The 71,039-nt window shown below is 43.6% G+C and overlaps 1 protein-coding gene and 1 long non-coding RNA gene across 2 annotated transcripts; one reads left to right on the top strand and one right to left on the bottom strand.

Annotated features, from left to right (window-relative positions):
• Nucleotides 1-22,945: 22,945 nt before the first annotated feature.
• On the top strand, nt 22,946-44,984 carry LOC120995404. Its single transcript, XR_005777586.1, has 4 exons — nt 22,946-23,070; nt 34,921-34,926; nt 40,322-40,330; nt 44,974-44,984. It is a non-coding gene; the product is annotated as an uncharacterized LOC120995404 (long non-coding RNA).
• Nucleotides 24,563-68,073, bottom strand: ZBTB8B (zinc finger and BTB domain containing 8B). Its single transcript, XM_040424577.1, has 5 exons — nt 68,029-68,073; nt 55,910-56,045; nt 31,023-31,955; nt 29,366-29,544; nt 24,563-25,884 (listed from the first exon to the last, which is right to left on the bottom strand). The coding sequence occupies exons 3-5, from the start codon at nt 31,921-31,923 to the stop codon at nt 25,594-25,596; spliced, it is 1,371 nt and encodes a 456-aa protein (XP_040280511.1). The 5' UTR covers nt 31,924-31,955; nt 55,910-56,045; nt 68,029-68,073; the 3' UTR covers nt 24,563-25,593.
• Nucleotides 68,074-71,039: the final 2,966 nt, after the last annotated feature.

The raw sequence follows: 71,039 nt of genomic DNA, 5'->3' as shown, positions 1-71,039 counted from the left end.
CTCGTATTCAGGAGGCAACAGAGAGTCCGAGGAAGTACACAGCAACTTGACAGACCCATGGATGCAACTAGCCCCACACTGCGGTGACCACGAGAGGATCTCGACCGATCGCCAATCGAAAGTCGGATTATGCTTCTGGAGCCAGGGGTACCCCAAGACCACTGAGTAGTGTGGAGACGAAATAACCTGGAGGCAGACCGACTCTCTGTGAACGGCACCAATGGCTATCCCCACTGGAAGGGTCTCATGAGTCACGTGTGGCGGCAGAAGGGGTCTGCCGTCTATCGCCTCAAGAGCCAGTGGGGAACCTCGAGCCTGCAGAGGAATGGAATTGGCGGCAGCGAACACACTATCAATGAACAAACCACCAGCACCAGAGTCCACCAACGCCTGGGTCGTCACCGAGCCCCCGACCCAGGAGAGGACAACAGTGATCAGTGGTTTGTCAACACGGGAAACCGGGGACGAGGAGACTCCACCCAAGATCTGCCCCCGACAGGATCTCAGGGTACGAGCGTTTCCCGGACGGTTCGGACATGCCAACCGAAAATGCCCACCGAGACCACAGTACATGCATCGGCCCTCGCGTCTCCGGAGTGCCCTCTACCCCTCGGACAGGCGAGCAAACCCCAGCTGCATGGGTTCGCCCCCAGACAAGTCATCCCCAGGAGGCGTGGGAGGAGAGGGAGGCACGGGTGGGACAGCAAACGTAGGCACCAATCTGTTAGAAGACCTCCGCAGGTTCTCCTTAAAGGAAGGTCTCTCCCTGAGTCTGGTGTCAATCAAAATCAGGAAAGAAATAAGAGACTCGAGCTCAACTGGTAGGTCCTTAGCTGCAACCTCATCCTTCAAGGCATCCGAGAGACCATGAGAGAAAGCAGCGACCAGAGCCTCATTATTCCAGCCCACCTCTGCTGCCAGGGTACGAAACTCAATGGCGTATTCAGCTACGGATCGTGAACCCTGTCTGATGGACATAAGGAGCTTCGCAGCAGAGGCAGCACGAGCTGGCACATCGAATACCTTCCGAAGAGAAGCAACAAAACCGGAAAACTCGGCAACCACCGGATTGTTGTTCTCCCATAAAGGGCTGGCCCAGGCCAAGGCCTTGTCCGAGAGCAGCGAGATCAAGAAGCCCACCTTTGATCTCTCAGTAGGAAAGGCATGTGGCAGCAACTCGAAATAAATGCCCACCTGGTTAAGGAAACCTCGGCACTGAGTTGGCTCTCCCCCAAAGCGCTGTGGAAGAGGGGCAGAACCGGTCATACCCCGAAACACCGCAGGCGCAACAACAGGTGTCGGGGTAGACTCTGGCGCAACAACCGGAGCGGCAGTAGGAGCGAGCCCAGGAGCGACAACCGACCCATCGGCAACGGGAGCGAAATGAGCCGTGCGTTCAAGCAGGGTTTGCAACGCCACAGCGAACCGACCCAACAGGTGATCCTGCTGATCAAGTCTGGCAACCAGCGTGGGTAGCAAGGATGGCCCTGTACCGTCAGAATTCATGGCTTGGTCCTAATGTCACGGAACCATGAACCAGACGTACAACAAGGGATAAGTGAAAATAAGAAGGCTTTATTGAAAATAAAGCTGTAAAGCAAAAGTCCAAACGGATGGTGAAACCGAGCAGAGTCTTTGCGAAGCCAGAGGTCAGGAACCAGAAGGGTAGTCAGACGAAGCCAGGATCAGGAACCAGCAGGGTAGTCAGACGAAGCCAGGATCAGGAACCAGAAGCAGCAGCAGTCTTAGAAGCATGTGAACACAAGAGGACCAAGCAAGGAACTGAAGCCACAGACCTCCTATATATATGAGCTAGGCATCCAGCTCCTCCCAGTGGGAAGGAGGAGCCGCAGGGTGGAAGGCTACAAGAAACCCAGAAACCAAGATGGCCGCCAGCACATGTCAAACGAAGGAGAACAGCAAGAAGGTAAGACCATGACATTTTTACACAGTTTTTTTTAAATTTTTTTACGGTATTTTTTTTTTTTTTTTAGAAACTCCAAAAAAGTGACCCTATTTTGGAAACTACTGGATAAGGTGGCAGTTTTGTTGGTACTATTTTAGGGTACATATGATTTTGAATTGCTCTATATTACACTTTTTGTGAGGCAAGGTAACAAGAAATAGCTGTTTTGGCACAGTTTTTATTTTTTGTTATTTACAACTTTCATCTGACAGGTTAGTTCATGTGATATTTTTATAGAGCAGGTTATTATGGTCGCGGCGATACCTAATATGTCAACTTTTTATTTTATTTATGTAAGTTTTACACAATGATTTCTTTAAAAATAAAAAATCATGTTTTAGTGTCTCCATAGTCTGAGAGCCATAGTTTTTTCAGTTTTTGGGCGATTATCTTAGGTAGGGTATGATTTTTGTGGGATGAGATGACGGTTTGATTGGCACTATTTTGTGGTGCGTATGACTTTTTGATCGCTTGCCATTACACTTTTTGCGATGTAAGGTGACATAAAATTGCTTTTTTACACAGTTTTTATTTACGGTGTTCACCTGAGGGGTTAGGTCATGTGATATTTTTATAAAGCAGGTTATTACGAACGTGGCGATACCTAATATGTCAACTTTTTTTATTTACTTAAGTTCTACACAATAACAGCATTTTTAAAGCAAAAAAAAAACAATGTTTTAGCGTCTCCATATTCTGAACCATAGTTTTTTAATTTTTTTGGGTGATTGTCTTAGGTAGGGGCTCATTTTTTGCGGGATGAGGTGACGGTTAGATTGGTACCATTTTGGCGGGCATACGCCTTTTGATCGCTTGGTGTTGTACTTTTAATGATGTAAGGTGACCAAAAAATTGTTTATTTAGCACAGTTTATATTTTTTTACGGTGTTCATCTGAGGGGTTAGGTCATGTGATATGTTTATAGATACGGACGCGGCGATACCTAATATGTATACTTTTTTTGTTTATTTATGTAAGTTTTACACAATAACAGCTTTTTTAAAACAAAAAAAATAATGTTTTAGTGTCTCCATATTCTGAGCCATAGTTTTTTAATTTTTTGGGTGATTGTCTCAGGTAGGGGCTCATTTTTTGCGGTATGAGGTGACGGTTAGATTGGTACTATTTTGGTGGGCAAACGCCTTTTTGATCGCTTGCTGTTGTACTTTTTGTGATGTAAGGTGCCAAAAAAAATGGTTTATTTAGCAGAGTTTTTATTTTTTACGGTGTTCCTCTTAGGGGTTAGGTCATGTGATATGTTTATAGATACGGACGCGGCGATACCTAATATGTATACTTTCTATTTTTTTTCACTTTATTTGGGGAAAATGACGTTTTTGTTTATTTACTTGAAACTTAATTTTTTGGGGGGAAAACTTTATTTTTTCAACCTTTTTTTTTTTTTTCACTTTATTTTTCTGTCCCACTTTGGGTCTTGAACTTTTGGGGGTCTAATCCTTTACAATGCATTCCAATACTTCTGTATTGGAATGCATTGGCTGTATGAGTAATACTGTGTGTATTACTCATACAGCTTCCGGCCGGTAAGATCCAGGGGGCTGGATCTCACAGGCCCTTCACCGGAAGGCAGCGCGATGCCTTCCTTAGAAATCGCGCTGCCTTCCATGCCATTGGATCCCCCCTACAGCCGCATGGGGACCCGATGGCACCGCCGCAACCGCAGGTAAAAGCCGCAAACCGCAGGTCTGAGTTGACCTGCGGTTTGCGGCGATCGCCGATACGGGGGGTCATATACCCCCCCCTTCGGCGTTGTGACAGGATGCCTGCTGAATGATTTCAGCAGGCATCCTGTTCCTATTAACCCCCACGTGCGCCGCAATGTCTGTTTAACCCCTTAAGGACGCAGCCCTATTTCACCTTAAGGACTTGGCCATTTTTTGCAAATCTGACCTGTGTGACTTTATGTGGTGATAACTTTAAAACGCTTTGACTTATCCAGGCAATTCTGAGATTGTTTTTTCGTCACATATTGTACTTCATGACACTGGTAAAATGAAGTAAAAAAAAATCATTTTTATTTATAAAAAAAAAAATACCAAATTTACCAAACATTTGTAAAAAATTGCAAATTTCCAAGTTTCAATTTCTCAACTTCTATAATACATAGTAATACCTCCAAAAATAGTTATTACCTTACATTCCCCATATGTCTACTTCATGTTTGGATCATTTTGGGAATGATATTTTATTTTTGGGTGATGTTACAAGGCTTAGAAGTTTAGAAGCAAATCTTGAAATTTTTCAGAAACTTTCAAAAACCCAATTTTTAGGGACCAGTTCAGGTCTGAAGTCACTTTGTGAGGCTTACATAATAGAAACCACCCAAAAATGACCCCATTCTAGAAACTACACCCCTTAAGGTATTTAAAACTGATTTTACAAACGTTGTTAACCCTTTAGGTGTTCCACAAGAGTTAATGGCAAATGGTGATAACATTTCAGAATTTAGATTTTTTGGCAAATTTTCCATTTTAATCAATTTTTTCCAGTAACAAAGCAAGGGTTAACAGCCAAACAAAATGCTATATTTATTGCCCCGATTCTGTAGTTTGCAGAAACACCCCATATGTGGCTGTAAACTACTGTACGGGCACACAGTAGGGCGTAGAGGGAAAGGTGCGCCGTATGGTTTTTGGAAGGCAGATTTTGCTGGACTGTTTTTTTTGACACCATGTCCCATTTGAAGCCACCCTGATGCACCCCTAGAGTAGAAACTCCATAAAAGTGACCCCATCTAAGAAACTACACCCCTCAAGGTATTCAAAACTCATTTTACAAACTTTGTTAACCCTTTAGATGTTGCACAAGATTTAATGGAAAATAGAGATACAATTTAAAAATTTCACTTTTTTGGCAGATTTTCCATTTTAATATTTTTTTCCAGTTACAAAGCAAAGGTTAACAGCCAAACAAAACTCATTATTTATGGCCCTGATTCTGTAGTTTACAGAAACACCCCATATGTGGTCGTAAACTGCTGTATGGGCACACGGCAGGGCGCAGAAGGAAAGGAATGCCATACAGTTTTTGGAAGGCAGATTTTGCTGGACAGTTTTTTTTGACACCATATACCATTTGAAGACCCCCTGATGCACCCCTAGAGTAGAAACTCCAAAAAAGTGACCCCATTTTAGAAACTACAGGATAGGGTGGCAGTTTTGTTGGTACTAGTTTAGGGTACATATGATTTTTGGTTGCTCTATATTACACTTTTTGTGAGGCAAGATAACAAGAAATAGCTTTTTTGGCACTTTTTTTTTTGTTATTTACAACATTCATCTGACAGGTTAGATCATGTGGTATTTTTATAGAGCAGGTTGTCACGGACGCGGCGATACCTAATATGTATACAATTTTTTTTCATTTATGTAAGTTTTACACAATGATTTAATTTTTTAAACAAAAGAAATCATGTTTTAGTGTCTCCATAGTCTGAGAGCCATAGTTTTTTCAGTTTTTGGGTGATTATCTTAGGTAGGGTCTCATTTTTTGTGGGATGAGATGACGGTTTGATTGGCACTATTTTGGGGTGCATATGACTTTTTGATCGCTTGCTATTACACTTTTTGTGACTTAAGATGACAAAAAAAAAAAGGCTTTTTTTACACAGTTTTTATTTTTTTACGGTGGTCATCTGAGGGGTTAGGTCATGTGATATTTTTATAGATACGGACGCGGCGATACCTAATATGTATACTTTTTATTTATGTAAGTTTTACACAATGATTTCATTTTTGAAACAAAAAAAAAAATGTTTTAGTGTTTCTATAGTCTAAGTCCATAGTTTTTTCAGTTTTTGGGCGATTATCTTGGGTAGGGTATGATTTTGCGGGATGAGATGACGGTTTGATTGGTACTATTTTGGCGTACATGCGACTTTTTTTTTTTTTTTAACAAATCTCTTTTTATTGAAATAGAGTAACAGTTTGACACGCAATAAATGACAAAATATCAAAAATGCTATGTTATCCAACATATGAAAATGGTACAATAATGAGATTCAAAGAAGAGCAAAGAGAAAAGAAAAGGAAAGGATAGAAGGGGGGTGGGCGGGATGGTTAGGAAGGTGGGAGTAGGGAAGGGAAGGGAAAAGAGGGGGATGTGGGTTGAGAGGAGGGAAAGAAAGAAAGATAATACATACTGTAATAATACCTTCTATTCATAAGAGTACACGTACACACCTATTATAATCAGCTGGAAATATTATTGATAGATAGAATATGGCATGCGTAGTCCTGGTACTCACTAAAATGATATCCAAATGAGAACTTAAGAAGCGTATAAATGTCGATGTCATACCTGAATAATAACATAGTATGTCTTTGCAAGTTACAAACTCTGGGAGGAGAGACCTATCTGACATGAAAAATATAAATACATACAATAACAAGTCAGAAACTTAAATAGTAATGAGATGGGTGAGTCAAATGTCAGAGACCGATTACTTGTTTATTGCGCCTCGGAATAATTTCCATGGGTTCCACAATTTTTGAAACTTGGAATGTGATCTTGTTGCCCAACTAGCTAGTTCCTCCATCAAGAAAATTTGGTCTATTTTTTCGTACCAATTTTGTAGCGTTGGAGGCGAGGTATTGAGCCAATTTGCTGGTATTAGTAACCGTGCTGATTGAATCAACATAGTGGGTAAGTCAAACATTGAGGGCCGCCACTTCTTGGAGGGTAACCACAGTAGAACCGACTGAGCTGTTAATTCCAATGTAGTCCCACAAATTTCATTTATTTTTTGTTCAATCTGTTCCCAAAATGAACGTATCAAGGGGCATAACCACATGATATGGCCTAACGAACCCTTTTGAGACCTACACCTCCAACATGTGTCATTCATGGAACAACCCATTCTAAAGAGCTTGCACGGGTCATTGTACCATCTGGTTAGAGTTTTGAAGGAGTGTTCCTGGACCTTTATACATCTAGAAAATCCATGTGACCTCAAATAAATCAGGTCAATCTCTTGAGGGGAGAAGGAGCAGTCGAGATCTCTTTCCCATTCTCTGATGAAGGCTGGGGCACTACTACCCTTATCAGGAATTAACCCTTTGTATAGGAATGAAATACTGTGTCTCAGGAGATGATCATGAGAAGACAGTTGTTCAAACCATGTCGGGGTAGGTGAAGTAACATATTTGGTGCCGAAAGTTTGACAAACATTAAAAAATTCTGATTTTGCTAGGAAATCTCCTTTTTTAATGTATTTGGAACACAGAGCAGGGATATTTTCCTTTTGTTTCAACACTGGCAACAAATCAATTAGCTCAGTTCCCTTTAAGTTGTCCCAGAATTGTGGAGCATCGGGAACATCAGGCTTAACTAGGTAGGGGATAAATTTTGCTGGCAACCTAACCGGTGGTTCTGAAAGAAGGCGTACCTCAGTTTGAAGGTTTCGTATGTTCAGATATAAGCCTTTAGATAAACCAGTGGGGGCATGGGTGGGGGTAGTGATTCCCCATAACCCTGCCTGCTGTTTATTGGACATGAGGTCCAGTTCGATGTCGGCTCCTAGTGTCCTATATTTGGGGATACATACTTGTAGCCAGCGCTTCAATTGTATCGCCTTATAATAATAGTGTATGTCCGGTAAACCCATTCCTCCGTTTACACGTGATCTAATTAGCTTGTCGTATGCTATCCTAGGTTTTTTATCTTTCCATAGGAATGAGGCAAATACCCGTCTAACTCTCTTAAAAAATGTGTTAGGGATGTGAATTGGGACCATTTGAAGGAGATACATTAATTTGGGAACAATATAGGTTTGGAGAAGGTTCTTGCGGCCGATCCAAGAAACCCAAGGTAGTGTTAGTGAATGGAGTTGATTTTGAATTTTTGTCAGTAGAGGCAGATAGTTCAATCTGAATAAATTAGAAGGATCTTTTGCAAGTTCAATTCCTAGGTAATTTAGTGAGTTGTCATTCCACTTAAAGGGGAAGGAAGATTTAAGATAGTTTATCATCTGTGAGGACAGAGCTATTCCCATTGCTACCGATTTCGAGTAGTTAATTTTAAAATTAGATAATGTGCCAAAGGCGGAGAAGAGTTCCAAAATATGAGGGAATGCTTGTTTGGGGTTCGTTATCAGCAACATTAAATCGTCCGCAAAAGCTGCACATTTGTGAACATATTTATTTAACGTCAGACCTTGAATGTTTGGGTTGTTACGAAATGCTTGGAGTAATGTCTCCATCACCATTATGAATATGGTAGGTGACAGGGGGCAACCTTGTCTGGTGCCATTGGTGATGGCAAATGAATTAGATAGGGTGCCATTAACCCTAACTTTGGCACTAGGGTTATGATATAAGGACATTACCGCTTTAATGAATAAGTCAGGGATTCCAAATTTATGTAAGGTGCGTTGAGTATATAGCCAGTCAACTCGGTCGAACGCTTTTTCTGCGTCTGTGCTTAGTAGTACTAATGGCTTAGAGTTTTTCCTGGCCCAGTATATTGCATTAATAAGTCGACACGACTGGGAGTTCCCTTCTCTCCCCTTCACAAAACCTGCTTGTTCCTTATTAATAATTCGGGGTATCAAGGAGCTAAGTCTAAAAGCAAGGATTTTGGCCCAAATTTTTACATCTATGTTGAGTAAGGATATGGGTCTATAGCTACCGCACTCGCGAGTATCTTTGCCTTCTTTTGGAATAATTGTAATTATGGCTTCCAGTGATTGCCTCGGGAGGTTTTCGCCTACTGACAGAGCTTGGCACCATTTAGTTAGTTGTGGGGATAAAAGGTTTGAAAATTTTTTATAATAGCCTATTGGCAGGCCGTCAGGTCCTGGGGCTTTACCCAAAGGCATACTTCTAATAGTTTTCTGTATCTCAGACTCTGTAATCGGTTGAAGCAATAAGGAGCTATCCTCCTGGCTAACTTTGGGAAGATTCAAAGTATCTAGAAAGTTGTCTATCTGTTTCACTCTCACTGAATCAGGTAGTTTATTTGCCGCGATATTGCCCCCATTATCTAGGTTATATAGGGCACCATAAAAAGAACAAAACTCTTTTGCAATAGCTTCTGTAGATGAGACTAGCTTTCCTTCTTTGGTTTTGATCGAGGGGACGAATTGGGTAGCCTTTCTCTGATTAATTAGGTGCGACATAAACTTGTTTCCCTTATCTCCATGAATATACTGTTTAAATTTTGTATATTGGTAAGCTTTTGCACACTTGATATTGAGTAATTCCTTCAACTGCCTCCTCAAAGATGCTAGTTCTTCTAGTGCAGTTGATCTCACGGAATGTTTCTGGATAGTCTCAATCTCCGAAATTTGGCTAATAAGGGAATCAAGTTTTTTCTGTCTCTCCTTTTTAATCCTAGAGCCTAGTGCTATGAATTCTCCACGGACAAAGGCTTTGTGGGCCTCCCAGATGATGGAATGAGACGTGTCTTGTGGTTTATTTTCCTGAAAATAATAAGATAGTTTAAGGGTGATGTCCTCAATGTGTTTATCAGCGTCCAATAACGTTTCGTTTAAACGCCAAACCCATTCTCTTGTTGGGAGATTGGAGAAGTTTATGGAAGAAGTAACGGGGGCGTGGTCAGAAACCGTGATAGGACCAATAGAAGATTTTTTTAACATGGCTATATGGGAATTAGACAAGAAAATATAATCAAGTCTTTGGTAGGACTGGTGAACTGCGGAGTAAAAGGTGTAGTCTTTCACCGCAATATTGAGTGTCCTCCAAGTATCTGTTATATGCATATCATTTAACAGTTTATGAATTCCTCCTAGAGTTTTCTGAGACTTGGTGGAACTACCAAGTGATGAATCTAATTGAGGGTTTAGAGATACATTCAAGTCTCCTCCAATTATTTTAATCCCTTCTGCAAAATCATTAAGTCTGGAAAAGGTTTTCTTAAGCCAATTGTGTTGTCTAACATTAGGGGCATAAAGACCGGCAAGCGTCACTACCAAGTGACCAATTTTCCCCTTGACAAATACAAATCTGCCTTCAGGGTCCTGCTGAGTAACTGTAACTACAAATGGGACATTCTTACTGATTGCAATACTAACTCCCCTAGATGCAGATCTATATGTGCTGTGAAACCACTGTGAATATCTTAATTTAGATATATGTGGTATTTTATCCGTTTTAAAATGAGTCTCCTGAAGGAAACATATATCGCTCCCAGTTTTCTTCAGTATAGTGAGGATCTGAGAACGCTTCTGGGGTGTATTACAGCCTCTGACATTAAATGATGTTATGTTTAGATCTGTCATGGAAAAAATGAGAGTAAATGCTTATGAGCCCAGTTTGCAAACTTGCAAAGGAGTAAGACCAGTGTCAAGACAGGTATGCAAGTTCCATGTTGATGAAAGGAACTAAGAGTATGACTATAAAGTAAGGTGAGTACGTGGCTTGTAAATACGCCAATAGCGAGTATAGAAGGACTTAAACGACTGAGTGCTAATGAAAGTAGTGAACTGAGTATATGGGAAAGTGGGTAAAGTAAAAAACGGTTAGTGGAGAGTTGCCATTGTTGTGGGCCACCATAAGTCATAAAGGGACCGAGATGAATCCTAACCCGGTACATCATAACCCATATTACATAAAACAAGAAGCATTGATCATTATAGCATTAATAACCATATATTACCAAAGCTATCGATCATGGTAGCTAAAAGAATGCACTTCTGTAAAGGTGAAAAGAAAGCCTATCACATAAGACTTCTAGTAGTGAGATCCTATTAACAGCAAACATATAACAGTTTTTCATAACCTTAAAACATGGCAACAATAGCCTGCAGCGCTGTTGAGAGAAGGTCGCCCTTTCTACCAGCGGGGCTGTGAAAGGACCTCTATATTTTCAAGACGCCATATCTCTGGAAATAGCGCAATTCAAGTTCAGGTAAGATCTCTTCTCCCCAGAGACTTCTTGCTGTTGGGAGACTTCTGCTTGGATTGCACCGACCATGCTTCTTGGATGAGTAGCTGTGGCAGTTTAGGGACCGAAATGTCAACAGCAAGCCAGTTGTCCAACTTGATAGGAGGAATATCCAAGATCTTCCAGGCCATGGGCAAGTCCTGCGGGGTACGTACAACGCAGCGGCGACCATTTCTGGCGAATGTGACCCCGAACGGATAAAGCCATTTATAAAGAAGCTTGTGGTTCCTCAATTGATCCGTGAGGGGCTTTAGAATTCTGCGTTTCATTAAGGTGGATGACGCAATATCCTGGAATAGCGATATTGATGAATCCCCAATTTTGATGTCAGGATTCTTGCGGGCTGCTTGCAAAATGGCCGCTGTGTCTCTGAAACTTAATAGGCCGCAGATCACGTCTCTGGGCGCTTCCCCTTCTTTAGGAACAGGGCGCAGTGAACGATGAATTCTTTCAATTACAATTTCAGCAGCTCTATTATCTCCTAGCAGATCAGCAAATAGAGACTTAGCTGCTGTTTCTAGTTCGTCTGGAGTGACTGATTCATCTAGCCCTTTCATTCTTATATTCTTCCGTCTGCTCCTGTTTTCTTGGTCCTCAATCATGAGGAACGCATTGTTGAGAGAGGAGACCTGCGCTTCCATAGCGGTGATAATGTCGGCACTGTGTGACAAGGTATGTTCCTGCCGGGTCTCTAACTGTTCAACCCGACTCCCTAGGGCTCGCATATCGTGTCTTATGTCACGTACCTCCTGGAGCAGGGGAGCAAGAGCTTGGGCTAATGTCTCTTTAAAAAAGACTTTAGTAAGCATATCGCTATCTTTCTTTGTTGTATCCTCCTCCGGAGTGTCCATGTAATCTGCGTCTCCATCCTCCTGCTCTGATTCCCGCTCTGCTTCTTTCTCGATGCGGCGGGCCGCCATCTTAGCTGCACGGGCAGGGGATAATGCTGATTTCTTATTGAAGAATCTGTCCATATCTCCTTGATTTTTCTTAGATCGTGGAGTATCAGGGGCATCTCCGGATCTGTCTCTACCGGTTTTGCCCATGTTGGATTAAATTAAGAAGTGCAAAAGCTGAGTAATACGGGTTAGATGAGATTGAGCTCCTACTCAAGCCTCCGTCCCCTGCTCAGCGGTTAGGCTCCGCCCCCCACATGCGACTTTTTTGATCACTTTTATTACCTTTTTGGGAAGTAAGGTGGGCAAAATTAAAATTCTCAGTTTTTATTTTTTTTTATTTATATGGCGTTAACCGTGCGGGGAAAGTAACATGACCGTTTTATAGATCAGGTCGTTACGGACGCGGCGATAACCAATATGTGTAGTGTATTTTATTTTTTTAATTTTTATTCAGTGATAAATGTGTTTTTTTTTATCTTTACTTTTTTCACTTTTTTTTACATTTTTTTGACCCAGACCCACTTGGTTTTTGAAGATCCAGTGGGTCTGATGTCTGTATATTACAGTACACTATATAGTGTATTGTACTGTATTTTACTTACACTTTGTCTGAACAGATCTATGCCTTTAGCACAGATCTGTTCAGCACCATGGACAGCAGGATGCCTGAGAAGGCGTCCTGTTGCCATGGGAACCTTCCCCGTCTGCCACAACTGACCAGACGGGGAAGTGTAAGGGGGGGTTGCTCCCTCCCTCTGTGACCCCAACCTGTCTGGGGGCTGCAAAGGCACAGCAGCCCCCCGATGGGAGAGGGAAGGAGTTCCCTGACTGTTAACCTTTTCCATACAGCGGTCCGTACGGACCGCGATATGGAAAGGGTTAGACGGCTGACATCACAGCACAGATGTCAGCCGTTTATACCAGAGTGTCAGCAATGTGCTGACACTCTGGTATTCCCACTGAACACCAATGAATATTCAAGAGGAGGCGGGCATCGCAATCCCGCCTGCCGCACGCAACCCCCCCCCCCCCCCCCCCCCCACCACCCGCCGGCATAAAATCATTCAAGGGTGCAGGGGGGGGTACATTTTGGGCATTTTAAAGTTTCTGATCAGAAACTGCAGAGAGCGCTGCAAACAGCAGGTCTGAATTGACCTGCGGTTTACGGCGATCACATGACCCCTCCCCCGGCGTTGTGACAGGATGCCCGCTGAATGATTTCAGCGGGCATTCCGTTCCGATTAACCCCCGCGGCGCCGCAATCGCATTTTAAAGCCATGTTGTACCAGTACGTCATGCGTCCCTAAGGGGTTAAAGTTAGGACGTACCGGTACGCCCTGAGTCCTTAAGGGGTTAAAGGGGTTGTCCAACGAAAAATATTCTACAGTTTTCAAACTAGCACCTGGGTCTGAATACTTTTGTAATTGCATGTGATTACAATTTTTGTATAGCCACTGAGTTATTGAATAAAATGTATCTGTATAGAGCCACCTGCTGTTTGTTTTTTCTCATTTCTTTTTTCTGCTCACTGAGAAGGCCGCACATGCTCAGTGTCATCCTTCAACTGCCTCCTGAGCTGTGATAGGTAGAGCATGGACACGCCCCCTGAGCTGTGATAGGGAGAGCTGAGACACGCCCCCTGAGCTGCAGCAGAAAAGACCCTCCCCTTGAGCCGCCAGCTTGATATAAATCTAGCAGAGCAATGAATGGGGAGATCTCTGGATCCATGTGAGGTACAGGGCTGGTTCTAGTTGTGTTAGAAGCAGATTGTCATGTACTAAATGATGTCAGATTTAAATTTTTTACACTAGTCCTGGGATAACCCCTTTAATTACGCGTAAATCGACACTAATAGAAAAGGACATCCCCATCAGTTTGTTACTATTCTGGATAATACTTTGGGGGCCTAAAACCTTTTGTCAGGCTCCCTTTAAACCCATTATTAAATCTGTGATTATTCATCCAAATCATTGAAAAGACTAGTGCTTGCAATATAAGATATTAGTGAAAATGATTATAGAAAAGCAAACACCCACAGATCTGAATACCTAGAAGCTATGGCCATTTAAACAATTCAGACTTAGGCCTCTTGCACACGAACGTGTGCGGGCCGCAATGCATGAACACCAACCGTGGGGCAGCCGCAGCTGATCGCGGACCCCTTCACTTTAATGGGTCCGCGATCCGCCTGTTCTGCAAAAAAGATAGAACATGTCCTATCTTTTTGCTGAACAGAAGTACGGGACGAAACCCCACGGAAGCACTCCGTAGTGCTTCCGTCCGGCACCATTCTGGATTTGCAGACCCATTCAAGTGAATACGCAATACGGCCACGGAGCGCACACGTTCGTGTGAAAGAGGCCTTAGTCTAGGTTCACACTCTAGAAAAAAAACGTGGCAGATCAGTAGGCTGATCTGCCTCTGAGCAGAGCGGTTTTGGAGGTGGAAACACTGCCAAAAACAAGAATAAAATGCTAGCTCTGTTAGTACATCCCCATTGACTTGACTTAAGTGGGGCTAAGGGAACATGCTACTTCTGAAGCAGATTATAAATCAGTGTGGGGGGGATGTCACCATTGTGGCATTTTCCCCAAAGATGTAAACGGAAAGCTTTTGTTGGCATCTTAATTTCAGATTACACCACAAAAAATTACCGTTTTACGCAACAGAACCCACAGTGCATTTTATCCACGTGAAGCTAGCCTTAAGACCGTGTCCGTTTTCCATACCATGCGACACAGAGTCAGCGTGGCTCTGCCAACAAAAGATAAAGACATGTCCCATCTTTGCCCACAATATGCAGATCGTGGGCCCACTGAAGTGAATGCGGTAACCATGGAAACAAGCAGTGTATAATGTGATGGAAATATGAATCCAGCCAGCAGAAGGAGCAATATGGACAATCACAATATATTACTAAGTGGCTTGTATTACCTTTCTCTACATGGTAAATTTGCTGACGTGACAAAACCTCTTTAATACAAGGCACTTACTAATGCATTGTGACTGTCCATATTGGACCCTTTAAAATATAGCTTTTATTAATTCTAATTAAAAAGAGTTAATCACCCTGTGATATCTGGGTGACCTCAAATCTATAAGGAGAGGATGTCGCCCAGCTACCACCACGAATCAGTGAGTTTGATGCCGTATGCATAGTACAGATTCCACAAGGGCACTTATCGCCAACGTCATAGGTATAAATTAGGGGAAGGCTAGGGCACTTGAATAGGTGCTGGAGATGACTCTCTCCCTGTACCAGCCCTAGGTAAGCCTTTGCTCAGGGATAATCCCTAATGGTGGGATTTCCCTGTCCCCGTCCCTGTAAAACCCATATATTGGGAATGATGTCAATAGTATTTTTAACCCTGACGCGTTTCCCCTCTAGGGTTCATCAGGGGGTCAGTTAGAAATAGATAATTCATATAAATAACATCTTAAAATCAAAACAAGATAAAAGGACACAACTTGGCGACCAGTGTGGCTGTGTAGCCGTACCCTTACTCCAGGCACACAGACTGCGTTAGGAGCGCCTAATTTATGACTAGGCACACGCCTCGTCATCAATAAGGCAAATCCTCCAGCAGTGCAGGGGGGAAATGACCCCCATTGTCTATAAAGTGCTGCACAATATGTTAGTGCTATGGAAGTAAAATAAATAAATATACCCTAAACAGGATTACTACATTTTGTCCTCTCACTAAAATTGCCTCCACAGATGAAAATGAATATTACTACAGCAATGAGAAAACTTTTATTGCAGACTTCTAACTGTAAAAAAACAAAGTAAAGCCTGTAATTCATACACAGGTGAGTGTGCTGTAGCATAAGAGACTGGCAAGTAATGGGTTTATTGGCCTCGGTGTGCTAAAGTATAATAAATATCAATGATGTCCTACATTTGTATCAATCACCCTAAATGACATCATCAAATGATAAGATACTGTGTACTAAATATATAAAGGAGCTTTGGAAGATATGTCCTTTTCACCTGGCAGAAGCTGAAATAAAAAATACATTGCTCCAAATTTCATAGAAGACACCGACATTTGGTCCGTTGGTCAGCTGTAAAAGTGGATTCGGTTCTCTTTAATGACATTACAGTTCTACCTTAACATGCATTGAAGTGCCATCAAAAACACTCCCTTTACTTAAAGCCATATTTACAATGAAACGTACATTTAATGTGTATCCCCTTCAGTCCTCACAGAGATATTAACACATCACAATCTTACACACATATAAAAGCGTCCGTATAAAAAGGATTCTGGAAGATATATTCAGGACAAAGTAAAATATTTCTTATGGTCAAAATAATAGTTGATACAGAAGGAATTCTGTCAGAAATACATGCTCCACAAAACAGTATCAAGGCTGTTATTACATAAAAAATACAGTTGTAATAAAATATTAATATAAAAAGAGCCCCTGGATGCACATGATGTGGAAACTAGGCTCCGAGTCCCCCAATTAAATTTGGTACCACATTTAGGCAAAGCAGCCATTATTCTATTTAAGGGTTTTTTCCTTAAAACAGGTTTCCTACGCTACCCTATTCGAGGGCAGCAGATAGTAAAGGGGGAGATGCTGAGCTCAGGAATATATAATATTCAGTAATTTCAAGAAAAAAGCAGTTTAAATGTTGCCACAACTACTAGAGAAGTCCTGTTAGTGGTTTGTCCAGGACTTAAAGGGGTTGTCAAGCCTTTACTAAGTGATGGCCTATGTAAAAATGAGAAATATAGCAGGCGGCACTTTCAGTTTCCGTTCAGGGATCACACAAGGGGTCCAAAACGGATCAGTTTTGCCCTAAAGCATTCTGAATGGAAAAGGATGCGCTCAGAATGCATCAGTTCAGTCTCCATTCCGCTCTGGAGGCGGACACCATAACGCTGCCTGTCTGACGAAACTGAGTCAAACGGATCCGTTCTGACACACAATGTAAGTCTATGGGGACGGATCCGTTTTCACAGACACAATATGGCACAATAGGAAACGGATCCGTCCCCCATAGACTTTTGAGTGGTGTTCAAGACGGATCCGTCTTGGCTATGTTAAAGATAATACAAACTGATCCGTTTGTTCTGAACGGATGCAGACGGTTGTATTATCTGAACAGATCAGTCTATGCAGATCCATGACAGATCCGCACCAAACGCGAGAGTGAAAGTAGCCTAATGCAAGGCCGGGCAGGACAGCTTACACACAAGTAGAAAAAGTAGCGACGGTTGTTTTGCGCTCGAGCGCTTCCTGAGCACCCTGCACATTAGTTGTTCAGATGAAGCTCCATCGCTGGAACAACATAGCACAGTCAACCTTATCGTGAACAGAGCTGGTTACTACAGTGCTGTTCTCATTGACTTCAATAGGAGCAGTGCTGTAGTAACATGCTCCCTTCACTGCAGTACCGCCGCAAACTTCAGCTGATGGAGCTATACGGCTATGAAAAACAGGCTATCACTTAGTAAAGGCTGGACAACTCCTTTAGGCCCGATTCATACGACCATGCTCAGTCTGGAAAACATGGCCAGTATGTTGGCCACATCTCCCGGACCAACCACGGCTCCCCTGACCCAAAGTGACTGCGCCATAGTGATTTATGATTCAGTCAGTTTCGGTCTATTGTACTGTGCTCACCTGATCATGATGGACATGAAAATACTGGCTAAAATTATCAAAACTGAAAACTGCTACTTCCAAGCTCAGCATCTCCTCCAGACAGAGTTGCTTCTTTTATAGCCTGTCCACTGGAGAAACCAGAAAGTCCAAATAGTGGTTTTCTAAAAGCTAGGAACCCAATGACCACGGTGACGCATGGTCACTCGCCATTAAAGTTCTATGAGAATAAGGGCTCATGCACACGACCATATGCCCTCCGAGACATACGGTCCGTGAGTGGGCCATATGTCCCGGAGCGACATACATTGTGCGCACAGCATCATAGGTTACTATGATGCTGTTCGCATCGGGCCGCCCGCGGGGCTATTGTCCCGACACTCATATCATAATAACCTATGATGCTGTGCGCTCCCGTGCGCACGATGTATGCCACTTCGGGACATATGACCCGCTCACGGACAGTACGTCTCGGAGGGCATACGGTCGTGTGCATGAGCCCTAAGGCTTCTTTCACACTGGCGTTAGGATTATCCAGCAGGGGAACAGCCTGCCAGATCCGTACTAACGTTTGCACACGTGTGCTGCCGAAAGTCCGCTCAGGCACCATTCACTATAATTCACATTTTTTGACCGCCCTCCTCTCGGCATGTTTGCTGTGCTGCAGCCGCATCTCCGACCCATCCCCATTATAATGAATGGGGCCGAAGCGGACTTCCGGCAGCACACGTGTGCAAGTGCTAGTACGGATAAGGCAGGCTGTTCCCCTGATGGCACAGCCTGCTGGGCAATCCGAACAACAGTGTGAAAAAAAGTTTAACAGAAAAAGCTGACTGTTCTCCTGTGGATGTGCCCTAAAAGTCTGCGGTAGGTATACCCCTATAAAAGAACACTCAACATAGAAAATACATAAAAAAAAATTTAAAAAGCAGCCCAGCATATCCTCTGTTAGTAGTGTTGAAAAAAAGACATGTCCATGAAGCTCAAACAAGGGATGAGGTATAGCTAAACTTTACAAAACCGTTTCCCTTAAAGGAGTTGTCTCACAAAAAGTATTTCTATGCAATGAATAGAGCATTTCAAATGAAATATTACTGCAATATTCTTGCAAAATATATTGTTCGGTCCATCAATAAGGATTGGCTGCAGTAGTCACATACAAGTACAGGAGATCCGGACCAGCGCCACAGTGAACCATGCTGCTTAAAGAGCTTTAAAGAGAACCTGTCACCATGAAAATTCAGTGCAATCTGAAGACTGCAGATTGATATATAGTTTTATAGGAAAAGATTCAGCATAATTTGTAATTTATTCATGAAAATTTCTGCTCATTCTGGGCCTTGAAGTCAAGGAGGTCGGCCCTATCAGTAATTGACAGCTATCTGTATACACAGTCATAGAGGAAAGCTTGTCAATCACTGATAGGACCAACTCTTTGACTTCAAAACCCAGAATGAGCACGAATTTCCATGAATAAATTACAAGTTTTACTGAATCTTTTCCCATAAAACCATATATCAATCTGATCAGCTCCTCCTGCTCTATGACATGCTGCCTTCAGCTCAGAGACCATGTTCAATGTGACAGGTTCCCTGTAATTTCAGGGCTTGTTGGAGGTTTTTAATGATTTTGGACAATCCCTTTAATAAACCTCCTATTACAGTTGTGTTCAAAATAATAGCAGTCAGACATCACTAACCTTATCAAATCACTATTTTTGGTAGAAATGATATTTCTACATGGCAATAATTTACTAGCAGGTGTAGTAGAGTAATAGAAATCCAACAGTGATGACATGCATGCTGCTGATTCTCTGTAATTCAACCATTTATTGAAAGGGGCATGTTCAAAATAATAGCAGTGTGGAGTTCAATGAGTGAGGTCATTCATTCTTTGAAAAACAGGTAGCAATTATTGCTCTTATTAAAGGAAGGAAGGCAGCAAATGTTGTACATGCTGGTTACAGTGCATTTCTCTCTGAAATTCGGCGGAAAATAGGCAGTTCCATACATTGTTCAGAAGAACAGCGTACCTTGGGGAAAACATATAAAGAAGTGCAGAAAATGATAGGCTGCTCAGCTAAAATGATCGCAAATGCTTTAAAATGGCAACCAAAACCTGAAACACGTGGAAGAAACGAAAAACTACCATTCGAATGGATAGAAGAATAGCCAAAATGGCAAGGACTCAGCAAACAATCAGCTCCAGGAAGATCAAAAGGTCTAAAGTTACCTGTGAGTACTGTTACAATTAGAAGAGGCCTATGTGAAGCCAAGCTATCTGCAAGAAGCCCCTGCAAAGTCCCATTGTTTTAAAAAAAAGACATCTGCTGAAGAGGTTACAATTTGCCAAAGAGCACATTGACTGGCCTAAAGAGAAATGGCGCAACAGTTTGTGGACTGATGAAAGTAAGATTGTTCTTTTTGGGTCTAGTGGCCCCCAAACACTGAATTCAAGCCACAGTACACTGAAGACAGTGAAGCATGGTGGCGCAAGCATCATCATATGGGGATGTTTCTCATACTACGGTGTTGGGCCTATTTATCGCATACCAGGGATCATGGATCAGTTTGAATACATCAGAATACTTGAAGAGGTCATGCTGCCTTATGCTGAAGAGGAAATGCCCTTGGGTTCCAACAAGGCATCGACCCCAAATACACCAGTAAACGTGCAACATCTTGGTTCCAGACCAACAAGATTGATGTTATGGAGTGGCCAGCCCAATCCCCGGATCTTAATCCAATAGAAAACTTGTGGGGCAAAACCAAGAAATAGAGAAGAACTGTGGAATGTAGTCCAATCATCCTGGGCTGGAATACCTGTTCACAGGGGCCAGAAGTTGGTTGACTCCATGCAACTCAGATGTACAGCAGTTCTCAGAAACAGCGGTTATACAACTAAATATTAGTTAAGTGATTCAAAGGAAAGCAAAATCTTCAAACATTTTTCAGTTTATATAGTGAATGTTTGAGTTTGTAAAGAAGAATAAAAACTGCTATTTTTTTTGAACAGTCTAATATTCATTTTTCTTTTTAAAAAAATAGCGGAACACATTTAATATAATTTTCTTCATGTTTTGATTTGGAATAGAATGTGTAGTGTTCCCAATGCATTTGTGTGTATGCAAATAGAAGATATTAGAAGGATTTTGAGCTTTATTCACTTTTTTTTTAAACACACTGCTATTATTTTGAACACAACTGTATGTATCTCAGGAGCTCAGCCATGTCCCTCCTCCTCCTCACTATCCCATGTCTGCCTGTAAAACAGCTGGCTGCAGAAGGAGCCTTCTCCACTGCTATGTCTGCAATAGGACACAAAGATCATTAAGCTCTGCCATTTCCAACAAAAAAGGGATTTCTAAGATTTTAATACTGATTACAGGTCATCAGTATCTGATTTTGGTGTGTCCGACACCCGGGACACCCGCTGATCAGCTGTTTGAGAAGGCACTGGCGCTCCTGTGAGTGCCGCGGCTTTCTCCATGCTCACCAAGCACAGCACTGTACATAGTATAGCAGCTGTGCTTGGTATCCCGCACAGCCCCATTCACTTCTATGAGGCTGAGCTGCTCATAGGCCACATGACCCAGACCCATGAATGTGTCATCACTGGCCTAGCAAGAGCTAAGAGAAGGCCGCGGCTCTCCTATGAGCGCCAGTGTCTTCTCAAACAGCTGATCAGCGGGGTCCCGGGTGTCAGATCCCCACCGATCAGTATTAAAATCTTGGAAAACACCTTTAAGAGATAATCAGAAAATTAACTCCTTTGAAATCTGCAGGATTTTGACACAAAGGCTCCATTCACACGTCCGCAACCGTTCCGCAATTTTGCGGAACGGGTGCGGACCCATTCATTTTCTATGGGGACGGAATGGATGCGGACAGCACACAGTGTGCTGTCCGCATCCGCATTTGCGGAGCGCGGCCCCGATCTTCGGGTCCGCAGTACCGCAAAAGATAGAACATGTCCTATTCTTGTCCGCAGCTTGCGGACAAGAATAGGCATTTCTATAGGGGTGCCGGGCGGGTGTGTTTTGGATCCACAATTTGCCGGGTCCGCAACACACCACGGACGTGTGAATGGACCCTTAAGGGAAACTTTATCTCCGGTTTACTTTGATTATTTATTTCTAGGTTTAGTGTTCCTTTAAGGCTCAAAATACTTGTTTTCTGTTACTACTTGTCACCAATTAAGACAAGTAATGAAAATGTTCACAGCTTGTATTCCTTATGTGCAAGACTTTTAAAGAGCATCTGTCACTAATGTGACAGCTTTAAAAAGGTTCTCCGGATTTTAATATATCCTCAGGATGGGTCTTCAATATGACATCAGCAGGGGTTGGACACCCAGAATCCCAGCCGATCAGCTGTTTGAGGAAGCCGCAGCAGCCTCCTCTCAGCTTACCAAGCACAGTCTGTACATTGTATAGAGGCTGTACTTGGTATTGCTGCTCAGCCCCATTGACATGATTAGGACTGAGCTGCGCCTAGGCCGTGTGACCGATGTATGTGAGGTCACATGGCCGAGGAACCGGCCTAAGCACTCACAGAGCACCGTGGCCTCTTTGTGCCAGTAGTTGGACCCCTACCGATCAGATACTGATGACCTCTCCCAAGAATAGGGCATTAACATCAAAATCCTGGAGAACCCCTTTAAACCTACATACCACCATAAACTGGTGCTACTTCTTTCAGCCCTTCATGGCTTTTATTCTTTCTGTAGCCCCTATCCTGGAGTTATTGGTCCTGTTAGTTTGGGTGCCCAATATGCTAAGGAGGCACTGGTCAGCCAAGAGGTCAGCCATCAGCACTCATTTTCACTGCTCTGACACTCTTTGCACTGATCAGACACTTCCCCTTAGGAAATGAGGACAGCAGTGCATACTTTGTATGGGCACTGAACCAGCAGGTGTCTTTTAAGGTGAGGTCACATGAATGGAAAAGCCGCAGTGGATCTTGCAATAACAGTGCTAGAGGAATCGCAGCAGGTCTTCATCTGCCCGGGCCCCTCATATAGATTATACTTAAGTTACTTTCACACCAGCCCTTTTGCTGGTTCCGTCACGGATCAGCAAAAACGCTTCCGTCATGATAATACAACCGCATGCATCTGTTATGAACGGATCCGGTTGTATTATCTTTAAAATAGCCAAGACGGATCCATCATGAACTCCATTGAAAGTCAATGGGGGACGGATCTGGTTTCTAATGTGTCAGAGAAAACGGATCCGTTCCCATTGTCTTACATTGTGTGTCAGGACGGATCCGTCTTGCTCGGCACCACATCGCAGACAGAAAAACGCTGCTTGCAGTGTTATTCTGTCCGCGATGGGTGTGCAACCAAATGGAACAGAATGCATTCTGTTGCATTCCATTCCGTTCAGTTTGACAATGAATGGGGACAAAACTGAAGCGTTTTCCCCCGCTATTGAGATCCTATGAGGGATCTCAATAGCGGAAAGCGCAAGTGTGAAAGTAGCCTTACCCAGCTCCCCGGCGTCCACGTCGCTCCTGATCCCCGCACAGCTGACGCCTGCATCTCCCCATCGTGCGGATCAAAACATCTGGCAATGGGATGGAGCAGCCAATAGCAGGCCGCGATGGGGACGAGCCTCCCTGCTTGAGATGCAGCAACCTGTGATGGAATCAGGAGAGACGCGTGCTGCGGATTTCCTGCACAAAATTCCACTGCAGAGAGTTACAATGTAATATCCTTTACATTTTATACAACTGCAAGTTTGGCGCTACAATTTTCCCGCTTTACAAGGCTAGTGTATAGTTAAGGATCCTGCTCCTTAGGGCTCATTTAGTGGTCCACAAAACAGATCCTGGCCGTATGCATGCCATTCTCTATTTTTTCACTTTTCTGTAGAAAAGTCCTATCCTTGTGCACAAAACAGACAAGAATAGGACATTATTTTTTTTTTTTTTTTTTTTGAGGGGCCGCAGAATGGACGCCAATTGAAATAAATGGGTCCGCATCAGATTTTTGCAAAATTGCACATTGGATGCAGACCGAAACTACAGCCATATGAATGAGCCCTCAAAGTATCTAATTCTTTTGCAGTTCGAGCTTACTACCTGCTCCTATGGAGATCTTGGTCTTTCCTCAGCTTCATGAAGTCTTATTCTTATGTAATCACACAAGTGAACAACTCAACCATCCCCACATTTATCTGCAAAAACACATCCTGGATATTTGCTGCTACAGTGAATTTTCCTATGATAGGATTTGCTGGGGGGGGGGAAGCAAATAAAAAAAAAAAAAAGAAAATCAATAAATTCCATTAGAGTGAACAATTTTGTTGACGGCTGGGTTTGCATGCTGCGGTTTTTGTTCCAATAAAAAAAAAGAAGCAAAAATCACATTGTAGAAAAAAAAAAAAAAAAAAGTGTTTCTACCACTATGGTTTTGTGAGGCGGAAATTTCCTGCATTTATTTTACAGGTGAAATATATATTTAAAATACTTTAGATCAGGGATGCTCAACCTGCGGCCCTCCAGCTGTTGTAAAACTACAACTCTCACAATGCCCTGCTGTAGGCTGATAGCTGTAGGCTGTTCGGGCATGCTGGGAGTTGTAGTTCTGCAACAGCTGGATGGCCGCAGATTGAGCATGCCTGCTTTAGATATAAAAAACTGCGGCACAATTTCTGCATCACAAAGCCATGCAGTTTATATTATGAGGATTTTGTTACTTTTTTTTTTTTTTTTACAGAAACAAAACATGCCAAGCTGCCTCACTCTGCCTACTCTAAGGCCTCTTTCACATGACCATTTAATTTTTTTTCCCCATTTACAGGCGGTCTTATACGGAACCATTCATTTCAATGGTTCACAAAAAAAAACGGAATGTACTCCGTATGCATTCCATTTCCGTATTTCTGTTCTTCCGTTCCGTTGAAAGATAGAACATGTCCTATTATTGCCCGCAAATCACGTTCCGTGGTCCGCAAAAAAATAAATAAAAATAAAAAAACACACACACAGAAATGCATCTGTATGTCTTCCGTGTCCGTTCCGTTTTTGCAGAACCATCTATTGAAAATTTTATGCCCAGCTCAATTTTTCCTATGTAATTACTGTATACTGTATATGCCATACGGAAAAACGGAACGGAAACAAAAAAAAAAAATGGAACAATGGATCTGTGAAAAACGGACTGCAAAACACTGAAAAAGCCATACGGTCATGTGAAAGAGGCCTTAAAGAGATAGTCCAGGATTTTAATATTGGTGGCCATCAGTATCTGATGGGTGGGGGGGTCCAACACTCTGCACCCCTGCTGTAGCTCCGTCCACTCTGTAGTGGAGGGAGTTGGTTACTGCAGCACTGCTCTGTCCTACCCTTAGTTTACACCATCAATATTAAAATCCTGTAATACACCCTGTAAATAGGTTTTTCAGGTTATAGATCTATCCATAAGGTAGATCACCAATATCAGATCAGTGTATGGGACTGATCAGCTGTTTTCAGCAGCCGCCAGCGCCAAAACTAACACAGCAAATAGAACTGGAATCAGATAGCTCCGCCATGTCCCTCTCCTAGCACCATGTAGTGGCCGTGCCGGGTTATGCAGCTCATCGCCCACTGAACTGATAGTATATCAGTATCCATAACCCATAGAATCCATTTATAGAAACATTAAATCCATGATGTATACAGATACCATTTTAACAGAGGCACAAATGTTTTTCTTACTTGATCAATGAAAAGTTCATTTTGTAAGACAGAGTTGTTTAACCCAGCTGTAATTATCACATCCAGTCCAGGCTGAAATCCTTAGAAGTATTAGGAAACTGAGGAGGACGTCACTTGAATGATCATTTCTGTGGAATCACAGAATACAGGCTGGGGTCGGTCACGTCTACGTTCACCAGTTTGGTCATCGTTCTGTCTGCAGGCAATGGCAGAGCATTTCTGGAGATGCAGCGTAAAACTAAAAGCTCAAATGACGCTGGATAATAAAAGAGTTTAGTGCACAGCACCAACATAAACACGTGGAAAATAGAAAATGTTCTGCTGCCTCTGAACTAGCAGCACTGTGCATAACCAAAAAGGCCTGGAACCCACTGACCACCAAGATGCTGAATAGTGGCAGAAAAAGGACGGCACAAGTTTTCTAGCATGATGCTACTTAGACGGCCCAGGTAAAGAGGAGACAGCGTGTTCTGCCGATCCATCACATGAGTACCTCCCTGTGTATTTGTTCTTTATCCTCAACATCATCATCATCTGCCACTTCATTCTCATCACCAGACTCAATGTAAATTGGCCAGTCTCCATCCCCGTCATCCTTGTCCATGTTCTCTGATGCACCTTCTGTGTGGCTTGGATGTTGAGAGTCATCATTTGTAGTCGTGACACATGTGCAACTGTCACACAAGCCAAAACGTCTCAAGCCAGGAGAAAGGCTGCTGGTAAATGTACGGCGACAACCTTTACAGATGATGGGACGGTTGGAGCGATGAACCTGGAAGAGCACAGTCGCAATACAATCAGTTCAGTAGAAGAGACAAATACGATGAGTCTCTTCTCTAGAAGCCCGTCCTATTAACCCTGGACTTCCACATCTTAGACCAGGGCAACATGAAGATCCCAATTTTGAATTACGACATTGCATCTAATGATTGTAAGTTGAGTCGCGTTGCAACACGTTACCTTCCACGACACGAGTATTGCATAAAATCCAACACAGTTGGAGTTTTGGTTGCAGGTTGCATTTTGTTTGCGACTTTACCATCACAGACCACAATACATGAGGTGGCAACTTACCTGCAGATATTTTTTACAGTCAAATTGTAGCCTAACTAAAATAGTCATGCTACATCAAGTTGCAGAAAAGTTACACCAATTCTTTTGGTGTCGTGCAATATATCGTTGTGTAGCCCTAGCCTAATTTGCACAAAAACAAACATTAAAGAAAAATTTTAGGCTAGGGCAACATGGCCACTTTTCCCGCATAAAACGTAGTGTGATCACTGTATTGTTATGCTACATCGCAATATAATGAACGTTGACTTGCGATGGGCAAGTTGCTGCAAAACTGAAGTTGCCAGAGATCCATCAGGTTTAGATTTCAGGCAGCCTGCGTGTCATCGTGAATTTCAGGGTGCAAGACAACCACAATTCGATTTCATGAAAAAAATATATATAACAAATAAACAATGAAACCGGATGGCATTTGTCAGACGGATCTGGATGTGGATCCGTCTGACAAATGCATTGAAATACCGGATCAGTCTCTCCGGTGTCATCCGGAAAAACGGATCCGGTATATATACAGTACAGACCAAAAGTTTGGACACATCTTCTCATTCAAAGAGTTTTCTTTATTTTCATGTCTATGAAGGCATCAAAACTATGAATTAACACATGTGGAATTATATACATAACAAACAAGTGTGAAACAACTGAAAATATGTCATATTCTAGGTTCTTCAAAGTAGCCACCTTTTGCTTTGATTACTGCTTTGCACACTCTTGGCATTCTCTTGATGAGCTTCAAGAGGTAGTCCCCTCAAATGGTCTTTCAACAGTCTTGAAGGAGTTCCCAGAGATGCTTAGCACTTGTTGGCCCTTTTGCCTTCACTCTGCGGTCCAGCTCACCCCAAACCATCTTGATTGGGTTCAGGTCCGGTGACTGGAGGCCAGGTCATCTAGCGCAGCACCCCATCACTCTCCTTCATGGTCAAATAGCCCTTACTTTCAAAGTTTTCCCATTTTTTCAGCTGACTGACTGACCTTCATTTCTTAAAGTAATGATGGCCACTCGTTTTTCTTTACTTAGCTGCTTTTTTCTTGCCATAATACAAATTCTAACAGTCTATTCAGTAGGACTATCAGCTGTGTATCCACCTGACTTCTCCCAACCCCATGTATAAGGCAAGAAATACCACTTATTAAACCTGACAGGGCACACCTGTGAAGTGAAAACCATTTCAGGGGACTACCTCTTGAAGCTCATCAAGAGAATGCCAAGAGTGTGCAAAGCAGTAATCAAAGCAAAAGGTGGCTACTTTGAAGAACCTAGAATATGATATATTTTCAGTTGTTTCACACTTGTGCAATTATATACATAACAAACATGTGTTAATTCATAGTTTTGATGCCTTCAGTGTGAATCTACAATTTTCAGTCATGAAAATAAAGAAAATTCTTTGAATGAGGTGTGTCCAAACTTTTGGTCTGTGTATATAATATATATATATATATATATATATATATATATATATATATATATATATATATATATACATACATATATATACACACACACACATATACACATATATATTTTTTTTATTTTTTATTTTTTGCATTTTTAAAGGTCTGCGCATGCGTTTTGCCGGAACAATTGGGGACGGATCTGGCATTAATGCATTTCAATGTAAATTAATGCTGGATTCGGCATTCCGGCAAGTGATCAGTATTTATGGCCAGAGAGAAAACTGCAGCATGCGGCGGTATTTTCTCCAGCCAAAAAACGTAAGAGGGACTGAACTGATGCATCCTGATGCATACTGAACAGATTGCTCTCCATTCAGAATGCATTAGGATAAAACGGATCAGTTTTTTTCCGGTATTGAGCCCATATGACGGAATTCAATGCCCGAAAAGAAAAACGGTAGTGTGAAAGTACCCTTATAGAGTAAACCCATGAGATCTTGCTACTAAAAATCTTACAGCTGTGAATAAAGGAGTGCTGGTAAAGGGGTGGTCCGCTCTAAATACATTTCAGAAATGCTATACACAGAGATGTAAGCCCTCAAGAAACGTAGCAGTTCCTTATGCCATTACAAGTTAAGGTATAGCTTTTCTGAAATTTTCACAGAAAGTGGGCAACCCCTTTAAACTTGAAGGACTGGGCATGATTAAATGTAATGTGCCAATCAGGGCACTGTTAGCAGGTGCCCATACAGAGTCAGTCTGTCTTCATCCACATCAGATCAGCAGATTCTGCTGAAATCAGACACTTTGATTTACTTTGCATTGCGAGGTTTAGGAATGTCCTAGTAAGGCCACATGCATACGACCGCATGGATTTTGCAGTCTGCAAAACACGGATCATGTCTATGTGACGTCCGTGTTGCATCTTGTTTTTTTTTTTTGCGGACGCTTTGACTTAAATCCGATCCATGGTCCGCAATTTGTGGACAAGAATAGGACATGCATCATTTCCTATGTGCTTTCCGCATCTGTATGTCCATTTCGCAAATGATAGAACATGTCCTATTCTTGTCCACAAAATGCGGAACACAGACTCATTTAAGTCAATGCGCCTGGGGAAAAAAAAAAAAAAAAAAACTAATGCAACATGGATGTCATATTTTGCGGATCTGCATTTTGCAGGCTGCAAAATCCAAATGGTCGTGTGCATAAAGCCTAACAGAGGTACGAAAGAAATTACCGGTATTTACTGAATTAAGGCTCATGCACACAGCCGTGGCCGTATTGCGGTCCGCATGCAGGGGGTCCACAATACACGGGCATCGCACCACCCCCGCACCACGAATCACGGACCCATTCACTTCAATGGGTCCGCAATCACGGAGATGCGGAACGGAGGCACAAATCGGAACCCCACAGAAGCACTACGGAGTGCTTCTGTGGTGTTTCTGGCAGTGGCCCCGCACTGCAAAAAAGTAGCGCATGCACTACTTTTTTGCAGTATGGACCGTCGGATGTGGATCGCGGACCCCATTTAAGTGAATGGGACCGCGATCCGCATGCAGCTGCCCCACGGTCATGCCCGTGCATTGAGGACTCGGCCGTGGGCATGAGCCCTTACTTAGAGAATGATAATTGCAGTGACTGTAGATCACTTTGTGAGGCTCATTTTTAGTTTGACGTTAACAAAAGCCTAATTCAGTTCATTGTGATTCAATATTGTTTTTACTAGAAAACATGAAGGGAAGGAGTGAAGAATTACATGTAGCAATGGATATACTTACTGTAAGTGAATGGCTGCGCAGGTGCTCCTGACGGGTAAACCTTTTGCCACAGATTTCACAAGGATACGGTCGTTCTCCTGTATGCGATCGAATGTGGCGCTTCAAAATGCCCTTTTGCTTGGCCGTGTATGGACAGAAAGGGCACTTGTGTAGTTTGATTGGGACCACTAAAACATCCCCTGAAAACAAAAAACAAAAAATGCCCACACATTATTTATGCTTAAAAGGGAACCTGTCATCAACCTTTTGCTAACCTCACTGAGGACAGCATAAATTAGTGACAGAAATGCTGATTTCAGCGGTGTGTCACTCATGAGCTAAAGGTTGCCAAGAACCAGCATCATAATCATTGCAGCCCAGGCCTTGAAAAGAGTCAAATCTACCTGAGAAGAGTCCTGGTTATTCATAGTCTCCTGCTCTCTCACCCATCTGCTGATGATTGGCAGTTCTCTCCTAGAGAAAGAGAGAGAACTAGGTAGAAGACTGTCAGCCATCAGCAGGTGGGCAGGAGAGCAGGAAGTCATGAATAACCAGGACTCTTCTCAGGTGGCTGTGACTCTTTTCCAGGCCCAGTCTGCAAAGATTGTGATGTTGGTTCTTGGCAACCACTTACTTTTTACTTGTAAATGACAGACCGCTGAAATCAACTCACCTGTCTGTACTTTATACTGCCATTAGTATGGGCAGCATAACATTGATGACAGGTTCCCTTTAAAACAAAGTGGATTTTTGTATATTGGCCCCTTTTACTCAGGCCAATGATCGGGGCTACTATCAGGAAGGGGTGTTCCACACTCCTGCCCTGTCTAAAGGTGGCAACGATTACCCAAAGAACGAGCGCACACCCATTCATTGTTTCTGGGCAGCAGATTGTGCAGTCTAAACAGTGATCTGCTGCCCATAAACAAGGAATGTGTATTGGGACGAGCGATCACGCTACCCATCGCTTGTCCCCATGCAGCGGAGATAATTTCTGCATGTAAATGCAACTTTCACCTCCTGTAAAAAGCATCACATCATCAACAAACAGTTTGTTTCCAATAATTGACTGCTGTGTCAGCCCATGTAAAGGGACCTTTAGCATTGTCACAGGCAAAAGTATTGAACTGACTAATTTTATTCAATGCAAAATTTACAATGAAAGTCAACTGTACATTTTAAGAGTGGTTGTCCAAGTCCCAAAAAAACCCCAAAAAAACTTGGGTAGCCCCTGTATATGTGCTAAAATGACAGAAGAAGCTATACTTACCGCTTTTCATCCCTGCTTCTTCCAGCGATGAACTCTGGTTCTTTGTGCTGGTTGTTTTTCTGTCTGCAGTGGTGATGTTCCACATACACAGGTCACTGCTGCTGCCAAACACTGGCCTCAGCAGTGACTCCCCGCACTGCACAGTGAAATGGGTTTAAGGGAACGTCACCAGGAATATAAAACATCAGCGGCATGTAGTAGCAGGGGAGAAAAGGGGAGAGCATAGATTTTTTTTTTTTTTTTAGTAGCACATTTACAGGGGCTGCCTGAGTTTTGTTTTCAACTTGGACATCCCCTTTAATAGTGCTGACTTTTCTTTAAAGTGAACTGCTTATCAAAATGTCAAAAATGTTAAATGTTACTTGAAAGTGAAATTAGACACAAAGATGTTAGAAGAAATCTTATTACCTGTGTCCTCACCATACCAATCACCCTGAATATCCATCATGGAGCTCATTGAAACACTTGCTTCCTCTTGCCTGGACTCAAAGTCACGAGGAAAATGATGTGCAGAGTCCTCTTTTCTCTGGGAAGAGCTATTACGCAAAAGTGCCTCTAAAAACTGCTTCATGTGATAATTATTACATGATATGTCCATTCCGGGGCCACCTTGAGGACTTTCTTCTCCTTGCTCCAGATCTTGCTGCATCTGATATGGTTGGAGACCTTCCGTTACCTCCACCACATCAGAGTCCAGCTCTTCTTTAGGTTCCAATGCTTTGGGAGGACTCTTTTCTTTTGGAGAGGCATCACTTGTAGGATCCTTTGCCATTTCTTCAGAGTTACAGCTACTACAGTCCCCACAGGGGGGATCTTTCTGACAATCATCCCGAGCCGTTTTTTCTAGTACTGACCCAACTGCACCTCTTCCGCAGTTAAGACCATCGCTACCACTATCAGCTTGTCCAAAGGAACTCTCCCTTTCCATTTTCCTGCAGATGTCAAGTGAAGATCGGATGTAAGCCTTACAGAAGTTAACCACGTCGGTCATCTGGAGGTAGCTTGCAGCACTCATAACTTCAATGACATTCTCCCCACACAGGTTTAACTTTCCTGAGTATAGGAAATCCAGGATAGTTGAGAAAGCCTCAGATGTCACAATGTCTAGAGAAGCTGTGCTGTGTCTTCCACTGTCTTGGATGTAGTGGACTAACATGGCCCGGAAATAGCCACTGTTGGCAAACAGAACATTTCTATGAGCTTTAAATATTCGACCTTCCACAATGATGCTGCAATCACAGAAGAAATCTCTTTTCCGCTGCTCATTCAGCTCTCCAAGGAGCTTGGAGTAATATGATGGCATCTCCATGGCTCCGAAACAGGTAGTGATTTCTAAGCACCTGTAAAACAATAGTCAGAGAAAATCTAGGTATCAAGCATTCTACATACAGATGTTTTGAAATGCAATTAAAGTAATAAATGTTTAAAAAAAGAAATAATAATCTGTGTATATTTGTGCCATATTTGGTTACATACATCATAAGCATATAGGGGGTCATTTATCAAACTGGTGTAAAGTTGAACTGGCTTAGTTGCCCATAGCAACCAATCAGATTCCCCCTTTCATTTTTCACAGCTCCTTTGGAAAATGAAAGGTAGAATCTGATTGGTTGCTATGGGCAACTAAGCCAGTTCTACTTTACACCAGTTTGATAAATGACCCCATAGTTTTAATTTTAGTGAGATTTTTTGCCTAGAGCTTAAATTGTGCCTTATGAGTCTAATGTGTTAAGTAGATATGAATTTCATGTTACAGTCATTGAAACTTAAGTAATTTTCAAGTGAATTTCCCAAGAAAAGTAATTTTCACCTATCCAAAAGGATATATTTTGAATTATGGGGGGGGGGGAGGGGTCCAACTGCTGGGACCCCCAGTGATCTAGGGAATGGGGGCTTCCCGAGTGCCCTTACTGGATAAAGTGGTTATGCGCATGTTAGTCTACCACTCCATTCATTTCTATGGGACTGATGTACTACTGTCTAGGTCAGTCCCACAGAAGTGAATGGAGCAGTGCCCACACATGTAAGATGAACGTTGGTTAAATCTACCAATTTTGGCAAAACCAGTCAGCCATCTAATGTGTTAAGAGGTATCCCGACTCCCCTCCAACAGCAGCTATTTGGTAGAAAGATAGAGCAGGCATATTAGGTTTCCACATGCTTGATCCTTTATTCTCATGAGAGATAAGCTGCTACCAGAGGAGTCTGAAAGTGGCTTATTCCCCACTCCTCATGTACAGCCTAGCAGGGCGTGCATGTGTGCAAGGTAGGGGTGTCAGGACAAATCACTGTTAGCGATGTACGACCAAGACAATTTTTGCTGATTACAAGTCCACGCTGGTCTCTACTTCTTGGTGCCTGTTGACATACAAGAGACGATTGCTCAGCCAATCACTGGACTTAAGCCTCATTCACACTTCAGTGTTTGGTCAGTGATTTCCATAGGTGATTGTGAGCCAAAACCAGGATTGGAGCCTCCACAGAGACAAGGTATAAGGGAAAGATCTGCATCTGCTCTGTGCTTAGAGCCGCACCTGGTTTTGGCTCACAATTACTGATGGAAATAACTGACAGGCAGCACGCGTATTGCAATAGTGAAAGTAAGCTGTTGTCTTTTAATCCCTGGTCTCAGCAATCCAAGTACATGCAACGTTTCCGCTACATTAAGCCTTCATCAAACATGCTTGGGAAAACCTGCAAAAGCGAAGCATACTTGTCTGCTCCCCAGCACTGGGTCTCAGCTTCTTTGCTTCCCAGCCTCGGCTATCTGGCACAGGTTTCCCGCTGTCAACATCCACCTTGAAAACACTGCAGCCAATCATTGGCCACATAGGTTTCCTAAAACCCCCCAAAAGGTGGCCAACCCCTTTAAGTCAGATCACATTCTGCTGGTCAAGCTAATTCAATCAGTTGTGCTTTGCATAGTAGCTGGAATTCTGTTCTCTAGAACACCGTTTCTCAACTCCAGTCAGGGCCCACCTACCGGTCAGGTTGGTGATGCCTAGTGCCAAGGGGGCTTAGTCTGATAACAGGGGTGCTGTTGGACTGCTGGATCGCACCGCCTTCCAGTGTGGTATTGCGGCAGCAGTGGTTGCCATGTGGTGCCGCACCAATTTAGTGTAGGTACCCACTTGTAGAGGCCACCTTGGCGTGGTGAGTGGGCTTATGCATGTTGATAAAAATGTATACTAATGCCTTGTGTACAGAATGTAGATTAGGGCTTGGTATTTATGCTGAGAAGGGATATGAATTGTGCTGAAAAGCAATAACAGATCAATGGGGATGTGCGATCCAAGTTTTTTGCTCTTTTTTTGGAATTTCGCAGGCATTTAAAGGGACTCTGTCAGCCAGATTTTAGCTATAGAGCTTTTCATATCAGTCTCCTTTATCTTAATAAAAATACTAGTCTTACCCCCACCTGTCTGTTCATTTTTGATAAAAATTGTTTGTTTTTTTAAACTCTTTTATTAACAGATAAGACATAGCAATGATAACATAGATTTCTGTTACAGGTCATAATATGAACAGATAAAGAGAGACTTTTGTTCTATTATTTCAAACATCCACTGCACTGTTGTGAATTCCAGAACTCCTTGAGTGACTTTACAATGTATAGCATCTTCATGTGACCCCATCAAACCGACTGAACCATGGATCCTCGAGCTGCTGACAATGCTTGCCGCAGTCTCGAGGTGGAGTACATCGTGTGTGCAGAGCCACACCACAGGCCCCAAACCTTGTCCAATTTTTGAGGTTTATTGCGGCGTTTAAATACCAACACTATATACGGTAGAATCTGATTTATCTGTAATTTCCACATGGATAAGTTCGGTGTATTGGGGTTGTACCATCTCAAAGCAATACATTTACGTGCCATAAATAGGGACTCCTTCAAGAATGTTGTTGTGTAGTGATCCCAGTTATCCTCGTTCAATATTCCCAGCAGGCAAATCTCAGGGGTGCAAGCTACCTGGACCGGCAGCAAGTTGGAAAGAAAAGCCGTCACTTCCCCCCAGAATGTAGCAATTGGGCTGCAACTCCACATCATGTGCCAGAAATCAGTCTCAAATTCCCCATACCGTGGACATGTTGTGGATGATGCTCTACCCATTTTATATAACCTATTTGGTGTGAGATATGTTTGATGTATGATGTATATTTGGATTATTTTATTATTGACTGCTGGTGAGACATGTAAATGAGATTCCAATAGATCTAATATAGATTCTTTTGTAAGAGTGGGTATCCGTCTTTTCAATTTGTCTATGACCATGAGGGGTTTAGCTCTGACCTTTGCTTGTACTAGAGGTGAGTAAATTACTGAAACTAGTCCTCTGGGTCCCTGGGTTTTAACAATTCCTATGAGTGGGTACTTAGAGACCATCGTTTTGGGTGTTCAGAAATTTATTCTGCATGGCGGATCTAAGTTGTAGATATGAAAAGAAGCGGGTACGAGGGATATTATATTTCTGGGATAGTGCCTCAAACGTCATAACACTCCCTGGTCATATATATTTCCAAGGGTTTTGACCTCTGCTGATTGCCATCTATTTCCCCACATTACCACCTGCAAATGCGGCAACGATTGGTTATCCCACAGAGGTATGTCGGATACTACCTCCGTAAATTGTGTCAATAATTTAGCTTCTTTCCAGACTGTTCGTGCCAATTTATGCAGCGGTAGCAGCAATTTCTGGAATTTAGGGGGTATCTCCAGGACTGACCATAGTGTATGACAGTTCAGGTAGTATTTTAAGAAATACTCCGATGTGGGTAAGTCTTCAGATGTATACCAGGTATTAATGAGCCTCAACTGGCCTGCCAGGTGATAAAAGGAGATTTTTGTATAACTTACCATTAAAATCTCTTTCTCACTCTTCATTGGGGGACACAGGAACCGTGGGTATAGCCATGTCCTCTAGGAGGAGTTGACACTAGTAAAAGCTGTTAGCTCCTCCCCTGGCAGCTATACCCCCTCCAGCCTGGAGAGAGAACTTCAGTTTGTGAACACACAGTAGGAGAAGCAAGCCAACCAAGAAAAAGCATGGAACATCAATCATGCCAAAAGACCCATTAGGGTTCTGACCAGCAACTGCCACAACTGTGGCCGAACAACAATACTGGGTGGGTGCTATGTCCCCCAATGAAGAGCAAGAAAGAGATTTTACTGATAAGTTATAAAAAATCTCCTTTTCTCGCCCATATTCATTGGGGGACACAAGAACCGTGGGACGTTCAGGAGCAGTCCACAGGGAGGGAAAAAACCACAGACCCATGGAAGCAAGCGTCCCTGCTGGTATCTAAGAAACTGCCGCCTGCAAGACCAAGCATAAGAATGCACCTGGTAAAATTTTGTAAGTGTGTGTAAGGAGGACCGTAGCCGTGTTACACAACTGCGCAGCCGAAATGCGATGCCTCAGAGCCCAAGAAGCGCCCACCACTCAGTGGAGCGAGCCGTGACACCTAAGGGCGGAACCCCGCACCAGGTGCGGAATGGTGCAGCATTGCTGAATCCATGGTGCAATTGCCACCTTGGAGGCCGCCAATCCCTTGCGTGGAACCTCCGGGTGACAAAAAGGGGTTTCGTACGCCGGAAGGGACTGGAGGCTGCCAATAATGATCAGAGCCCTGACGTCAATGACGTAACTCCCTTCCTTAGGGAGTGAAGGAGAGGGACAGTGAAGGCAGGACAATTTCTACAGTGATGTGGAAGAAAGAGACCACCTTTGGGAAAAGAAAAAAAAGAATGGGTCGGAGAACCGCCTCATCCTTGTGAAGACCCAGAGAGGGTTCTCTGCAAGAGAGTACCCCCAACTCAGACACTTAGCTAATGGATGTGATAACCACAAGAAAAAACTACCTTCTAGGACAGGAGCCGGAGAGATATCTCCGCAAGGGCTGAAAGGGGGAAGACTGGAACGCTGAGAGAAGTATATTCAGATCCCAAGGCGGTAAAGGACGGTACGGAGGAACCATATGTGCCACTCCCAGAAGGAAAGTTTCCATGGGCACCGGGGGAACCAAAAGACGCCGGAAGCTGCCCCAGGATAGAAGCGCCAACACCTGCCCCATCAAGAAAACTAAGGGCTAAACGAAGGTCCAACCCTGATTGTAGAAAGGATAGGACCGCAGAGAGAGGAAAAAAAAAAAAAAAACGGAGTGAGGGAATGTCCCGGCTTTCACAGAAGCCCAGGAGGACCGCCAGGTCCTATAATAGATCCTGGGCGGTGCAGGCTTCCCGGCCTGAATATAGTGCGGATGACGTCTGCCGAAAAAAAACTCTCTCCACATCAGGATGACGGTTTCAATAGCCACGTCGTCAACCAAGACCTTAAATGCCGATGCAAGACCAGACCCTAAAAGAAGGTAGTCTCTGTGTGGCAGTGACCAAGGGACATCTCCTAGAAGGCAAACGAGGTCGGCGTACCACGCGCGACGGGGCCAATCCAGAGCGACTAGGATTTGTCGGAATGCCCTCCATCTGATCTTCCGTAGAACCCTGGGTAGGAGAGAAAAAACACGTAAGGAGGGAGAACTCCCGCCAAGGAGATGTCAGGGCGTCCATGTCGTATGCTTCCGGAACTCCTGCTCGGGAGAGAAGGTGGGGAGCTTTCGTGTAGATACAGTTAGCACACCCAGACCAATGGAAGGAGTCCCATAAAAGGAGGGATGTGGAGGGCGCCACAGCCCACCAGTCAGGACTGGAGCACGTCTGAAATGGAAGGCCACCAAAAGAATACCCCGTGCAAATGCAGATGAGGGAAGGCAGTAACATAGGAACTACCAAGACATGCGGGGTGTCTATGAACAATGATCCAGAGAAGGAAAAAGGACAGGGGAAGAATAGGCTAGGTCCAAACCCATTTCCCGTCTGAGACTGGCACTATACAGAAAGTAGCCAAGGATTAAGTGGCTGCGCAAAAAACTCTGCCTTAGTAGGAAAACCAGGCAAGGGGAGTCATAGTGTATGGCTAGCCCCATCCCCAGCAGAGGAGGGGGCCACCCGGAAGGGCCACCGAACACAGTGCTAGAAGAGTCCATCACCTGACGAAAGAGCTGAACAGACAGAACCCAAGTATGTAGTGGTAACGCAATACCGTTCCCACAGTAGTAGCCAGCGTTTGCCCCGTCAGCGCAAAACTGAGGGGGAGGCCTGAGGCTATCCGTAGAAGCCACGTACCATACTGCCCCAGTTTAAGTAGAGCAACCTTAAACTCTACCTGGAACGGCACTGAACAGGAGCAACTGCCAAGCTAGCGCCAGGGTAGGGCCCCTACCTGAGGGGATGTCCCACTGCAGCGACCACGAACTTGAGCATTAGCAAATGGCTGCACCAGTGGAGGAGAACACGCTGTAGCTGCTACCAGAGTGCCAGCATAACCACTTTCCCAGAGAAGGAGGAGTGGTGGATAGAGAATACAGTCAGTGAAGCACTTGACTCGCTGGGACGTACTCACCATATATGTGCAATGCTGTACGCACTACTACTGATGCGGACAATATCATGACCGACTGGAACAATGGAGGCCATGGAGATGGGAGTCTCTAGGACACAAGTGATGCTAGTAAACCCCCTGGGAAGACAGAGGAGTTAAAATCATGCCCAAAACCAGCACCAAAGGAACACAATGAGGAATAGCCACCGTATCCACTGGCGGCACTCATATAGCACTAGAGTAAGAGTACCGGGCACCGTCGAGTACCGACTGTTGCCACGCCCCCCTTGTGAAATAAGCAAAGGCACCTAGAGCCACGGCGCGGTTGAATTGCCATATCTGAAGATGTCCAGTTATTCCCCCGCTAGTGGATCACTTGCGAAGGGGGTAAGGCAGGCAGGAAGCAGAGTGATGTGCAACACTCCGCCTATAGAAGGATAGCGCGACAGTCGGACTGTATCCAATGGTGGTGCAATTACCCTACCTATGGAAGGTGGAATGCGTACGAAGTACTTAAGCCATTGGTAGGGAAAATACCCCACCTAAGAAAGGGGGTTAATGCCCACGGCGAGAACTAGTGCATATGGCGAGTCCTGTACCCTGTGGGAGTGCAATTAGCACCTGAGTAAGGGGGTAATGCATACAGCACACCTTGTAACCAGTGAGAATGTAATCGCTCCACCTATGGAAGGAGCTAATGAATACGGCAGGTACTAAACCCAGTGGAGATGCAATTCTGCCACCTACAGAAGGGGGAATGTATACGTCCAGCACTGAAACCAGTGTTATTGTACTAAGTCCACCTATGGCAGGGGACAATGTATAAGGTCAGTAGTGCAAGTACTCCGCCTAAAGAAGGGGGTAAAGCCTACGACAAGTGCTGCTGGCCACCGTAGATGCAATCTTAGGAGATTGCTACAGATTCATGTCGGGGTCTGAATCAGTGATTCTCTTCCCCCCCTCCTCCCTCGGACGGACACACTGTGAGAGAGGGTGCGCCTGAGCGTGACCCGAGAAGGAATGGAGGGGGGGGGGGGTGGAGATATTCGAGGAGAAGATGACCTGCTGTAGTCCGCTAGTGCGCAGGTCTACCTCTCAGAATCTCACCCCTTGCAGTTGCGGACTGCGCAGGGGAGGGCTTATCAACCAAACTACCCAGGGGGTGGAATGGGAAGAGGTCCTGTATAAAATTGCGCTCCCTTATGAATATGCTGGTGGAGAATTATCAACCCAACGACCCCGGAGGGTGGATTGGGAATTCCAGAAGTTCTCCACTGTATGGCGCAGGTGTCCTCCACGTGATTTATGAAGGTGGAGAATTAACAACCAAACGACCCCGGAGGGTGGATTGGGAATTCCAGAGGTTCTCCGCTGTATTGAGCAGGAGACGGATTGGGATTCCTGCAGAGGTCCTTCACTGGATTGCGCAGGTGGAGAATTATCAACCAAACCGCCCCGGAGGGGGATTGGGAATACTTCAGCTGTCCTCCACGGGATTTGCAAAGGTGGAGAAATCTCAACCAAACTGCCCCGGAGGGCGGATTGGGAATATGCAAAGTCCTCCTTATCCGAGATAGGATATGGGCCCAGGCTGGGACCACACAGACAGGGTGGTCCTGCGGTGATGAGGGGGACACGTAGTTGCCACTCCCCCTTGAACACATTTTCTTTTCCTATTTAAAAAAAAAAAAAAAAAGAGAAGCCGGCCTCAATAACAAGAGGCAGGAAGGGGTTGAATTCCTCCACATTATAGCACCTATACCAGAGGTAGAACCCCAGTAATCAGGAAGCTGGCCAGGAAGGGTTAAGGAAAAGGGGGCCGCACCTGTCTAGGACCAGAGGGCGGAGCTCAGCAGGTGTCTGGGGGAGGGGGAAGCAGGGCGGGAAAAATTTGCACCAGAGTGACCCCCGCCCCCCCCCCCCCCCCCGGACGAATACCGTGGCCCAGCCGGCGATCCAAAAGAGCGCCCCCCCCCCTTCCTGCGCACAGCCTCAGGAGTTAACCGAAGTCTGCACCGGCCGTCACAGAGGGACCGGAGCGGTGCACATGCGCCCGCTCGGACGGGGGGAGTCCACCCCGCGGGTCGAGCCGAATCAGCGCGGGCCGGGCAGTGCGATTAACCCCCTCCGGAATGGCGTGCTCTCACTGCAGCGCGTCCACTCTCGAAAGGGGTTGGATCATGGCGGCTAGGTGTGGGGAGCGGGAGACTGCACAGCGGTGCGATCGGCCTCCCTGGAGCAGTGCTATAAACCCCCTATGTGCCTAGTAAGGGGGAGACTGTATAGTGAGACTGACACTACCATGACAAAGCCTGCTAATGGAAGCAAGCGTCCCTACCAGAGGTAGAACCCCTGTAAAACAACTGCAGAGTTCCACAGAAGTCCAGGAAGGCATAGAGAGGGACCTGAACCCCTGAGGCATAGGGCCCTGCTTGATAATGAATGAGGGAGGGAGAAGAGGGTTAAACATACTTACCTAGTTTACTCACCTCATCTTCATCCTCTTCTCCTGCCGCCATCTTCACCCCTCCTCTGGTCCAGCAGGGTCACCCCCCTTCAGCTAGTGGCACCATAGTGGCATGACGCTGGAAAAGGGGGGCTTGGATGGGTGACCCCTTAGCTGGCAGGATGCAGTGGAGCGAGGCTGCCCTGGTCCACCTTGTCTTCTGTGGGGGAAGCAGCAGTGCGGGTAACCAGCACTGGCGCAACTCGACCCCGGGAGAACAGAGAGGCGAGGCGTCCACTGTTTTCCCATCTGAAAAAGAAGGAAAAAAATAAACTAAAATAAAAAAATCTTCAGGAGCTTCCCTGCAGAGCAGGGAGGTCTTGCATCCTATTGACACTAGAAAAAACTGAAGCTCTCTCTCCAGGCTGGAGGGGGTATAGCTGCCAGGGGAGGAGCTAACAGCTTTTACTAGTGTCAACGCCTCCTAGAGGACATAGCTATACCCACGGTTTCTGTGTCCCCCAATGAATATGGGCGAGAAATAAAATGGGACGGGAGAGCCATACCTCCATGTTTTTGGGCGTTTTAGCGTATCTAGGCTTAGTTTAGTGCGGGATCTGCCCCATATAAAAAGTCTAGTGAGGAAGTCTATTTCTCTAAACACCGATTTAGGTATATGTACCTGAGTGTTGAAAGGCATATAGAGCCTTGGGGCGTATAATCATTTTAATTAAGTTAATACATCCTGCTACTGAAATGGGCAATGTTTTCCAGCTTTAGAGCTTGCTCCTTATATGGTTCATTAAAGGAGAAAAAATAAGTGACAGGGCCTGAGAGTATTTTTTTCGCGATGTTAACTCCCAGATACTTGAATGTATCCACCGCCTTTAGTCGTTCTACATGGGAGGGGCCTGTATAATCTGCCTTGCCCAGTGTCATGTATACCGATTTCTCCCAGTTGATTCTGAGGCCCGAAAACTCCCCAAACTCGTCTATTAGAGACACTGGGATATGTCCGGTGATGATAAGTATAAGATCATATCATCTGCATATAGTCCTATGCGGACTTCTCTCTCTCCCATGGTCACTCCAGTTATGTTGTTCCTACTTCTCACCCTAATTGCCAGTGTCTCAACCGCTAGTGCAAACAAGAGCGGTGACAAGGGGCAGCCCTGTCTTGTTCCTCTGTAGAGAGGGAAGCTTTCTGATAATTCCCCATTTATTAAATAGCCTACTTACCTGGCTACTGTACAGGATAGTAATCCATCTGAGGAACTGTGGACCAAACCCAAATCCTCTCAGGCAGTTAGTCAAATAGGCCCATTCTATATAATCAAACGCCGTGGCTGTGTCTAGGGAGGCCAAGGCCCAATCTGCATTCAGAGAATATCCCATGTGTGTAACTACCTGGACCCGTCTGATGTTCTCAGTAGTGGACTTCCCTGGCATAAATCCTGTTTGGTCCTGGTGAACCAATGACAGAATCACCTGATTTAAGCGGGTAGCCAGAATTCTGGTCAGAATTTTATAATCTACATTTAGCAGTGCTATGGGTCTATAGGAGCTACATTCTAAAGGAGCTTTATCAGGTTTAAGTAGAAGTATGACAGTGGTTTCCAGGGCTGGCGTCCCAGCATCAGGGCCGAGTGGAGGGTAGATAATAGTTGGGGGGCTAGTACCTCTGCATATTTTGCATATACTTCTTTGGGGAGCCCGTCTGGGACAGGGGATTTCCCATTGTTAAGATCTAATATGGCTTGCTTTATTTCCTCCAAGCTAATTGGCAAGTCCAATTGGGTTCTTTGTGCTATAGTAAGTCTTGAAAGGGATATGCCCTCCAAGTATGTGTCTCTCTGTTTCAGATGTTATTATGCTAGATCTATATAAATCTTGGTAAAAGTGTGTAAAAGTGTGAAGAATTTCTTCTTGCGTGCAGAGTTTTTGTCCTGCAGAGTTCCTGACTGCTAAAATTGTTGAAGAGGGCGAGTTATGACAGATTAATTGAGCTAGTAGTTTAGCTGACTGGTTGCCCAGCTCAAATGCTGTCCGTTTCATGAAAAATAATTTCCTATCTGCTTTGTCCTTAACCCTTTCATGACCAAGGGTCATTGATGCCCTAGTGTCCAGGTCAAAATTTACAAATCTGACATGCGTCACTTTATGTAGTAATAGCTTTGGAACACTTTTACTTATCCAAGCCATTCTGAGATTGTTTTCTCGTGACACATTGTACTTCATGATAGTCATATATTTGAGTCAATATATTTCACCTTTATTTATGAAAAAATCCAAAATGTACCCAAAATTTTGAAAAATTCTCAATTTTCCAAATTTCAATTTCTCTGCTTCTAAAACAGAAAGTGATAATAAAATATTTATTACTTAACATTCCCCATATGTCTACTTAAGTTTGCATCATTTTGGAAATGTCATTTTATTTTTTTAGGACGTTAGAAGGCTTAGAAGTTTAGAAGCAATTCTTAAAATTTTTAAGAAAATTGCCAAAACCCACTTTTTAAGGACCAGTTCAGGTCAGAAGTCACTTTGTGGGGCCTACATAGTGGATACCCCCATAAATGACCCCATTGTAGAAACTACACCCCTCAAGTTACTCAAAACTGATTTTACAAACTTTGTTAACCCTTTAGGTGTTCCACAAGAATTAAAGGAAAATGGAGAGGACATTTCAGAATTTCACTTTTTGGCAGATTTTCCATTTTATTACATTTTTTTTCTTTAACACATTGAGGGTTAACAGCCAAACAAAACTCAATATTACCCTGATTCCGCGGTTTACAGAAACACCCCACATGTGGTCGTAAACTGCTGTACGGGCACACGGCAGGGCGCAGAAGGAAAGGAATGCCATACGGTTTTTGGAAGGCAGATTTTGCTGGATTGGTTTTCTGAATGCCATATGTTTTTTAGTTTTCTGCCGATAGTCTTGTGCAGGGGCTCGTTTTTTGCAGAAAGTGTTGAGGTTTTAATTGGTACCATTTTTGGGTACATAGGATTTTTTGATCATTCATTATTACACTTTATGGGGCAAGGTGACCAAAAAATTGGCTGTTTTGGAACAGCTTTCATTTATTTATTTTTACAGCGTTCATCTGAGGAGTTAGGTCATGTGATAGTTTTATAGAGAAGATCGTTACGGACGTGGCAATACCTAATATGTATACTTTTTATTTATTTAAGTTTTACACAATAATAGCATTTCTGAAACCCAAAAAAATGGTGTTTTAGTGTCTCCATACTCAGAGCCATAGCTTTTATATTTTTTGGGCGATGGTCTTAAATAGGGTATAATTTTTTGCGGAATGAGGTGACGGTTAGATTGGTACTATTTTGGGGGTCATAAGCCTTTTTGATCGCTTGCCATTGCACTTTTTGTGATGTAAGGTGATAAAAATAGCTTTTTTGCCACAGTTTTTTTCTTTTTTCTAATGGTGTTTATCGGACGGGGTCTATCATGTGATATATTTATAGAGACGGTCATTACGGACGCGGTGACACCTAATATGTGTATTTTATTTTTTCATTTTTTTAAAGGAAAAGGCAATTTCTTTTTTTAATTTACATTTTTATTTATTTTTCATTTTTATTATTTTCACTTTCTTTTTTTATCAAGTCCCTCTTGGATCATGAGGATCCAGTGGGGCTGATGGCTGTACTATACTTTGCAATGCTCTTGCATTGCAAAGTATACTACTATTAGATGCCCTGTAGGTGGCAGAACCGGACGCCTTTGCCATGGGAACCGGACGCCTTTGCAAAGCGTCCGGTTGCCATGGCAACCATCGGGCGCTGCAGCCCCGATGGTTGAGAGAGGGAGCTCCCTCCCTCTATTAACCCCATGGATGCCACAACTGGGGTTACAGCAGAGTGTCAGCATAGAGCTGACACTCGCTGCTGATGGCGGCGGCTCAGGAATGGAGCCACCGCCATCACACACAGCAGGGGGACCGGGGGCAGCGCTGGAAAGGGGGGGGTACGGCCGCCAAAATTGAGGGAGGCTGGGGCAGGAGGGGCGGGTAGGATGCATGGGGCGGACCGCATCAGGGACTACATGAATATGGATCGGGCGGGGGAACTGCATCAGGGGCAGGCGCAGACAGGGGGGTGTTGGAGGCGCACAGATCGGGGGCCACAGAGACACTACCTGATTTCAGGCTATGATCTGCAGAGCGCAGATCAGAGCCTGAAACCGGCATTTTTTTCACTGCCACGATCCGATTGGTTAGTCTGCAGAGACTAACCAATCAAATTGATTGTCGGCAAGGGGCCACTCTGATTGGTCCCTTGCTGGCATTACTGCACTGTATGCTGTCCGTGACAGCAGCAGGACAGGGGCAGAAGCTTTAATCCAAGCGCTTTGTAGCGCTTGGATTAAAGAGCTGGTTTGACGTTTATAGACGTGATAGCTGCACGGGGCATGTGCAAATATCACGTATATAAACGGATTGCATTCGTAAAGGGGTTAAGTATTGTTAGGTATTGTCTGCCTGCTTGGAGCCAAGCATTCCTATTAGTGTCAGTCGGTTGATGGATGTATTGCTGTTCCAGTGCAGTACACTGAGATTCCAGTGCCATCTCCAAGCGTTTATTATCTTTTTTTATATAAGATATACTGGAGTGTAGGGACCCGCGAAGAAATGCCTTTAAAAAGGTATCCCACACCATGACTAGATTAGGCACATCTGCATGTACTTCCAAGAACTAGTTTTAGCTGGTAAGAAATCCCATATGCTGAACCTAAAAGATTTAGCCAGAACGGATGTACTGTATATTCATTCTATACATTACTGAAAAAGTGCTATGTATCAGAGTACCTAGTATCGGTGAACGATCTGATATCCCCCTAGGTAAATATAATATAGAGCGAAGATTTAACATCGCAATCTCATTACCTAACATATAGTCTATTCGGGTTAGAGAATTGTGGCCGCCACTGTGGCAGGAATATGTTCTATCCCTGGGATATTTAGCTCTCCATAGAGCAATCCATCTAAATTCAGTAAGAAACCTGTGAAGTCGCGAGGGACTCCCTGTACCCATCGAATTCACCATATCCAGGAAGCGATCTAGAGAAGGGTCCAACATCATGTTTAGGTCTCCCATGCAGATTACTGTAGCATGAGGGTAAGTAGCCGCAAAAGGTAGCTGCCAAGTGTAAAACCTGCATAGAGCCAGGAGGGTTATAAAAATGCCTAATATCGTATTTTGTACATTATCAATAAGAGTGGACAAACACATATCTGTCTTCTGAATCAGTGACTAGGTCTTTCACCTCCCAGCGTAGTGGTTTGTGTATTAACAGGGACACCCCTCGGGAAGAAGAGGTATGATAGGAGTGTGCTGCCCATTGAACCCAAGGTTTCTTCAAAACCAGAGAAGTGCTAGTGGTAAGATGCGTCTTTTGGAGACACAGAATCTGTGGGCTGGAGTTTCTGATAAATGCAAGTACCATAGATCTCTTTTGCGGTGTGCCCAGTCCCCTGACATTCCACGATAAGATTTTTAACTCGTGGAACGTGTTATCAGGAGTGGAGCATAGGGCAGTGGGTGTATTAGTGTGTAACAGTGCTACATAAATAACTGTAAATACCCGAACAACAAGTTATTATAAAACCAGAAAAACAACCTAGAGTCTCCAACAGTATGCTTTCTGTAAAAATAATGTTAAGTCTGGAATGACCTCTTACTCCAGACTATAGGCCAGTAAAACCGTGATGCCTCTGCCTACGATAAGGATTGGCTGCAGCCACAGTATTGGTGTATCCATTTAAATAATTGTATACGGGTATTAAGGCCCTATATCATTAACTAGACTAAGACTAGATGTAATCAAGAAGCTGTAGTGAGATATTTCTGAACATATCAAATTAACCAAACCAGTTTGTTGCCATCATCTAGTAACCAGTTCCTAGATATAGAATATGATATAGTTGTGCACACCTTATCTGGAATAATACAACTTTCGCATGTAAAATATGTTAATATTTAATTGACTAATGACAATATATACAGGGAGTGCAGAATTATTAGGCAAGTTGTATTTTTGAGGATTAATTTTATTATTGAACAACAACCATGTTCTCAATGAACCCAAAAAACTCATTAATATCAAAGCTGAATATTTTTGGAAGTAGTTTTTAGTTTGTTTTTAGTTTTAGCTATTTTAGGGGGATATCTGTGTGTGCAGGTGACTATTACTGTGCATAATTATTAGGCAACTTAACAAAAAACAAATATATAGCCATTTCAATTATTTATTTTTACCAGTGAAACCAATATAACATCTCAACATTCACAAATATACATTTCTGACATTCAAAAACAAAACTAAAACAAATCAGTGACCAATATAGCCACCTTTCTTTGCAAGGACATTCAAAAGCCTGCCATCCATGGATTCTGTCAGTGTTTTGATCTGTTCACCATCAACATTGCGTGCAGCAGCAACCACAGCCTCCCAGACACTGTTCAGAGAGGTGTACTGTTTTCCCTCCTTGTAAATCTCACATTTGATGATGGACCACAGGTTCTCAATGGGGTTCAGATCAGGTGAACAAGGAGGCCATGTCATTAGATTTTCTTCTTTTATACCCTTTCTTGCCAGCCACGCTGTGGAGTACTTGGACGCGTGTGATGGAGCATTGTCCTGCATGAAAATCATGTTTTTCTTGAAGGATGCAGACTTCTTCCTGTGCCACTGCTTGAAGAAGGTCTCTTCCAGAAACTGGCAGTAGGACTGGGAGTTGAGCTTGACTCCATCCTCAACCCGAAAAGGCCCCACAAGCTCATCTTTGATGATACCAGCCCAAACCAGTACTCCACCTCCACCTTGCTGGTGTCTGAGTCGGACTGGAGCTCTCTGCCCTTTACCAATCCAGCCACGGGCCCATCCATCTGGCCCATCAAGACTCACTCTCATTTCATCAGTCCATAAAACCTTAGAAAAATCAGTCTTGAGATATTTCTTGGCCCAGTCTTGACGTTTCAGCTTGTGTGTCTTGTTCAGTGGTGGTCGTCTTTCAGCCTTTCTTACCTTGGCCATGTCTCTGAGTATTGCACACCTTGTGCTTTTGGGCACTCCAGTGATGTTGCAGCTCTGAAATATGGCCAAACTGTTGGCAAGTGGCATCTTGGCAGCTGCACGCTTGACTTTTCTTATTTCATGGGCAGTTATTTTGCGCCTTGGTTTTTCCACACACTTCTTGCGACCCTGTTGACTATTTTGAATGAAACGCTTGATTGTTCGATGATCACGCTTCAGAAGCTTTGCAATTTTAAGAGTGCTGCATCCCTCTGCAAGATATCTCATTATTTTTGACTTTTCTGAGCCTGTCAAGTCCTTCTTTTGACCCATTTTGCCAAAGGAAAGGAAGTTGCCTAATAATTATGCACACCTAATATAGGGTGTTGATGTCATTAGACCACACCCCTTCTCATTACAGAGATGCACATCACCTAATATGCTTAATTGGTAGTAGGCTTTCGAGCCTATACAGCTTGGAGTAAGACAACATGCATAAAGAGGATGATGTGGTCAAAATACTCATTTGCCTAATAATTCTGCACTTCCTGTAATATATATATATATATATATATATATATATATATATATATATATATATAATCTTAAAACAATCGAGGGCAGAACCAAAGACAAGTACACTAATGTCTCAATTAATCCCCATATATTGGGTACCTCTAACTGTACAGAGGCAACAACAACAACACAGGGAATATTGGGTAAAATACCCAGAGGCAGGTATTAGTAAGCCAATTGGTGCTTCAAATAGTCCCTGCGTAGCCATTATTCTCTGGTCACCTAGATGATATGTTGTTGTATTCGATCAATATGTGGATCGTATGGGGATTATAACATACAGGTATGATCAATTCTATTCATCTATGTGATATTACAACCAATTAAAATCTATCTAAAAATGTCCACAGTGGGACCATATAATTCTCAATTCATATAGTGGATCCTAAAAAAGGGGAAAAAAAATAAAATAAAAATCATATAGTGAATTCACAAATATATATACCGTGAACCGCGGGTACACCTTTAAAATTGGATGAGTAGGTTAAATCCACCTGTAAGAAAACATATATATCCACATGTATATCCACGTTCAATTATGTAATATTTCCACTTGTATATGGAGAGTTCCACCTGTAGGATAAGAAGGGGAATAAAAGAAAAGAGAGGTTCCACCTCTATATGTTGAGAGTTTTATGCTGAAGGATTTCTGTATATGGATCCTTTATCCTCAACAGGGTCACAATAACAGGAGTATATAAAAAAGGTGTATAAAAAGTTTACACTAAAGGGTTAATCCACTAGAGCCGTATGTAGCTATTGCACTGGATAGTTTCCGGCAGTTCCTACCATGCAACAAGGTGTCACCACAATATTAAAACAAATGTCTTTGACTGGGATACATCGGTAGCTATTGCAGTAAGTGGCTTCAGGTAGTTCCAATCATACAACAGAGTATTACCACAGTGTTCAAGCAGATATCTTTATCTGGGGTATATCGCTACTGGTTGCGATTTTCAGCAATTCCTGTAATTGCAAATCAAGCTGGACGGCAATGTCCGTACTTACAGTTTGAGGTTTTCAACCAGGATACAGCTTTGGCAGTATCGTAGTGCGGCCGAGGTTAGCATTTATACTACGTGTCTGCTGCTGATAATGCTTGTGATCCTGATATTCAAAGCAGTGGATTTGTGTTGTCTGTATCTGCGGCGTCCCACGTGCCTGCAGCGTTGACGGTGAGCTGACTTCCTGGCGTCTCCTTCTGATCTGAAGTGGTTACCGGAGTTGCAGGGTCCTGGTGCTCATAGTATTAGATACTGCTTGAATGGTATAGTTAGAGCGCTTCTAACAGAAGATTTCAAAAGTGATGAATAGCGTCTTGGGGTCCTCACCATACGTGTTTCAGAGATCTGTCTCCTTCCTCAGTGGCTAGAAGACCTCCAAGTGTAGCGGACCTTATATAGTCATTATTCAATTGATGCGCTCGGTTTGCTGGAGGACGGACCTGGTACTCTGGCGTAGATACATCGACGATGTGATCTTTATATGGAGAAATGACATGACTACTCTTGAGACCTTCTTGGAAGACATTAACAATAATGCTTTTAACCTAGAATTCTCTGCCACCACTAGTCAAACATCAGTAGTGTTTTTGGACATAGAAATTCTAGCGGATAATAGGAATTTAATCTGCAAAACCTATCAGAAAGAAGTCTCTAAAAATAACTATATACTATTTGACAGTTGTCACTTGCCACAATGGCTGTTAAACATTCCACAGGGCCAATTTAGGCGTATTAGAAGAAACTGTACCTATATGGAAACTTTTGAAACAGAAGCGCAAAAGATGAAAGATCAGTTTCAAAAGAAGAAATATCCACCATCACTATTAGACAAATCAGTAGACAAAATACGCCAGTTAGATCGTCAGACTTTCTTCGAAGACAAAAATGATGAATTGATAGCCAACATTGAGAATAGTACCATCAGATTAATTTTACCTTTCAACCCTCAATATAAAAAAATAAAATCCATTATCCAAAAACACTGGCACTTCATTCAGGTTGATAAAGCGATAGGACCGTTAATGCCCAATACGCCAAATATCGTATTTACCAAAGCCCCCAATTTAAATTTACTGATAGCTCCAACAGTCAAAATGAAAAGTATTACAGACAGAAAGATACCAACCATAAGTGGTTGGATGGGCCTTTCAGGATTTCACCGATGTGGGAGATGCAGAGGATGTCGCCTTACCAAATTTTCAAAAACCACCCATTCTGTTATGTCCTCTACTAATGGCCATACACACAAAATTAGAGATTTTATAACATGCAACCCAAGTAGTGTGATATACATGTTCCAATGTACATGCAAAATGCAATACGTGGGAGGGACCAAGAGGCCTCTTAAGAAGCCTATAGCTGAACATATGAATAACATCAAAAAGGGTTATGATAATCACACTATCAAAACATTATAAAACGACCCACAATCAAGATCCAACGGGGTCTGTATTTGCTGCACTGGAGAAGGTTCCTGTACATTGGAGAGGAGGCAACCATATTCTTAGGATGTCCAGATTAGAATCCAGAAGAATATATGAGTTTGGTACCCTCCTCCCCATGGGATTGAATGCTGACCTTGAGATTTTTGGTTTCATATAAGATTAGTTATGATGTGGTGCACTCCTTGTCGATGTGAAATAGCAGTCAGGCTGTTTTATATCAGCACTGCTATCTCCCCTCTACATCTAGCGCCCACATCCAAAACTTCTATCAAACCCATACAGCATACTAGAAGACATTACGCAGTAGAATTATAGTTTTTCCATCATATGTCCCCTATACATGGGAACATTTATGAAGGATATGCATACATGGGAACATCTATGAAGGATATACATTTATATATAGAACTATCCAGGTATATATACTCATCTCCTGAAAAAAAAGATCATATACTATTTGGAAAAGATGTATGTAAAAAACGCAAAGTGTCCATACCACACTAATACTAATGAAGATGGATTAGAAATAGATTCCATGTCAGTTTTTCCAGCAAACCGAGCACATCAATTGAATAATGACTATATAAAGGTCCGCTACACTTTGGGGCAGTGCTCCAGACAAAAAAAAAAATTTAGGAGCCAAATTACATTTTTTAGTCGCCATTAGTAGAGGACATAACAGAATGGGTGGTTTTTGAAAATTTGGTAAGGCGACATCCTATGCATCTCCCACATCGGTGAAATCCTGAAAGGCCCATCCAACCACTTATGGTTGGTATCTTTCTGTCTCTAATACTTTTCATTTTGACTGTTGGAGCTATCAGTAAAATTTAAATTGGGGGCTTTGGTAAATACGATATTTGGCGTATTGGGCATTAATGGTCCTATCGCTTTATCAACCTGAATGAAGTGCCAGTGTTTTTGGATAATGGATTTTATTTTTTTATATTGAGGGTTGAAAGGTAAAATTAATCTGATGGTACTATTCTCAATGTTGGCTATCAATTCATCATTTTTGTCTTCGAAGAAAGTCTGACGATCTAACTGGCGTATTTTGTCTACTGATTTGTCTAATAGTGATGGTGGATATTTCTTCTTTTGAAACTGATCTTTCATCTTTTGCGCTTCTGTTTCAAAAGTTTCCATATAGGTACAGTTTCTTCTAATACGCCTAAATTGGCCCTGTGGAATGTTTAACAGCCATTGTGGCAAGTGACAACTGTCAAATAGTATATAGTTATTTTTAGAGACTTCTTTCTGATAGGTTTTGCAGATTAAATTCCTATTATCCACTAGAATTTCTATGTCCAAAAACACTACTGATGTTTGACTAGTGGTGGCAGAGAATTCTAGGTTAAAAGCATTATTGTTAATGTCTTCCAAGAAGGTCTCAAGAGTAGTCATGTCATTTCTCCATATAAAGATCACATCGTCGATGTATCTACGCCAGAGTACCAGGTCCGTCCTCCAGCAAACCGAGCGCATCAATTGAATAATGACTATATAAGGTCCGCTACACTTGGAGGTCTTCTAGCCACTGAGGAAGGAGACAGATCTCTGAAACACGTATGGTGAGGACCCCAAGACGCTATTCATCACTTTTGAAATCTTCTGTTAGAAGCGCTCTAACTATACCATTCAAGCAGTATCTAATACTATGAGCACCAGGACCCTGCAACTCCGGTAACCACTTCAGATCAGAAGGAGACGCCAGGAAGTCAGCTCACCGTCAACGCTGCAGGCACGTGGGACGCCGCAGATACAGACAACACAAATCCACTGCTTTGAATATCAGGATCACAAGCATTATCAGCAGCAGACACGTAGTATAAATGCTAACCTCGGCCGCACTACGATACTGCCAAAGCTGTATCCTGGTTGAAAACCTCAAACTGTAAGTACGGACATTGCCGTCCAGCTTGATTTGCAATTACAGGAATTGCTGAAAATCGCAACCAGTAGCGATATACCCCAGATAAAGATATCTGCTTGAACACTGTGGTAATACTCTGTTGTATGATTGGAACTACCTGAAGCCACTTACTGCAATAGCTACCGATGTATCCCAGTCAAAGACATTTGTTTTAATATTGTGGTGACACCTTGTTGCATGGTAGGAACTGCCGGAAACTATCCAGTGCAATAGCTACATACGGCTCTAGTTGATTAACCCTTTAGTGTAAACTTTTTATACACCTTTTTTATATACTCCTGTTAATGTCACCCTGTTGAGGATAAAGGATCCATATACAGAAATCCTTCAGCATAAAACTCTCAACATATAGAGGTGGAACCTCTCTTTTCTTTTATTCCCCTTCTTATCCTACAGGTGGAACTCTCCATATACAAGTGGAAATATTACATAATTGAACGTGGATATACATGTGGATATATATGTTTTCTTACAGGTGGATTTAACCTACTCATCCAATTTTAAAGGTGTACCCGCGGTTCACGGTATATATATTTGTGAATTCACTATATGATTTTTATTTATTTTTTTCCCCTTTTTTAGGATCCACTATATGAATTGAGAATTATATGGTCCCACTGTGGACATTTTTAGATAGATTTTAATTGGTTGTAATATCACATAGATGAATAGAATTGATCATACCTGTATGTTATAATCCCCATACGATCCACATATTGATCGAATACAACAACATATCCTCTAGGTGACCAGAGAATAACGGCTACGCGGGGACTATTTGAAGCACCAATTGGCTTACTAATACCTGCCTCTGGGTATTTTACCCAATATTCCCTGTGTTGTTGTTGCCTCTGTACAGTTAGAGGTACCCAATATATGGGGATTAATTGAGACATTAGTGTACTTGTCTTTGGTTCTGCCCTCGATTGTTTTAAGATTATATATATATATTGTCATTAGTCAATTAAATATTAATCAACATATTTTACATGCGAAAGTTGTATTATTCCAGATGAGGTGTGCACAACTATATCATATTCTATATTGACTCCCTTATATAGACTGGGTGTGTCTATATCAGTTGTAGCACCCAATCCATACACAACAGTGTGGTGAGCCACCACAAACCACCAATAATAATCAGTTCCTAGATATACCAAGAGTCTCATCATCTTGGAGATCTTTGCCTTAGGGCTAGCCATTCAGAGACTTCTCCAGGGGAGGAAAAGAAGACTGCTCTGTCGCCATCCACCACTCTGAGTTTAGCAGGATAGCCCATGGAGTATGGGATATTGGCCTCTCTCAGGCACCACTTGACATCCATGAAAGTGGCACGTTGTTTCTGCAATTCCATGGAAAAATCCGGGAAGATAGAGACCCTGGCATTGTCATATTTAATTTCTTGCCGTCTTCTTGCCAAGGCTAGTATCCTGTTCCCATCTTTGCAGTTGAGAAACCTTGCAAGCATGGGACGAGGTGGAGACCCAGGTGGAGGGGGTTTTGCTGGTACTCTGTGGGCTCTTTCTACCGCAAATGCTGAGGAGAAATCTGCATCCGGATAAAGTTATTTTATCCATTTTTCTATAAACTCGCCTGGTGCACGACCTTCAGCTCTTTCAGGCAGACTGAGGATTCTGATATAGTTTCTGATATAGTCCATTTTCTAGGTCATCTGCTTTCTGCTTCCAAAGCTCCGTCTTAGTGTTAAGATCAGATATGGATCTTGGAACAGTGGCAGTAGCATCCTCTATGCGTGATATACGCTCTTCAGTGTGTTGTACTCTCTCTCTCAAGTTATGCAGGTCTTGGCGTAGCAATCCCAGATCAATCTTGACATCATCTAATTTCCCTGTGAGAGACGTCCTACAGGCGGTGATGGCTTCCAGGACTTGGGCGGTTAGGCTGTTCTGGGTCTTTCTCAGAGGAGGTTATAGGGGGTCAGTAATTCGGATACTGTACTTGCCCTGGTGTGCACGTTCCGCTGCGGTAGTGGTGACAGCGCACCTTCCTCTGGTTGTCTAGCAAATTCACACCGTTTTTCAGCTGCGCTTTGTGTTTTTTGTGGCCCCATTGTTATATCAGGATGATATCCAGTATGCAATAGGAAAAACAAATTCCAGGGCTCTAGGAGATGCAGTGTATTTTGTACAGTAAATCTGCTGGCAAGTTCAGGGTATGTTCCCTGGAGTTGTCTTGTGCTGCTATGTGCCAGATAATGATCTGGTTATATTGTCAGGCTGTGTATAATCACTTCTTTAGCTATTTTATATCTGTGAGACTATGACCGTGTGGCATAGCATAGTACAAGGGTTGCTGCGTTCTCTGTTGAGCCAAGAGCCCGCATTTGTCTGTGCTCCTTCTCCCCTCTCGGCACTGCGGACACGCTGTCAAGATGGCCGACTGGCGGGAAACCGAGTGGCCTGTGTATGTGGCCGGGCCCCGCTCTTACACCTCAGATATCGTGCCTGCTGTCTCCCGATCTTCTCCCCCTGTTCGTCACCGGGTCCGGGGTGTCCAGGTGTACCGCAGGTCCACTGCCTTGATCTCCCACATAGTGTGCAGGTCCTAGCTCCTGGCTTTCAGAGTGGCACCCTCTGTGTGTTCTGCCGGGTAAGTCTGCACAGTATTGGAGTCTGTAAGCTGCAGGGCTCAGTCTGGAGTCTGGTCCAACTTTAAATGGCTATGTATTAGCCAGGATTTATCCGGATCTGTTCTGCCAGCCTTTTATTTATATGCCAATTACCTTCGTAAGGGGCTGTCCCTCCGGCCGTTGGAGCCCAGCCGCGCCCCTTATCTTGGAGCCCAGCACCGCCCCGCTGTTAATTATTCACTCCTCTCCTTGACTTTTTTTTTTTTCACAGTGCGCGCTGCTTCACCTTCATCCTCCGCCTGTCAGGTGAGCTCGCGCCACTCCACTCTTCCTTTCCGGGTCGAGCAAAGTGCGCAGAAAGCTGGCACATGCGTGATTCCCCTGGATGAGGCTGCTGCCAGGACACCGCACGGGCCCAGACTTGTGCATCAATGGCGCATGCACGATATTACGGTGCTCTGCGAAAAAAAAAAAAGCTGAGGAAAGGAGTGAACAATTAACAGTGGGGGGGGCGGCGCTGGGCTCCAAGATAAGGGGCGCAGCTAGGCTCCAACGGCTTGGGCTCCTTACGAAGGTATTTAGCATAAAAATAAAAGCGATTTTTATTAAAAATGAAAAGACAGGTGGGGTAAGACTAGTATATTTTTATTTAGATAAAGTAGACTGATATGATGATATGAAAAGCTCTATAGCTAAAATCTGACTGACAGTCCCTTTAATATTGTTGCACATTTGGATTTGCAACTAAAAATCACTCATGAATCTTAGGGACAGGTTCAATATAAATAAATCTCGTAAAACGCAATTTTCCTTTGGACACTTACCTTTAATGAGTGTTTGGTGTCCAGAGAGGCTTATTAAGCAGATTTTGAACCCTGGCAAAATAATGCAGTACACAGGACTACGCAGCTGCCGCCCCCAGAAGCATGGGTAGTCTTAGAGATCTTGTGTTCTGATGGGGCCTGAAAAATATTACATATATATTAGAAAGAGCTGCTGTGCCAAATATCACAAGATTTGTTGTATTTTTTATACTGAATAATTTACTCTCAAATCAAAAAAATAAAATAAAAAATACATTAGTTTTACCATTGTATAGCAAAATATACAAAAGTACACACTTTTCTTTCATAACATTTTAAAAAAATACTGTAGGTATTCATTTTAGCTATATTCAGTATAGCTTTTTTGTTTGTAAAACATAGAAATGCACGCATATTTTTTTCCTTTGTAAAGAAGCTTAAAGAGGACCTTTCACCACTCCTGACATGTCAGTTTTTATAGCTTCATGTATTCCCCATGTAATAACAGTTCTGGACCAACTATTCTAATGACTCTATGATGTGCCATTCCTCTGTTATTTCTACTAGAAGTTATGAATAAATTGCTATTAGCCTTCAGTAAGAGTACATAGGGGAGGTAACAAGATTGGGGGGGGGGGGGGGGTGTACATGCACAGACTCCCTCTATCCAATCAGTGCTGCCATTTTCAGACTGCGTAGGTACCCCCCCCCCCCCCCACAACTGGTTACCCCCCTATGTACCCTTACTGAAGGCTAATAGCAATTCATTCATAACTTCTAGTAGAAATAATAGAGGAATGGCACAACATACAGACATAAGAATAGATCCTCCAGAAATGTTATTACATGGGGAATGCATGAAGCTATTAAAACAGACATGTTCGGGGTGGTGAAAGGTCCTCTTTAAAATATCCCAATTTCCCCAAAATAAATACCTTTGGGGTCAATATAAAAAAAAAGTCACTTTGAAGGAGTTTCTGATGTTTTGGCGCTGTACAGCATCTGCTCTGGCTGTATGGTGCCATAGAACCATCAATAGAAAAATAGGCCGGTAAAATCCAAAATGTGCTCTAGTTTTTTTAAGTTAGGCTACTTTCACACTAGCGTTCAGAGAGGATCCGTCTGGTGTCTGCACAGACGGATCCTCTCCTATAATGCAGACGTTTGGATCCGTTCAGAACGGATCCGTCTGCATTATAGTTTAGAAAAAATTCTAAGTGTGAAAGTTGTTCAGACGGATCCGTCCAGACTTTAAATTGAAAGTCAATGGGGGACGGATCAGTTTGTAAATTGAGCCACATTGTGTCAACTTCAAACGGATCCGTCCCCATTGACTTACATTGTAAGTCTGGATGGATCCGTTTGCTTCCGCACGGCCAGGCGGACACCCGAACGTTGCAAGCAGCGTTCGGGTGTCCGCCTGCTGAGCGGAGGCTGAACGCTGCCAGACTGATGCATTCTGAGCAGATCCGCATCCACTCAGAATGCATTAGGGCAGTACGGATGCGTTCGGGGCCGCTTGTGAGAGCCTTCAAACGGAGCTCACAAGCGGAGCCCCGAACGCTAGTGTGAAAGTAGCCTTAGGTGGTGGGCCCAGCCAGTAGTAGCATCCATTTTCACAGTAAATGCGATACGATAATAGGTTTTGTCTTGAAATCTTTTGTAACAGAAAAAAAAAAAAATAGGAATAAAAATATAATTTTTAAAATATCATTGGCACAACAGTGTCCTGTAAAAAATTAATACAAAAACATGTAGGTTGGCTCAGAAATTAAATACTAATGCAGTTAGATAGGCCCATTACTAAAACAAATCTAATTACCGGTAAGAGTAATTTTCATCTTTTGCCCTCGCCTCCACAAGGCATTACCTGGAGGAATAACAGAGTAATTATTTAGGGAGGGACAACTGCCGACAAAACCTTCCTACCAAAGGTCAAGTCTCTATTGGATAATATATCCAACTTGTAGTGTTTGAAGAAAGTGGACGGGTTAGACCAGGTGGCTGCCCGGCAAATCTCTTCTAAAGGAAGCAGAGGCCCCTTCTGCCCAGGATGTGGAAACCGTCCTGGTGGAATGAGCATTTAGTTTAAATCGGGGAGAACAGTCTCTTTCCTTATAGCAGAGAATAATGCATGATCCAGCATGCTATAGTGGATTTGCTTGCAGCTTTCCCTTTGTTTTGGCCCAGATACTGAACCGGTAATTGATTAGTCTTCCTAAAGTCTCTTGTTGTCTAAAGATATTGTACAACACATCTTCTGACGTCCAGATTCTGGAACTTCCTTTTTCTTACGTCGCCTGAGGACAAAAAGGAAGGAAGATAAATTTCCTGTTGGCAATCGAATTTAGAGACTACTTTCAGAAGAAAGGTAGGAGAAAGACGTAGGACTATTCTATCCTTAAAGATCGTACGGTAAGGTGGGGATATAGAGAAAGCCTGAATCTCCCCCACTCTTATAGCAAGGAGAAAAGCAGTTTTTAAAGGACAATAATCTGAGTGAGATATCCGTAAGGGGTTCAAAGGGAGACTCCATCAGTACTGAAAGGACCAGATTCAAATCCCATGGGGGAACTTTAGATCTGATAGAGGGACAAATTCTACTTGCTCCCTTAAAGAACCTTTTAACCAACTCTAGCTCCGCCAATTTGACTCCCATGAAGGCACTTAATGCTGATACTTGTACCTTTAAAGGTACTTACTCTGAGGCCTTTGTCAAGTCCCGCTTGAAGAAAGTCCAAGATCACTTTTACGTCCGGAGCCATAGAAGGATTCCAAACTTCAGCCACAGACTGTAGAAAGGATTTTTGACGTCACTTGCTTTCTACTTTACATCAGCGTATTTATGACCGTATCAGATAACCCCTTATTTCTTAAGACTGTCCATTCAACCTCCAAGCTGTCAGACGGAGTTGGGGAATATTTGGATGCATTTCTAGGCCCTGGGATAGGAGATCTGGACTCTGGGGAAGTTGCCAAAAATCCTGATTTGATAGGGCTTTTAGGACTGGAAACCAGGTCCTCCTTGGCCAAAAAGGAGCTATTAGGATTAATTGGGCTCTGTCTTTTATCGTTTTCATTAAAACTCTGGGTATCAAAGAGAAAAGGTCGAAAAGCGTACAGAAGGCCCCGAGGCCACTGACCTGCTAGAGAATCCACCTGTAAGGAACTACATTGTCCATGATCCAGATGGGATAGGGAGAAGAACTTCACAACTTTTTTGTTTTTTCTTGACACAAAGATCTCTGGGCACCCCTCCCTCACACAGATGTCCTGGAATATTTTCTAACTGAGACTCCACTCTCCTCTTATTATTTTTCTGTTTAAAAAATCCACCAATTTTGCTTTCCTTTTATATGAACTGCCGAGAGAGACATCAGGTTTCTTTCTGCCAACCTGAATTTTTTTTTCGAGATTACTGACAAAGAACGACTTCTTGTCCCCCCTTGCCTGTTTAAATAGGCAACTGTAGTGGTGTTGTCTGATAAAACTTTTATAGGCCTTGAATTTAGCACTGGAGAAAAGGCTTTTAGAGCTTGCCACACTGCTGAAAGCTCTCTCATGTTTGAAGATGCTTGCGCCAGATGAGGATGCCACAATCCTTGTTTCACCAGATTTCCTAGGTGAGCAGCCCTGTCTGCTTGCATCTGTTGTCAGTATAAGTTGATCTTTCTGATGCCATTCCACACCCAACTTCTTGTATCTTACGAATTTGTTAAAATTTTTCAGATTTATTATCAAATCGGAATGACTCGTCTGGTTTCTTTACCAAAAAGATTGGAGAATAGAAACCCCTTTTTTCTTCCTCTGGAGGAACTTGCACTATTGCCTTTTTCTGAAGTAGAAGTGCAACCTGTGACTCTAGAGCTTCTTGTTTCTCCTTTTTTAATCTAGAATTTTCCAGGTATCTGTCTGGGGGAACATTTGATAGCTCCAGCCTGTATCCTGATGTTATTACAGACAGCAGCCAAGGTGATGCATGAATTTGTACAGCCTGGTTGAATTATTTTTTAATCTTCCCCCGACTGGACTTCTTGCGCCATGGTGTGGTATTTGGACGGGAGGACTTCTCCAAGAAGAGGAATCCCTTATTCTTGTTACTCAATGATTGCCATGAGGATCCTGATCCTTTTTTTTCTAATCAAATTCAGGACGTCTTTGGGGGCGAAAATTACGTCTCTGATGGAAGAATCTCGATTTGGTAGTGAAGCCCTTTTTCCTATCGGAGGCCTTTTCTAGGATATAAGGGTCTTCCCAAAAACAATTCCATTCACAAGGGGTGGCACAAAGTCTATTTTTTGATGCCACATGTCCATTCCATGATCTTGACCAAATTGCCCTACGGGAGGTGTTTGATAAAGCTGCGGTCTTTGCAGATAATTTCACGACATCTGCTGAAACATCCACCAGGAAGTTGGAAGCTTGTTTCAGGATCGGGGTGAAAGCTAGAATGTCTCTTGGAGTGTCCGACTAAATGTCTCTTGGAGTGTCCGACTAAATGCGCTCTTCTAATTGAGTCAGCCATAATGATATAGAGTTCTTACAGTATAAGTAGCTGAGATTCCTGGACGTAATTTAGCCATAGAAGATTCCCAAGACTTCTTAAGCAGGGATTCACACTTTTTATCCATCGGATCCTTAAGGATTCCCAAGTATTCAAAGGGTAATGCAGACTAGGAGAGACTACCACTAGTCTTGCGTCGATAGCTGCTCCAATCTCGTCCTTAATTAAGGATCTCAGAATATCCACAATAGACAGAGATTCCGTGGATACCACTCTTTATACACTTTGGGCAAAGATTTTTTGCACTTTTGACATTTTCTCTTCTGTGACGGTTCTCCAGATGATCTTAGACTCTCCCTCCCCTTAAAAAAAAAACATGAGGGTGGAGAGTCAGAATTTTGGATATCCAAGGAAAAACTTTTTATAGGAGAGCCGTCACCCAGAAGATAAGACATAACACCCTGTGCACATATAGGATGACTTTGTCAATATAAATGTCATCAGGGCGGAGGCTTACTGGGCTGGAGGGCCTGGGGGCATCAGTGGTCTTTTTTGCCGACTCAATTTCTCCAGGGGCAGACATTGCGGTGCAGATGAGAATGCCACTGTATCCTTCTTCTAGCACGCTGCTCACTGGTAGGACGCTGATATTCCACTTAAAATCTGCCGCCTGAAGACTTCCGGGTAGGAGTGATGACGTCACTCTAGCGCTGTGTTCCAACGTTGAAATGCAGCGCACCATAGCCAGAAGTAGGTTCAGAGCACTCCCAGTCCGGGAACGCCCCCAGCCACCGAATACCCGACACATGGCCCTCTTCTATAGCGGGAGCCCGGGGCTGCCAGCACATGCCGGACTAACACCATAGGGGAAGGAGGAGCAGCATAACAATGTTCCGGGATCCTTCCCCCTGCAGGAGCCCTCTGGAAAAACCAGGATAACTTGCCAAAGGCTCTGCGCACCGTCGATCCCCACCTGCCTTTTGAGGGACAGGAAAACTGGCGAAGGTAGAGGGGAGGGGGCTTTTATACGTTGGTCTCCGTTGTTTTCCTGTCCCTGAGGAGGCGGGTACCCTCCAGGAAGTGCTGTTGTGGAGGCGTGGGGAAAAATGCTGCAAATTTGCAGCAGATTTTGCCCCCTTCAGTGCCAAGGTAAAATCTGCAGAGGAAATTTGTTACATAAGTCGATAGGCTGCATAGTTAAAATCAAAACTGTCAAGTTACCGGTATGTGCAGATTTTTTAAATCCCATCCTCCTTGCTGCTACTGTAAACAATCGCACATTCTTTAGCTTGGATACAGGGAATCTTCCATCAGAGTTACTATATTTTTTCAATCAAAATTCAAAGAAACCAATTTTTTTATATTGTTTGTCTTTTTCATTTTGGCAGTACTATGCCATTGAAAATCAAAGTTGGGTACTTGGAGGATGGCTATGGCAGTGGCTGGGGGACATGGATGATGGAAGAAAATAATATATTGCGATATATATCGTTATCGCACATAGTTCAAATTATATCACAATATAGATTTTAGGCCATATCGCCCAGCCCTACTCCTATACCGATTGTTAATCTTACTGTCAGTTTACTGTTGCTGTGAGGGAAAGATGTTATCTTCTAGTATAATAGTAGATTAGAAGAATTAGGATGATAGCATAACACCTCTATTGTTTTCTTGATAGGCATAGATAAAAATGCCCACAGACGTGTACTGCATTATTGTAATACATTGTATTGTATTAGTATTTAGTGTAATATGTGGCACCCTAACTGAGTCACTCATGTATTTTCCTCTTTGACAGCAGCCTAACAAGGAAAGCCAATGCAAGGCATTTGTGTGCTAAAAGTCCAAACAAAGGAGGAAATTACAGAACCAAAACAGAGAGTAGAATACATGGAGAGAACACAGAATTACATAAAGAAAATCATCCACCAGCTTTTTCTAATTAGATTCCCCCCCCACAGATTTTCCATTTTAATCCATTGGTTCCTAAATATTTATCACCCTGATGCTGCAGTTTACAGGAACACCACATATGTGGTCATAAACTGCTGTATGGGCAGACAGCAGGATTCAAAAAGGAAGGACCACTGTATGGTTTTTGGACGGTAGATTGTTCTGGAATGGTTTTTGGCCCTATTTTCAAAGGGTGTAGTAAGCACTTTGACCCCACAAATGTGTAGTGGATGCTGAACTGTTATTTTTTTCAGCCAATGCCATTTCAGTGCCCAATGTGTTGTGCCCGGTTTGTGCCACAGTGAAAATTCAGCTCTCTAATTATTATAAGCAGTAAAGTGTACGGTACTAGCTAAAAATTTACTTTTATACAGAAAGACCTACACGTGTATATAAAACTATTATTTTTTTAAACAATAATAAACACCGTGCCAGAGCACGGATAGGGCTACTTTCACACTTGCGTTTTTCTTTTCCGGCATAGAGTTCCGTCACAGGGGCTCTATACCGGAAAAGAACTGATCAGTTTTATCCCCATGCATTCTGAATGGAGAGTTAGGCCTCTTTCACACTTGCGTTGTCCGGATCCGGCGTGCACTCCCCTTGCCGGAATTACACTCCGGATCCGGAAAAACGCAAGTGTACTGAAAGCATTTGAAGACGGAACCGTCTTCAAAATGCTTTTAGTGTTACTATGGCACCCAGGACGCTATTAAAGTCCTGGTTGCCATAGTAGGAGCGGGGAGCGGGGGAGCGGTATACTTACAGTCCGTGCGGCTCCCGGGGCGCTCCAGAGTGACGTCAGAGCGCCCCATGCGCATGGATGACGTGTCCAATGCGATCACGTGATCCATGCGCTTGGGGCGCCCTGACGTCACTCTGGAGCGCCCCGGGAGCCGCACGGACGGTAAGTACACTGCTCCCCCGCTCCCCACTACACTTTACCATGGCTGCTAGGACTTTAGCGTCCCGGCAGCCATGGTAACCATTCAGAAAAAGCTAAATGTCGGCTCCGGCAATGCGCCGAAACGACGTTTAGCTTAAGGCCGGATCCGGATCAATGCCTTTCAATGGGCATTAATTCCAGATCCGGCCTTGCGGCAAGTGTTCCGGATTTTTGGCCGGCGCAAAAAGCGCAGCATGCTGCGGTATTTTCTCCGGCCAAAAAACGTTCCGTTCCGGAACTGAAGACATCCTGATGCATCCTGAACGGATTTCACTCCATTCAGAATGCATTGGGATAATCCTGATCAGGATTCTTCCGGCATAGAGCCCCGACGACGGAACTCTATGCCGGAAGACAAGAACGCAGGTGTGAAAGAGCCCTAATCCGTTCAGTTTGCATCAGGATGTCTTCAGTTCAGTCGTTTTGACTGATGAGGCAAAAGAGAAAACCGTAGCATGCTACGGTTTTATCTCCGGCTAAAAAAACTGAAGACTTGCCTGAATGCCGGATCCGGCATTTTTTCCTATAGGAATGCATTAGTGCCGGGTCCGGCATTCAGAATACCGGAATGCCGGATCCGTCCTTCCGGTATGCGCATGCGCAGATTGAAAAAAAGGTGAAAAAATAAATGCCGGATCCGTTTTTGCCGGATGACACCGGATAGACGGATCCGGCATTTCAATGCATTTTTTCGACTGATCAGGCATTTTTAAGACTGATCAGGATCCTGATCAGTCTTACTAATGCCATCAGTTAGCATACATTTTGCCTGATCCGGCAGGCAGTTCCGGCGACGGAACTGCTTGCTGGATCTCTCTGCCGCAAGTGTAAAAGTAGCAGTAGCCTAAGAAAAAAAAAGAAAAAACTCTTGTGCCAAAAACTGAGCACCGGTGCTGATCAGTGGCATATGCACTGATCAGCGCTTGGAGGTCATGGTTCGCCGACAAAAACTGGTGCAGGGCTGAAAAAAGAAGAAAAAAAAAAATGTGACAAAAGAAAAAAAAAAAAAGAAGACAGGGGGTAGGGGGAGAAGGATAGGGACAGGCATTGGGCATTAGGGATCAGAGATCTGGAACTGTTGCAAATGTACAGTTGCAAGAAAAAGTATGTGAACCTTTTTGAATGATATGGATTTCTGCACAAATTGATCATAAAATGTGATCTGATCTTCCTCTAAGTCATAACAATAGACAATCACAGTCTGCTTAAACTAATAACACACAAAGAATTAAATGTTACCATGTTTTTATTGAACACACCATGTAAACATTCACAGTGCAGGTGGAAAAAGTATGTGAACCTCTAGACTAATGACATCTCCAAGAGCTAATTGGAGTGAGGTGTCAGCCAACTGGAGTCCAATCAATGAGATGAGATTGGAGATGTTGGTTACAGCTGCCCTGCCCTATTAAAAACACGCACCAGTTCTGGGTTTGCTTTTCACAAGAAGCATTGCCTGATGTGAATGATGCCTCGCACAAAAGAGCTCTCAGAAGACCTACGATTAAGAATTGTTGACTTGCATATAGCTGGAAAGGGTTATAAAAGTATCTCCAAAAGCCTTGCTGTTCATCAGTCCCCGGTAAGACAAATTGTCTATAAATGGAGAAAGTTCAGCACTGCTGCTACTCTCCCTAGGAGTGGCCGTCCTGTAAAGATGACTGCAAGAGCACAGAGCAGACTGCTCAATAAGGTGAAGAAGAATCCTAGAGCGTCAGCTAAAGACTTACAAAAGTCTCTGGCATATGCTAACATCCCTGTTAGCGAATCTATGATACGTAAAACACTAAACAAGAATGGATTTCATGGGAGGATACCACAGAGGAAGCCACTGCTGTCCAAAAAAACATTGCTGCACGTTTACAGTTTGCACAAGAGCACCTGGATGTTCCACAGCAGTACTGGCAAAATATTCTGTGGACAGATGAAACCAAAGTGGAGTTGTTTGGAAGAAACAAACAACACTATGTGTGGAGAAAAAGAGGCACAGCACACCAACATCAAAACCTCATCCCAACTGTGAAGTATGGTGGTGGGGGCATCATGGTTTGGGGCTGCTTTGCTGCGTCAGGGCCTGGACGGATTGCTATCATCGAAGGAAAAATTAATTCCCAAGTTTATCAAGACATTTTTAAGGAGAACTTAAGGCCATCTATCCACCAGCTGAAGCTCAACAGAAGATGGGTGTTGCAACAGGACAACGACCCAAAGCATAGAGGTAAATCAACAACAGAATGGCTTAAACAGAAGAAAATACGCCTTCTGGAGTGGCCCAGTCAGAGTCCTGACCTCAACCCGATTGAGATGCTGTGGCATGACCTCAAGAAAGCGATTCACACCAGGCATCCCAAGAATATTGCAGAACTGAAACAGTTCTGTAAAGAGGAATGGTCAAGAATTACTCCTGACCGTTGTGCACGTCTGATCTGCAACTACAGGAAACGTTTGGTTGAAGTTATTGCTGCCAAAGGAGGTTCAACCAGTTATTAAATCCAAGGGTTCACATACTTTTTCCACATGCACTGTGAATGTTTACATGGTGTGTTTATTTTTTTTCTTTGTGTGTTATTAGTTTAAGCAGACTGTGATTGTCTATTGTTGTGACTTAGATGAAGATCAGATCACATTTTATGACCAATTTGTGCAGAAATCCATATCATTCCAAAAGGGTTCACATACTTTTTCTTGCAACTGTATAATTAGAGCACAGCCGCTATATAATGTACGGCGTATATATGTACAGCGCTGTGCTTGGTAATCATGGAGAAAGTCGTAGCACTCACACGAGCGCCATGCTTTCTCAAACAGCTGATCGGCGCGGGTCCTGGGTGTCAGACCCCCACTGATCAGATCCTGATGACCGATCCACAGGATAGGTCATCAGTTATAAAGGCTTGGAAAACCCTTTTAAAGGGAACCCGTCACCGGGATTTTTTGTATAGAGCTGAGGACATGGGTTGCTAGATGGCCGCTAGCACATCTGCAATATCCAGTCCCCATAGCTCTGTGTGCTTTTATTGTGGAAAAAAAATGATTTGATACATATGCAAATTAACCTGAGATGAGTCCTGTACGTGAGAGGTTTCAGGGACAGGACTCATCCGCCTTAAATATAGACCAGGTAAGTACTTACCTGACAGATCTAGCGTCGCCACTCCAGGCCTATTTGCCCAGCTGCAGCGGTGATGTCACGTTGACAACACGTGATTGCTGCAGCCATGCACTACAAAGAGGCCAGTGACTGGATGCAAGGGTCACGTGTTGTCCATATGATGTCACCGCTAGGTAAATAGGGCCCGGTCAGGAGAACTGGAGTGGCGACCCTAGATCTGTCAGGTAAATACATACCTGTTTTTTATGTCAGGTGGACCCCGGGGGGGTTGTACGGTTTTGTAGCCATTACATCTAGAGGCTCAGCTCTCTCTGCAACTGCTGCACCTTGATTGATAAGGCCAGGCGCGGTTATGTTCTCAACGCCTGAACCCGTCAATTAAAGTGCAGAGGGTGCGCCAGTTGTAGAGCCTCTAGGTGTAATGACAACGCCCCTGTTGCTCCTAGAGGCTCATTTGCATATATTAAAGCTTCATTTTTCTCAGCAATGCGGACACATGTGAACACGGGACCAACACAGATCTTCCGCTGCCAATAGGTCAGCCGGCTTCTTTCCTACATTTCTCTGGGCATTGGATTGGGGGTCGAGGTCTGATATATTGGCCCCCCCCCCCCCTTTGGGCTTTCATCTCTGGAGTCATTTTAAGTCCCTTGTGTATGTGGGAAAAATACGCAATATGTCTGACCAGAAATGGCGAATCCTACACCGCTTGCACAAAACTGGCAGTGCGACTGTCACATAGAGGGCTCCTGCTCCCTACGTGCATTATATTCCATTTGGACCCATTGAACTGCAGTTTCCATTGTTTGGTCCATTTATCCAGAGACTTGATGGCGATGAAAAGCCTTATGCTACCATGATTATTACAGTAAACGTAGTCTTACATGGGCAGATTTTCTTCCCGATGATCGCTAACGAGCGTTCATACGAACAGTAGTTAGTGATCATCTTGCGGTGCCTGATGAATGGGCAATCCAGTTCTTTCTGCATGCTGTCTAATTACTATCTGCCGCCAGCAAACCACTGTATAGCATGGGGAGGAGCGATGGCATTGGCGATCAATCCTCCCCATACTGTGGAGGAGATCGCTGCATGTAATGGCAGCGGTCTACTCCACTAGAAAGACTCCTGACAATCGCCTGTCTAATACACTCTAAACACATGAGCCATTTGTGAAAGAGGTGGAGCTGGAGTTGTCAGAAGACTGAGCGCAGGTTGTCACTGCTACTAAGGGCCAGAGAAAGGTGACAGAAAAATCTGCGAGGGTGAGAAAGCTGCAGCCATTGGCTGAGAGGATGGTTACAATCTGGATAGTAAATGCCCCATGCATGGGTGACTACCAGCTCTCCCACAGAATGAAGTGCAGGGACACTGGAAACCCTGCTCTCCATCCCAGGCGTCATTAATGCACGACACCCCTTTTAGGGACTATGAGGAGCAGCCCTCAGGACAGGATGCATTCGGTATGCACACCTCATATCCTATAGGTTCCTATACGTCTACCTTCTCTCATGCATCCTGCTGGGCGCTATTATAAGCCAGTCAGCACCATAACCAGCCCGGCACCTACACCCGCCGCTCCCCTTGCTGGATCACACTAAATATCAAAACCCATTCGCCTCACCTTAGCCAGCTCTTGCACGGCGCAACGGTAGTGACCAGAATGGGGTTGCTCCTGGCAGGTATGATGTCATAGGAAGAGGCGGAGTCTCACCGTCCATGGGGCGGGGCCTCAGAATTTGCAGGAGCTTATTTATACAGAGCAGGTTGTGGGAGAGAGGAGCGGAGGCTGCAGGTCGCTGTCTGGAGGAGAACGAGGAGTATTTTTTAACTTCGAGACATTTTTATTTTATTTTTTGCAGAGGATGAAGGGAGGAGTAGTGATCTTTCTATTGGAGACTGTACGTTAGAGGGGTCTGAAGAGAGGTGGGTGATATTATTTACATGGGACTGGATGATGGGGATGCTGAAGGCAGTGGGAGTGATGCATTACATGGGACTGTGTACGTTGGAGGGACTGAAAGCAGAGGAAGGTAATGTATTTTACATGGGATTGTATGCTGGAAAGGCAGGAGGATTGATGTATTTTACATGGGACTGTATGCTGGAAAGGCTGAAGGCAGGGGAGTGATGTATCTTACATGGGACTGTATGCTAGTGATGCTGAAGGCAGGGGGAGTGATGTATCTTACATGGGACTGTATGCTGGTGAAGGCAGGGGGAGTGATGTATCTTACATGGGACTGTATGCTTTTGAAGGCAGGGGGAGTGATGTATTTACATGGGACTGAAGGCAGGGGGAGTGATGTATCTTACATGGGACTGTATGCTTTTGAAGGCAGGGGGAGTGATGTATTTACATGGGACTGAAGGCAGGGGAGTGATGTATCTTACATGGAACTGTATGCTGGTGATGCTGAAGGCAGGGGGAGTGATGTATTTTACATGGGACTGTATGCTGGTGATGCTGAAGGCGGGGGGAGTGACGTATTTACATGGAACTGTATGCTGGTGATGCTGAAGGCAGGGGGAGTGATGTATTTTACATGGGACTGTATGCTGGTGATGCTGAAGGCAGGGGGAGTGATGTATCTTACATGGGACTGTATGCTGGTGATGCTGAAGGCAGGGGGAGTGATGTATCTTACATGGGACTGTATGCTGGTGATGCTGAAGGCAGGGGGAGTGATGTATCTTACATGGGACTGTATGCTGGTGATGCTGAAGGCGGGGGGAGTGATGTATCTTACATGGGACTGTATGCTGGAGGGACTGAAGGTGGGGGGGTGATGTATTTTACATGGGACTGTATGCTAGAGGGACTGAAGGTAGGGGAGTGATGTATTTATGTATGCCGGTGATGCACAAGGCAGGGGGAGTGATGTATTTTACATGGGACTGTATGCTCGAGGGCTGAAGGCAGGGGGAGTGATGTATTTACATGAGACTAGTGTTGTCACGATCCCTAAATTTTGATACCATAAAAAAAAAGTAGGGTGAATAGGATTTTTACACGATCCCTGCTGCCCTGGGAGAGCATTATATATGGGGGCATTACACTAGAGGGGGAGAGCATTATATATGGGGGCATTACACTAGAGGGGGAGAGCATTATATATGGGGGCATTACACTAGAGGGGGAGAGCATTATATATGGGGGCATTACACTAGAGGGGGAGAGCATTATATATGGGGGCATTACACTAGAGGGGGAGAGCATTATATATGGGGGCATTACACTAGAGGGGGAGAGCATTATATATGGGGGCATTACACTAGAGGGGGAGAGCATTATATATGGGGGCATTACACTAGAGTGGGAGAGCATTATATATGGGGACATTACACTAGAGGCGGAGAGCATTATATATGGGGACATTACACTAGAGGCGGAGAGCATTATATATGGGGGCATTACACTAGAGGCGGAGAGCATTATATATAGGGCATTATACTAGAAGGGGAGAGCATTATATATGGGGGCATTACACTAGAGTGGGAGAGCATTATATATGGGGGCATTACACTAGAGGGGGAGAGCATTATATATGGGGGCATTACACTAGAGGCGGAGAGCATTATATATGGGGGCATTACACTAGAGGGGGAGAGCATTATATATGGGGGCATTACACTAGAGTGGGAGAGCATTATATATGGGGGCATTACACTAGAGTGGGAGAGCATTATATATGGGGGCATTACACTAGAGGGGGAGAGCATTATATATGGGGACATTACACTAGAGGCGGAGAGCATTATATATGGGGACATTACACTAGAGGCGGAGAGCATTATATATGGGGGCATTACACTAGAGGCGGAGAGCATTATATATAGGGCATTATACTAGAAGGGGAGAGCATTATATATGGGGGCATTACACTAGAGTGGGAGAGCATTATATATGGGGGCATTACACTAGAGGGGGAGAGCATTATATATGGGGGCATTACACTAGAGGCGGAGAGCATTATATATGGGGGCATTACACTAGAGGCGGAGAGCATTATATATAGGGCATTATACTAGAAGGGGAGAGCATTATATATGGGGGCATTACACTAGAGAGGGAGAGCATTATATATGGGGGCATTATACTACAGGGGGAAGAGAGCATTATATGGGGGCATTATACTTGAGGGGGAGAGCATTATATATGGGAGTATATATATATATATAATTTATATTCCAGGCACATCCAAAAAAAGTGAGTTTTATTCACCAGAAATACAGCAACGTTTCAATCCGCTCAGTAGGATCTTTTTCAAGCAGTGATCATAACAAAATGGTGCTCAAATACAGGTACACCCACAAGATAATTGATTTAATAAAGATAATTAATATAAAAAATTTGAATATTATCCGGCCAGCATGTGACCACCCACAGCCTGTCAAGACTATTCCTTCAGTTCCGTTGTTGGCCATTATATAGGTGACATGTTATACTGATATATCTATTGTATGGGGGTATGTCTATGATACTCCATTTTTACTAGTGAATAAATGAAGATTGGGCTAACTGCAGGCATGATGTTGTTTTCATTTATGTATTTATTTTTTGTGTATAGGTCCCTTCCACTATTTACGTAGTGCGGGCCCCTAGCACTAATTGGGATGGACATCTCTCCTTGT

This window comes from Bufo bufo, chromosome 3 (genome assembly GCF_905171765.1).
Source record: "Bufo bufo chromosome 3, aBufBuf1.1, whole genome shotgun sequence".
Taxonomy (NCBI): domain Eukaryota; kingdom Metazoa; phylum Chordata; class Amphibia; order Anura; family Bufonidae; genus Bufo; species Bufo bufo.
Note: the sequence above shows the minus strand (reverse complement) of the source record. Positions and strands in the feature narration are given on the sequence as shown.

Bases quoted from the DNA above. Each gene is read 5' to 3' on its own strand.
- ZBTB8B (XM_040424577.1), bottom strand. From the start codon at position 31,923: ATGGAGATGCCATCATATTACTCCAAGCTCCTTGGAGAGCTGAATGAG. The intron at 29,545-31,022 runs GTAATAAGATTT...TTTTGTTTTCAG, and splicing joins TTGGTATGGTGAGGACACAG to GGGATGTTTTAGTGGTCCCA. The intron at 25,885-29,365 runs GTAAGTATATCC...GTGCTCTTCCAG, and splicing joins TGCGCAGCCATTCACTTACA to GTTCATCGCTCCAACCGTCC.